We start from the raw sequence: 72,089 nt of genomic DNA on the forward strand, positions 1-72,089 counted from the left end.
TAACAGTAAAATCTTTATTGATAGTCAAATGATAATTTGTGTTGCTTATTCCTGAAGTAATTAGAATAATAGATTATTTTTACAGCAATATTACAAATGAAGCGGGATTTCTTAATTTTCCTTCTAGTTAATTTTTCCTTAAGAGTTTCAATTGATTTCTTGATAGAGAAGAGGTAGATTGTGATAACCACACAGATCACTACCATTTAAAACAGAATTTCTGACTTTAGGCTAAAAGTTCCTTTGAAGTGACACGTTCCCAAAATGATTTCTATTGCTCTCGGCTACCTTTACCTAAGGCTTCCTCAGTGGCTCAGCAGTAAATAATTTGCCTCCAGTGCAGGAGCTACACGAGATGCTTGTTTGACCCCTGGGCCAGGAAGATCCCCTGGAGGATGACATGAAAATCCATTCCAGTATTCTTGCCTGGAAAATCCCATGGACCCAGGAGCCTGGTGGGATACAGTCCATAGGGTCATAAAGAGTAGGACATGTCTGAAGTTACTTAGCAAGCGCATTTACCTGAAAGTTATGATACTATCATTGAAAACTGCTGCATTGAATGGTGGGTTAAGTGACAGCAGGTAAGTTGGAGAAAGTACTAAAAAAAGTGAGGGACACAGTCCCCTCACTAGTCATTCATACACTTTGTAAGGTAAGTGGAAATACAGAAACATAGCACACCTTGAGTGACAGGTGCTGTAACAAAAGTAATATCAATGCCAATAAAGCACAGAGAAGGGAGTGGTTAACTGTTTGCACAGTCAAAAATAAAGAGAGATCCAGGCAATGCAATAAGCAAGGACAGGAATGAAAGAGCATGGATGTTTAGGGAAATGAAAAGCCCACTTTGCCTGGAGCATCAACTGAAGATCCAAATAAAAATGAAGAAACTTATACAATGTGTAAAAATGAATTCAAAGTGAATCACAAATGGATGCATATAATTCTAACTTTACTGATATAATTAATATTATTGATGGAATTAATAGATAATATAAGAATTAAAGGATAACCAGAACTAACAGATAGCATAAATAACTCCTATAGATAACATGCAAACCAAAAGCCACCTAGTTAGTAAAAGGAACAATACATATTAGGCAATTCTCAAAAGAGGAAGCCAAAACAATCAAAAAACGTATTATAAGAAGTTTAATTTCACTACTCACAGAGAAAATAACAATGACATCGACTATAGATTCAGACTGGTAGAAATATGAATGATTAATAACACCTGCAGTACTTGTAAGCAATCTCAAAAATGACAGAATGATCTCTGTTCATTTCCAAGGCAAGTCATTCAATATCACAGTTATCCAAGTCTCTGCCAGACCAGTAACGCTGAAGAAGGTGAAGTTGAACGCTTCTTTGAAGACCTACAAGACATTTTATAACTAACACCCCCAAAAAAGATGTCTTTTTCATTATATAGGAATAGAATGCAAAAGTAGGAAGTCAAGAAACACCTGGAGTAACGGGCAAATTTGGTGTTGGAGTACAGAATAAAGCAGGGCAAAAGCTAATAGAGTTTTGCCAAGAGAACACACTAGTCATAGCAAACACCCTCTTCCAACAACACAAGAGAAGACTCCACATATGGACATCACCAGATGGCCAACACTGAAATCAGATTGATGATATTCTTTGCAGCCAAAGATGGAGAAGCTCTGTACAGAGAGAGAAAAACAAAAGACTGGGAGCTGACTGTGCCTCAGATCATGAAATCGTTATTGCCAAGTCCAGACTTAAATTGAAGGAAGTGGGGGAAATGACTAGACCATTCAGGTATGATCTACAGCAAATTCCTTATGATTATACAGTGGAAGTGAGAAATTGATTTAAGGGACTAGATTTGATAGACAGAGTGCCTGTGAACTATGGTCGGAGGTTCGTGACATTATACAGGTGACAGGGATTAAGACAACCCAAAGGAAAAGAAATGTAAAACAGCAAATTGGCTGACTGAGGAGGCCTTAAAAATAGCTGTGAAAAGAAGAGAAGTGAAAAGCAAAGGAGAAATGGAAAGATATAAGCATCTGAGTGCAGAGTTCCAAAGAATAGCAAGGAGAGATAAGAAAGCCTTCCATAGTGATCAATGCAAAGAAATAGAGGAAAACAATAGAATGGGAAAGATTAGAGATCTCTTCAAAAAAAAAAAAAAAAGAGATACCAAGGAAACATGTCATGCAAAGATGGGCTCAATAAAGGACAGAAATGATATGGACCTAACAGAAGCAGAAGATCTTAAGAAGAGGTGGCAGGAATACACAGAAGAACTGTACAAAAAAGATTTTCATGACCCAGATAATCATCATGGTGTGATCGCTCACCTAGAGCCAGACATCCTGGAATGTGAAGTCAAGTGGGCCAGAGGAAGCATCACTATGATCAAAGCTAGTGGAGGTGATGGAATTCCAGTTGAGCTATTTCAAATCCTAAAAGATGATGTTGTAAAAGTGCTGCCCCCAATATGTCAGCAATAGAAAACTCAGCAATGGGCACAGGACTAGAAAAGGTCAGTTTTCAATCCAATCCCAAAGAAAGGCAATGCCAAAGAATGCTCAAACTACCACACAAGTGCACTCATCTCACACCCTAGTAAAGAAATGCTCAAAATTCTCCAAGCCAAGCTTACAGCAACACAGGAACCGTGAACTTCCAGATATTCAAGCTGGTTTTAGAAAAGGCAGAGGAACCAGAGATTGCCAATATCTGTTGGGTCATTGAAAAAGGAAGAGAATTCAGAAAAAAATTCTATTTCTGGTTTATTGACTATGCCAAAGACTGACTGTGTGGATCACAATAAATTGTTCAAAATTCTGGAAGAGATGGGAATACCAGACCACCTGACCTGCCTCTTGAGAAATCTGTATGCAGGTCAGGAAGCAAGAATTAGAGCTGGACATGGAACAAGAGACTTGTTCCAAATAAGAAAAAGAGTATGTCAAGGATGTATATTGTCACCCTGCTTATTTAACTTATATGCAGAGTACATCATGAGAAACGCTGGGGTGGAAGAAGCACAAGCTGGAATAAAGAATTCTAGGAGACATATCAATAACCTCAGATATGCAGATGACACCACCCTTAGGGAAGAAAGTGAAGAAGAATTAAAGAGCCTCTTGATGAAAGTGAAAGAGGAGAGTGAAAAAGTTGGCTTAAAGCTCAACATTCAGAAAACTAAGATCATGGCATCCGGTCCCATCACTTCATGGCAAATTGATGGGGAAACAGTGGAAACAGTGGCTGACTTTATTTTGGGGGCTCCAAAATCACTGCAGATGGTGATTGAAGCCATGAAATTAAAAGCCACTTACTCTTTGGAAGGAAAGTTTTGACCAACCTAGTTCAGTACAGTTCAGTTCAGTCCAGTTCAGTTCAGTCACTCAGTCATGTCTGACTTTTTGAGACCCCATGAATTGCAGTACACCAGGCCTCCCTGTCCATCACCAACTCCCGGAGTTCACCCAGACTCACGTCCATCGAGTCAGAGATTCCATCCAGCCATCTCATCCTCTGTCATCCCCTTCTCCTCCTGCCCCCAATCCCTCCCAGCATCAGAGTCTTTTCCAACGAGTCAACTCTTCGCATGAGGTGGCCAAAGTACTGGAGTTTCAGTTTTAGCATCATTCCTTCCAAAGAAATCCCAGGGCTGATCTCCTTCAGAATGGACTGGTTGGATCTCCCTGCAGTCCAGGGGACTCTCAAGAGTCTTCTCCAACACCACAGTTCAAAAGCATCAATTCTTCAGTGCTCAGCTTTCATCACAGCCCAACACTCACATCCATATATGACCACTGGGAAAACCATAGCCTTGACTAGACGGACCTTTGTTGGCAAAGTCATGTCTCTGCTTTTTAATATGCTATCTAGGTTAGTCATAACTTTTCTTCCAAGGAGTAAGTGTCTTTTAATTTCATGGCTGCAGTCACTATCTGCAGTGATTTTGGAGCCCCCCAAAATAAAGTCTGACACTGTTTCCACTGTTTCCCCATCTATTTCCCATTAAGTGATGGGATCAGATATCATGATCTTCCTAGACAGCATACTAAAAAGCAGAGACATTACTTTTCCAACAAGGGTCCATCTAGTCAAGGCTATGGTTTTTCCAATGGTCATGTATGGATGTGAGAGTTGAACTATAAAGAAAGCTGACTGCCGAAGAATTGATGCTTTTGAACTATGGTGTTGCAGAAGACTCTTGAGAGTTCCTTGAACTGCAAGGAGATCCAACCTGTCCATTCTAAAGGAGATCAGCCTTGGGTGTTCATTGGAAGGACTGATGTTGAAGCTGAAGCTCCAGTACTTTGGCCATCTGATGCAAAGAGCTGACTCCTTTGAAAAGACCCTGATGCTGGGAAAGATTGAAGGCAGGAGGAGAAGGGGATGACAGAGGATGAGATGGTTGGATGGCATCACCAAGTCAGTGGACATGGGTTTGGGTGGACTCCGGGAGTTGGTGATGGACAGGGAGGCCTGGTGTGCTGCGGTTCATGGGGTCACAAAGGGTCCAACACGACTGAACAACTGAACTGAACCAAATTGATAATGCATATTTAAAAACATGAATGAAAAAGATCCACACTTTTAGAAAATAAATGATGGAAAGAGTGTTTTGTAGAAATGGGGTATAAAGGAGGCTAAAGCAATTGCACCCAATGAATTATAAAATTCCTATAAAATACTCAAATGAAACATTAGTATTTGCTGAATATTGGCAGCAGCAGGATTCATAACTTTTAAATTAATTTTTTGAAATATTTTCATACTGTAAAATATAAAAACAGATATAAAAGAAAAATGAAAGTGAAAGCTCTGGGTTGACTTCTAGCTCTGGTAATAACTTTAATAGAATTTTAGGCATGGGGCTAGAGGAACAGTATATTTGAGCAATGATATATTTAAGCATTTTCAAATTTAAATGATCATAAAAAAGCCTGGTAAGAATATAATATTTGATGTACCAGGAAGTACACTCAGCACCTTACATATATTATCTCATTTATCCCATAGCAATCATCATGTAGAATGAGTCAGTTTCTACTATAATTCTCTTCTATACAACTGAAAAAGCGGAAAAATACTTAACCTAAAAACATTAAGTATTTTGTCCAAGATCATATTATCTGGTGGTGGGCCAAACTGGGGATGCAATAAACCCAGTAAGTAAAACACCATATAGAATGTAGTCTGAACCACCAGAACAACCTCTATACACCTTAATAAGGAAAAAAATTTCTCTGTGTACATCAGAAAATTCCTGCCTGTTACTTAATATGCATCTCAATATCTCAATTTTACTGATAAAGTAAATGAGCCTAACTTTCAATAGAGTTTTTATGATAAACTTAAATGTACAAATACTGGTGAATATAAAATATCTAGTGTCAACTGAAAAAAAAAAACCACATACTGTAAGACCTGTGAGTTTAAATTTTAATCAGGATCTTACTGCGGACTATAGCCTGGAAAACAGCTTCTCAGATAGCTCTGAAGAACTGCTCCAAACAGGTAGGGAGGGAAGGACTCCCTACCTGTTTGGATCAAAATTCTCCAAGCCAGGTTTCAGCAATATGTGAACCGTGAACTTCCTGACGTTCAAGCTGGTTTTAGAAAAGGCAGAGGAACCAGAGATCAAATTGCCAACATCCACTGGATCATGGAAAAGGCAAGAGAGTTCCAGAAAAAAACATCTATTTCTGCTTTATTGACTATACCAAAGCCTTTGACTGTGTGGATCACAATAAACTGTGGAAAATTCTGAAAGAGATGGGAATACCAGACCACCTGATCTACCTCTTGAGAAATTTGTATGCAGGTCAGGAAGCAACAGTTCGAACTGGACATGGAACAACAGAGTGATTCCAAATAGGAAAAGGAGTACGTCAAGGCTGTATATTGTCACCCTGTTTATTTAACTTATATGCAGAGTACATCATGAGAAATACTGGACTGGAAGAAACACAAGCTGAAATCAAGATTGCCGGGAGAAATATCAATAACCTCAGATATGCAGATGACACCACCCTTATGGCAGAAAGTGAAGAGGAACTAAAAAGCCTCCTGATGAAAGTGAAAGAAGAGAGTGAAAAAGTTGGCTTAAAGCTCAACATTCAGAAAACGAAGATCATGGCATCCGGTCCCATCACTTCTTGGGAAATAGAAGAGGAAACAGTGAAAACAGTGTCAGACTTTATTTTTCTGGGCTCCAAAATCACTGCAGATGGTGAGTGCAGCCATGAAATTAAAAGACGCTTACTCGTTGGAAGGAAAGTTATGACCAACCTAGATAGCATATTCAAAAGCAGAGACATTACTTTGCCCACAAAGGTCATCTAGTCAAGGCTATGGTTTTTCCTGTGGTCATGTATGGATGTGAGAATTGGACTGTGAAGAAGGTTGAGCACTGAAGAATTGATGCTTTTGAACTGTGGTGTTGGAGAAGACTCTTGAGAGCCCCTTGGACTGCAAGGAGATGCAACCAGTCCATTCTGAAGGAGACCAGCCCTGGGATTTCTTTGGAAGGAATGATGCTAAAGCTGAAACTCCAGTACTTTGGCCACCTCATGCGAAGAGTTGACTCGTTGGAAAAGACTCTGATGCTGGGAGGGATTGGGGGCAGGAGGAGAAGGGGATGACAGAGGATGAGATGGCTGGATGGCATCACTTACTCAATGGACATGAGTCTGAGTGAAATCCGGGAGTTTGTGATGGACAGGGAGGTCTCGCGTGCTGTGATTCATGGGGTTGCAAAGAGTCAGACACGACTGAGCAACTTATCTGATCTGATATGATATGATTTCTGGCTAGGGAATATGTACAGTCAAGGACACACTTTGGTAAAATATCACTGCTAGTCACAAATAACAGATATCCCAGTTAATGATTTTATGCTTTTCTACATATGTGAAATTATAAGAATCTGCGTTTATTAAAAGTCTTCCTAAAATAGACATCAAACTTGGTAAGAGGCTTGTTTTTCCAAAGCACAGAATGCCTCGTCCAGTTTTCCCCCAAAACCCTTCCAGGGTGCACTGTCAGTCATCGACTGAAGGGGCTAGTGACTTAACCTTATAGGATAGTGAGGAAAATCCTTTGTTTTATGCTGGCAACATCTCTTCCCCCAATGGTCAAGCTTTCTTTCACTCCCTGTCCTCCTGCTCTTCCTTTATCAAGTATTCTCCATAAGAAAGGCTTATAAGAAAAATGCTGTTGTTTTGTGCTTATCAACAGTGATGCTATGGCTAGAAACATGTGGGAGCATTCATCTGAGCCCAAAAATCTCCCCACAGATAACTCTCCTTTCAAAATTTATGCTATGGCTGGACTAGCCCTTGTGATTCTTATTATGACTGCAAGATGCCCTTAGTCATAACCATAAGGAAACTTTGAAAAACAAAGTTTATTACACACACTTCCCAGAGGGTACACCTGGTACCTCAGAGTGAGGTGGGGACGAGTAGTGAGGTGGGGAGGTTAGGAAGTGGGGGAGATGGAGATTTGGGGAGGTGGGGAAGCAGGTCTGGGCTTCTGATTTTATTTGGTCGAGGGTGGGGGCCTAAGGTTTCACAGGTTCCATTGCTTATTGGTAATTGAATGCATAAGAGTGGTTAAGTGCCAGACGGGAAAAGCAAGTGATCAAAAGGTCTATTATGAAGTCAACCAGTTACCAGATATCTCTAAAACAAAGGAAGGGGGTGGGGCCTATGGGGGTAGGGAGTAGGATGTCCCCTCCCACAGACTCTCACCAAGTCCTGTTTCCAGGTGAAGCTGCAGAGGATGGATAGTGTGCTGGACCAGCTCAAACAGTTGATTGCAGTGGAGGCTGACACAGGCAATTTCCACCCTATTGACTAGTACGAGCCCCAGAATGCCAACACCAATGCATCCTTGATCCTGGCCATGGCACAGATACCCATCTATCAGGAGCCGGTGGAGGACGTCATAGCCTATGCAGGAGTTTTGGTGGGTAACAAGAGGAACAAATTATAAATGCTCTTGATAAACTTTGTTTGCTATTTGGAGCAGAAATATTGAAGAAAATTCCAGGATGGGAATTCATGGACGTGGATGCAAGGCTCTCTTTCAATAAGAATGCCATGTTGGCCCTGCCCAGCACCCCATCAAGATATACAAAGAAGCCAGGATCATCAAGGACTGGATTCTTATAAAACTGTCATCCACCTGAAAAAGAATTCAGTCTGGAAAGAAGCTAGAAGAGGAGCATTGCGGGGATCGAGCTCCGCCCCTGGCAAAGGTCATGAGGAAGGAGGCTTGGCATATGCAAAGGCGGGATCAAGCCTCAGGAGTCTCCCTGGAAATTCTCGAGCAATCTACCCCCAAAACCAGAGTCTGCCTACTTTCTGCTTTGTGCTTTCACCTACACCTCTGACTTTACGGGGGGCTGTCCCCCACTACCTCTCTGAAAAAAGTTAGCTTACAGCTCCAGTTAATAATTCCTGGGTGTGACAGTGTTTAACCTACAAACTCCCTTGGAAGTCCTCTAGCCTGCCTGAATAGGTTTTTCCGGCCACATGTGATTGTTCAGAGCCTCCCAACTGTGAGAGGCAGGAGATGTTCTAAACTGTGTAAACACAGATTCTTTTGAATAGTTAAAAGATTGATTAGAAATTGTATCGGTGAAGGGATTTTCACTTGTTGGGCCAATGTTTGCTGCTAAGTTTCCATATCCCTTACCTGCTGTATCCCTGGCAGTGTACTGATTAATATAATTGGTGTAAGTAGTAGCTTTAATGTTTGTAACCTGGGACCCTTGAGTTAATTCTTTTTCTTGTTATAGCCCACCACACCTTTGCTCTGTAGGAATGCAACTTTATCTAACGCTTTTTGGAGGCTGGCGCCTGACTTTAGAATAATCACCTTTAGAGAAAAAGGCCTCCGGGCCAGAAGATGATGCAAATCACCTAAGCTTTTGCATATGATAAGTTTGCAGGAAGAAAGCCTGGTTTGCTGCAAGACTCTACCCCTTCCCCCATTATCCTCTATGCATAACTTAAGGTATAAAAACTACTTTGGAAAATAAAGTACGGGCCTTGTTCACCGAAACTTGGTCTCACCATGTCGTTCTTTCTCTTACCTTCTGGCTGAATTATTCAGCCTCTTTTCTCCACTGAATTTCCTCACTGAGCTATCCTTATTTCAGCCTCTTTTCTTCACTGAATTTTACTGAGCTATCCTCATTCTATTACTCTTTATATCCTTAATTAACATTTAATTAAGCAATTGTTTCCTGATCTTCGCCTATGCCGTCTCTCCTTCGAATACCCTGGATCAGCCGGGGCTGGTCCCCGGCAGAGCATGGCATGCACTACAGTATAACCCTACTCTTATCCTTTGCTCATGTGATGGGCTATGCAGAAACAGGTGAACTCATGTCCCCATTCCTGGGTTGTATTCTCAACCAGCATGTGGCCAACACATACAAGAAGTTGTAGGAACCCCTGGAGGACTCACTAGTAAAGAGTGTCAACAAGATCTGCAACTATTACAAGAAACTCCACTGTAAGATGATCATCATGGGTGCCTCCTTCCACAGCACTGCTATGTCAGGGCCTTGGAAGCCTGGTGCTGTTTTCTCACCACCTCACCCCAGGTCAAAGACCACAGCATGATGGTGCCTGCACTGTTCACCAAGGCGGTCCAGCTCTGGAGAAGTTCCACCTGGATGAAAAATTCATCTGCTGACTGCACAAGGAGGACCACATGGCCATGGAGAAGCTGTCCAATGGGATCCGTAGGCTTGCTGCAGAGACTTTGAAGCTGAATCAGATGCTGATGAAGGAATGTTCAGCATGGAGAATGGAAAATAGCACAACTCCTGAAGCTGGACCACAAGATCTGCACTATCTTTGAATTGGGGCCTAGTTGCACATGTTTTGCAATGAATCTTGGATTCTTTACTACTTGGAATGAGGAGGAACCATAGATACTTGATTATATATACTTGATTATATGTAAAACTTTTTTTAAATATTTTATTTTATTATTTTTTTTGTTAAATAGATAACCAGTTGGAGTTTGATGTGTGATGCAGGGCATCCAAAGCTGGTGCTCTGTGGCAACCTGGAGGGATGGGGCAGGGAGAGATGTGGGAGGGGGTTGAGGGTGGAGGGGACATATGCTTGCCTATAACTGATTCATACTGATGTATGGCAAGAACCATCACAATATTGTTAAGTAATAATCTCCAAAGTAAAATAAATTAGAAAACAACAAAAATAAACAATAAGTGTAGAAAAGATCCTCCCCTAAAAGCCATCAGAGAGTGTAGGTCCTTTGAACATGAGCTGCCCATTCTTCTTGCTTGGTGCCCTGCAATAAATGCTGTATTTTCCTTCATTGCAAACTGGTATCAATAGATTGGCTTTGCTGTACATCAGGTGAGCACATCCAAGTTTCGTTTGGTAACTTTGGTTATTCCAGCCAAAGTAGAACCAGTGAAGATAGTTCTATAAAATATTCATAGTTGGAAGACTTAATAGAAGGAAGCTATTACTTTACACATAGGAGTCTTTTATGTTATATTCTATATGTTGAACACGTTAGACAAACATAACAGAAAGAAACTAGCCTAATTTCAGAAAAAACTGCTCTCCAAATACTAATTTTTGAAAACTTCTGTTGATATAATTTATTTACACTTTGAAACCAAATTTATTCTAACAAAAAATCTTGCTTTTTTATAGTTAATTCCATTAAGGAGGATAAGCAATGATAATTTTCATAATAACTAAAAATAAGATATTTTTCTTAGGAGGAAAAAAATGTCCAAAGTGATCCAGGTGGAACTGTTTCTAAAATGGAGACATGTCTTTAAGTGATACAAACTGACAGTTTCTCACTTTGGAAATTCTGTGCTATGTTTTGAGTTTTCCTGAACCATCACCTTCCCTTTCTTGTCATAAGTAAAACCACACAGCAAATCACATGCTGAAATAAGCAGAAAATTTCTGAAAACAAGAGCCAATACCACTAGGAGAGATCTGGGTTGGCAGGAAAAAAAAAAACAGTCAGCCTGAGCTTTCTTTTTTGTCTTTGGATAATAGAAAATGCTCAGATTTTCTTCATACCTATATCTCAAAAATATTTAACTTTAAATCTTTGTAAGTTATTATTAAATTTAGTGTTTTAAAGATCATGATATTCTCTATACTGTAGAGCTCTTTCAAAGCTCATTCTCTCATAGCAGTTGAATCTCTTGAGAAAAGATAGCATGTAAATGTCCACCATAACAGACCTACCTGGCCAAGTAAAACATCTCCTGTCCACTATCTAATTTAATATCTGAGATGATGTGGTGAACACCCTACTCAACACTGGATAGCTATCAGGGAATCTTTTAATCCACTCTATTTATTGTCTTTGAGGCTGCCCCAGTGGCGCTAGTGGTAAAGAACCTGCCTGCATTGGCAGGAGACATAAGAGACTTCTGTTCAATCCCTGGGTCTGGAAGATCCCCTGGAGGAGGGCATGGCAATCTCCTCAGTATTCTTGCCTGGAAAATCCATAGACAGAGGAGCCTAGTGAGCTACAGTCTGTGGGATTGCAAGGGGTTGGACACAACTGAAGAGACTTAACACACACACACACACACACACACACACACACACATTTATTGTCTTTACTCTCCAGTGTTGAAAGGCACAGTGAAAATACTGACATTGGAATAAAAATATGAGTGAATGTAAGAGTAAGGAGAGGGTAAAAGAGCAATCTTAGATTTCTGTCTAGAAAGGAAAAATATACATAATACTTAAACTTGTATATTTTATAACATGATCATAAATTTTAGAAGAGTAAATTTTCAAGAACTAAATACTTGGTGAGACCACAATCTATCTAACCTCCAGAATACTTAGCTCAGTTTGGATGCTATATTGCAAAGAACATTATTACTCTGCCTTTAGTCTGTGATCATTTAAAATATAAGCATAACTATTGATAACTTCTATAATTTTTACTAGAGACATATTAACTGCAAGGGACATTCTGATTCAGATATAGTATCCAATTTCTTATTGAATCTTGGTAAGTTATTTGCCTTCATAAAATATTATGGCAGGGTTCCAAGGGTTAATTATGAGTTGCATAAAAGGTACTTCCTTCAACTCATTTTAATTTACTGCTTTCTGCTAAGCATTGCCCAGGCACTTGGCTCATTGAAGTTGCAAAGAAGAGTTACTTTTACTTTGCCCCCTTCCCATTCTACTTAGATCTGATATATATATAGTCAACAACATCTAATTTCACAGCTCAGTTGTTCAGTCCTTGAGAAAACAACATTTCTTCAAAATTAGATGGTAAAAATGAGTTGGAGAACCTGTACTAAAAAAATTCATAGTTTTAAAAGTGATATTTATGTAAGATATGTTTATGAACTCCATCAGTTTATTGAAAGTATACTATTAAATTCTCTCTAAACTCTGCAAGAGGGAATAACTTGTAGATGCATATTTCTAATAATATAATACCAATATATTATTTCAATTATGCACTCAAAGCATAGAAATGGATGGTTATGGTATATGGGATAATAGATGATCAAATGACTATACACTGTAATTCAGAAGATGGCTACAGCACTTGAGTAGTTTATGAACTGTGGCAGCCAGAATCCCCAAATGCCTTCATGCTTTCGGGGGGAAGCCATTACTGTTATAAAAATGGAAACATTTATTTAAATTTTAACAAATTTCAATGCCATGCCTTAAAACTCAATACCCACATTTTAGAATCTTCCTTATGAGAGGAAACTGCTCAAATAATAATATAATGTAGGATCTTTAAAGCTACATTCACAAAATTTGATTGAGATAAATGTTTATCAAAATCTATCCAGAGTGATTATTAAGGCTGGAAGTGGGGAAAACAGTGACAAGAGGAGGAATGACTTTAACTTTTTCATTTAAGCTGTATTAATTGTTGGGTGATTCTTTATTTATAAAAATATAAAAGGACAATCTGTATTTTCTCTGTTACATAGTGCTGTACTGAGATGGTGACTGTTGTTATGAAATTAAAATATGCTTGCTCCTTGGAATAAAACTTAAGACAAATCTAGACAGCACATTAAAAAGCAGAGCCTTCACTTTGTCAACACAGGTCCATATAGTCAAAACTATGTTTTTTTTTTTTCTGTAATTGTGTATGTAATGTGAATTGGACCATAAAGAAGGCTCAGCGCCGAAGAACTGATGCTTTTGAAATATGGTGCTGGAGAAGAGTCTTGAGAGTCCCTTGGGCAGCAAGGAGATCAAGCCAGTCAATCCTAAAGGAAATCAACCCTGAATATTCACTGGAAGGACTGATGTTGTAGCTGAAACTCAATACTTAGGCCACCTGATAGGAAGAGCCAACTCATTGGAAAAGTCTTGGATGCTGGGAAAGATTGAAGGCATGAAGAGAAGTGGATAACAGTGGATGATATGGTTGGATGGCATCATTGACTCAGTAAACATGAGTTTGAGTAAGCTAAGGGAGTTGGTGATGGACAGGGAAGCCTGGCGTGCTGCAGTCCATTGGGTCTCAAAGAGTCAGACATGACTGAGCGACTGAACAAGAACAAGTAAAAGATGTACTCCAAAAGACCATAATATTTTAATATTTTTAATAATATTTAAGTATGGAGACATAGAATCTTTTTGTTTTTGGTATTCCATTATGAACCTATTCTCCATGAAATATGCTCAATTTCAAGGAACCACATTTTCAGTTTATTCCACTGAGCTTTTGAAATATCATTATCTTGCATGAGTTTTTAAGTGTACATATTTTAGGCTTTAAGTATCCCCTAATTTTTATAAACTGGGAAAATGTATTTCTAAGATATGTCATGTTGAAAATTTTTTCATTTAGTGACTGTTCATGAGTGCCACATATTTTATATGCATTTTATTATATTTTAACAGCATCTGTGTCAGCTATTTTACAAACCTACTTTACAGATGAGAAAATGAAGCTTGAGGAATGTGAAACCATTTTTCTATGAAAACATATGAAGATGAAAACTCTAAGCTCTCAAAATTTGAACAATATCCTCTGAAACACTACTTTTGACTCTGGATTGGGAACCCTGAGATGCATGATAGATTGATTTCAGAACAACACAAGAAAAGATAAAAGTGAATGCTGTAGCAAGAGATTGTGTTCACATTGTCTTGAGACATATATCCTAGCCTGTGGAACAGGCTGTCTCCTGTGACTATTCCCACCACTGTGCAGAGAGACAATCTGGCAAGGATTGCCAAATTAAATATAAACAAGTCATTTAAATCTGAGTTGCAGACATACCATAATTTTTTTCAATATGTGTGTTCCAGATATTGCATAGACATACTTACACTAAAATCTTATTAAGTCTTTATCTGAATTTCAAACATAACTTTAATCCTGTACTTATATTTGCTTAATTTGGAAAATCATGTCCTTTCTTTTTGAGGCAGCTTTGTTGAAAGCTGGCTCAGTAGGTCTGAGCTAAATCAGTGGAAGACTAGAATTGTTTGCTCTGGAGCTCTCCCTTTTAAAAAGTCCACTTGTAAATGACTTGCTCAAAGACATACAACTAGCTAATAAGAGGGCTTGAACTAAAATCCAAGTCTCTTTACTCCCACATTGGGAATCTTTATCCTATTCCATGCTGCTGCTGCTGCTAAGTCACTTCAGTCCTGTCCCATTCTGTGCTACCCCAGAGATGGCAGCCCACCAGGCTCCCCCGTCCCTGGTATTCTCCAGGCAAGAACACTTGAGTGGGTTGCCATTTCCTTCTCCAATGCATAAAAGTGAAAGTGAAGTCACTCAGTCGTGTTCGACTCTTAGCAACCCCATGGATTGCAGCCTACCAGGCTCCTCCATCCACGGGATTTTCCATGCAAGAGTACTGGAGTGGGGTGCCATTGGCTTCTCCATATTCCATGCTGTTCCCCTTCATTTGACTTTTTTTTTCCCCCCACAGAGAGTGTGAAATTTCATTCACTACACAGGAAAGATGCTTGTATTTCTCTATAAAGTGATTATAAATTGTGTGGAACTATAATCACCATACTTATTCTTAGAAATAATTGAAATACAGAATTTTGAAAATGTCTTATCTTCATAGCCAATGGAAATATAAACAAATGGCAATTACTAAATAGCAAAAGAGTCATATAGCAGCTATTGTCAAATGTTCTACCTGAAGGCAAATATTTTTTGAAAGCAATGAATTCATGAGAATACAATGTTCCAAGTTCTGACTCACCAAATAAGAACTGAAGTTCTCAATAATCAATGGTTAGAGGGTTACACCAGAAACTGAGGAGACACTGAAGAGTTTACCGAATGATGTATTAATATCTTATCCTGAATTGCCAATCCCATGGACAGAGGAGCCTGGTAGGCTGCAGTCCATGGGGTCGCTAAGAGTCGGACACTACTGAGTGACTTCTTTCACTTTTCACTTTCATGCACTGGAGAAGGAAATGGCAAACTACGCCAGTGTTCTTGCCTGGAGAATCCCAGGGATGGCGGAGCCTGGTGGGCTGCCGTCTATGGGGTCACACAGAGTTGGACATGACTGAAGTGACTTAGCAGCAGCAGCAGCAGAAAAATTAGCAGAATGTTCAGTCTCTAATTTCTAAAGAATTAAGGACAGCTGTGGTTGTTTACTCTAAGTTTAGGACAAAATTGAAGTGAATGAAAGCAAGACGTGGAATAGAAAATTTAATCTTAAAAAAACTGAGGACTCTAACTTGAACCAAAAGTATTTGTCTTTTAAGTCATTTAGATTCCCTGAGTTTCTGTTTCCTTATCAATAAAATTATGTGCTCTATTTTCATGGAAAAAATAATGTAATACAAATGTTGTTGATAGGAAGAAAAATGGGAATGCATTAAAGAAGACAATATAAATAGTAAAATTAATTAAATAAAAAGTCCACTTCTCAGACCAGATAGGTGCTCCTGTCTGCTGTACTCACAAAAATGTAGATAAGTAAAGGCCAGAACCCCCTCTACTGGGACTGCAGTCATGGTGCATGTAGTCCATCTGTCCTGCCTGGAGACACCATTGAAAAGCTCAGAAAATTATGTGCATTCTGTCACTTCTCTGATAGTAAATGATAACTCAATAAAGCCTATTTCACACCTACAACACATTGTATTAAATACATGTTTACATGTCTCCACAACCATTTCCATAACATTTTGCAAAAATTTTGTTCTCTTTGTCCTTTTCAACAATCACCCATATATAACTGAGACACGCTACACATATGGGTTTGGGAAAGGAAGAGTTCTCCTGTCCTCTTGTTTTTAGAAAGAAAGAGTGTTCATAGTTTCTCTCATTTACTTTTTAAGTTTCCAGACTAAAATTTTAGTCACTCCTGATATAATATCAGGTGATAATAGCTCATCACTTGAAATGTACTGTTTTTACTTCTCTAAGTTCCCAGTTTTATAAAGTTTTTCCTGAAATACAACTTGTAGACTCACAATTCTCCTTCCATAGATGTCCATTAATTTGGTTCCAAATACAATATTTTCCCTTTAATTCATCATACTTTTTCCAACAGGGTTCCGCATTTTATTGGTATTTGTTTACAGTAAACATGAGAACATTTGAATTCTATTTATTTTCTACAATTTAGTTGTTAGTTTAGAATTTATTAATACTGTATACGTTTTGCTTGTAAAAATCCATATTCTACATTTTGGAAAATTGCAAACATATATAACCTTATAAAATCATTTTTTCTTTTATTTTTGGCCCAAAATAGTATTTTACTTTCAACAGTTTTCATACAAATCTTTTTATTTAAAAACATTTATTATTTATTTAAAAAATCTTTCCAAGATATTGTTTTGGACATTCCTCTCTCTACCATGTTCTAATTCCAAACTAATTTTCCCTTTCTATACACTATTTTTACTACTATGCCATTCTCATTAAGCTGATATTGTTTTGCTTCCTTGTTAAAGGGGAAAAAAAGGCCCCTTCTCCAAGAAAGCTTGGATAATATATCCTGCTAAATGAAAACTTGCCAAATCTTTTCCCTTAAGGTTCATAACTTTATATGAATTATATTTATGTTATTATTCCTTGAAGTATAATCTCTGACACATTATCCTCCAGATAAAGAAGAATTTCACTGAGGCTGGTGGTAATATCATGCATATTTCTTAATCATTCAAAAGACTAGGAAGAATTCTCACATACCAATATTCAACATACCATTGTAGGTTCATTATTAGAATAAAATAAAAGAATTGGGGACTATAGTGTAACACATTAAAAAAAAAAAACAATTTTATTGTTTTCCTTCATGACATTAAGACACTCTATAAAGCTACTTTTTCCTCCTTTATGCTTGTTTGAAATCCTGTGATCTCTTTAATCCTTAAAGTAATCCTGAAAACAATTTAACTTGGTAGCAAAAACATCTATTTTGATGTAATAAAATTTCCAGTTCCATATGGAGGTCAATTTGCTCCCCTCCTCTGGTTGGGGAAAGCTTTAGGCTTGTGGTGCCTGAAGTAGGACAGGGAGGATATGTGTGGTTCCTCTGCTTCTCCCATCACTAACCCCCCTCAGGTTCTTCTCTTGATGGAGGAGTGGGAAAAGCCAGGTAAATCTCACCTGCTGTGTATTCTTAAGGAGATTTAACTTTGTGATTCTTGGCTTGGTGGGAGTTGAAAGCTGATTTTCTTTTTTCTTACAGTGAATCACATTGTTCTATCTCCAACTTTTTTCTGCTAGCAACTACTTGCAATTCTCAGTAAACTGCTTAGATCGAAACTGACACAGTCCACAAGAAACCTCCAGGCATTCTTCCCCTCACTACAATTTATATGTGTCAGTGAGCAAATAGACATTTACTGCTCTTTAAACTGGCCATGTGCTTTTACTGTTCAGATTTCATACTTGTAAATCCAACAGAAATGCCCTGAGTTCCCCAAACTCCAGAGAACATTTATCAGATGAAATAAGGTTCAGGTTTCACAGAGCTGCAAACTGTGGCTTGAATGTCTGTGTCCCGGTCAAGATTCCTGTGTTGAAACCTAAATCCTGAGAAGAGGTGGGACCTTTACAAGGCAATTAGATCATGAGATCAGATACATGAAACAATAAAGATCCTCATGAATGGATTGGTGCCCTCATGAAAGAGACCTCATGGAGCTCCTTTGCCCTTTCTGCATGTGGAGCACAGTGAGAGGGCCACAGTCTGCACCCTGGCACCCTGATCCTGGATTTTCAGTCACAAGGAGTAAATTGTTTACAGTCCACTTGGTCTCTAATACATATATATATATATATATATATATATATATATATATATATATATAAAATAGCTGCCTGAACAGACTAAGACATGGTATCACAAACAATACAAACAAGAGATAACTACTGCTTGTTCTGAGCTGATTCTACCCCTTCTGTACAGAAAGACCTGGAATCATGGCATGTTAGAGACAATTAAAATTGTCCAGTCCAAAATTGCCAAGTTATAGATGAAGAAACTGAGAACTGGCCAATGTTTGATTAACTTTAGTTCAACAAACATCATTGAATACTCTTTTACAAATAATAATGGGGTAACAAAGACAAATTTGACTCAGAGATGACCTTGCAGGAGCTTTAGTTAGTAGATGAACTGATGTTACATTTCACATCTCCTGGTTTCAAAGTAATATCTGTCACCACACACTTGGGAATAGTTCTCAAGTTTAGTTAGAAAAAAAAAAAAACTCTCCTGAGAGCTGTTAAAATGCAGATTCCAGGGCTCTGCTGCTGCTGCAGATTCCAATTCAATGTGCTCCTGAATCTTCATGTTAACAAGTCCCTCAGTTGAGTCAAGGGCCAATTGTTCTGTTCCAGAATTTAAAAGCATGGTTCTTTTTGTTTTGGAGAGGGTCCTGTTCACTGATATTGATTGCCAAAGAGAAGTGATGCTTCTGTGTCATCCATTGCCTGCCTTATCATCCCATGATTTATACAGATCAAAAAAATGTGTGCAGTTTTACTGAATATAGGGTGTGTTCAGGTGCCTCTGCTTTCCTGAAACATGTACTGGGGGATTTATTTTGGAGTTTCCTGCTGAATCCTGTCAATCATTCCCATGCTCTGCAATTCCTAAGGACTGTGTGTTACTTTATCTAGGCTCTATAAAGGACAGAAATGGTATGGACCTAACAGAAGCAGAAGATATTAAAGAGGTGGCAAGAATACACAGAAGAACTGTACAAAAAGATCTTCATGACTCAGATAATCGTCATCGCGTGATCACTGACCTAGAGCCAGACATCCTGGAATGTGAAGTCAAGTGGGCCTTAGAAAGCATCACTATGAACAAAGCTAGTGGAGGTGATGGAATTCCAGTGGAGCTATTTCAAATCCTGAAAGATGATGCTGTGAAAGTGCTACACTCAATATGTCAGCAAATTTGGAAAACTCAGCAGTGGCCACAGGACTGGAAAAGGTCAGTTTTCATTCCAATCCCAAGGAAAGGCAATGCCAAAGAATGCTCAAACGACCACACACTTGCACTCATCTCACATGCTAGTAAAGTAATGCTCAAAATTCTCAAAGCCAGGCTTCAGTAATACATGAATCGTGAACTTCGTGATGTTCAAGCTGGTTTTAGAAAAGGCAGAGGAACCAGAGATCAAATTGCCAACATCCGCTGGATCATCGAAAAAGCAAGAGAATTCCAGAAAAACATCTATTTCTGCTTTATTGACTATGCAAAAAGCCTTTGACTGTGTGGATCACAATAAACTGTGGAAAATTCTGAAAGAGATGGGAATACCAGACCACCTGACCTTCCTCTTGAGAAATCTGTATGCAGGTCAGGAAGCAACAGTTCGAACTGGACATGGAACAACAGACTGGTTCCAAATAGGAAAAGGAGTATGTCAAGGCTGTATATTGTCACCCTGCTTATTTAACTTATATGCAGAGTACATCATGAGAAATGCTGGACTGGAAGAAGCACAAGCTGGAATCAAGATTGCCAGGAAAAATATGAATAACCTCAGATACGCAGATGACACCATCCTTATGGCAGAAAGTGAAGAGGAAGTAAAAAGCCTCTTGATGAAAGTGAAAGAGGAGAGTGAAAAAGTTGGCTTAAATCTCAACATTCAGAAAACGTAGATGATGGCCTCCGATCCCATCACTTCATGGGAAATAGATAGGGAGACAGTGTCAGACTTTATTTTTTTGTGCTCCAAAATCACTGCAGATGGTGACTGCAGCCATGAAATTAAAAGACGCTTACTCCTTGGAAGGAAAGTTATGACCAACCTAGATAGCATATTCAAAAGCAGAGACATTACTTTGCCAACAAAGTTTCATCTAGTCAAGGCTATAGTTTTTCCTGTGGTCATGTATGGATGAGAGAGTTGGACTGTGAAGAAGGCTGAGTGCTGAAGAATTGATGCTTATGAACTGTGGTGTTGGAGAAGACTCTTGAGAGTCCCTCGGACTGCAAGGAGATCCAACCAGTCCATTCAGAAGGAGATTAGCCCTGGGATTTCTTTGGAAGGAATGATGCTAAAGCTGAAACTCCAGTACTTTGGCCACCTCATGCGAAGAGTTGACTCATTGGAAAAGACTCTGATGCTGGGAGGGATTGGTGGCAGGAGGAGAGGGGGATAACAGAGGGTGAGATGGCTGGATAGCATCACTGACTCGATGGATGTGAGTCTGAGTGAACTCTGGGAGTTGGTGATGGACAGGGAGGCCTGGTGTGCTGCGATTCATGGGGTCGCAAAGAGTCGGACACAACTGAGTAACTGAACTGAACTGAACTGATTCTTAATGAATAAAACCTTGCACATGCTGGACCTATACGGAATGTATAGTGTATGGAATTTATTGCATGTTCTTTCTTCTCTTTGCATACATATATTTATAAAATACAAAATTATAAGAGAAATCTTCATAGAAATACTGATTTCTGTTGATGCTCCCTTATATCTCATAATATGTTCGGATATAGCAAAGCCTAATGTCTCAAAAGTTAAGCAGGTCTGATTGAACATTAAGAAATAAATTGCCAAATCAGATACTCAATGGCAAGAAATTTCTCACTTGATAAAATGGTGTAGTTGGGGTGTTGATGGCACTTTTTCATCAGTCATTCACAGAAAGCACTCTGACACTCGTTTCTAGTATGTTCTGACCAATCTCAATCCTCATCCACATGGTGTGACACCACTGAGCTTTGGTTACCCTTCCATGGGATGCAATGAGAAGCCCATCCACTCATTTAGGATTATAGGTATATGTGTTTTATGAATTATCTAAAATGTGCACAAACCACTTTTGTTTCTTTCAAAATGCTGCTCATCTGCAATTAGGTTGCATTTATTCTTGCCATAGACAAAATCTTAGAGTTTATCAACTTTAATGAGATTAATTTTCTAATAATAACAGTTAATTGAGAAGGAAAAGCTTCCGGGAGCCAGCATATTACATACTGAGTGCATATTGCATATTGAGTGCAGCACTTTCCACAGCATCATCTTTCAGGATCTGGAATAGCTCAACTGGAATTCTATCACTGCTGGGAGCTAGCAAGAGGAGCTCCACCCATGACAAAGGTCATGAGGAAGGAGGCTCAGCATACGCAAAGGCGGGATCGAGCCTCAGGAGTCCCCCTGGAAATTCTCGAGCATCTCTGCCTACTTTCTGCTTTGTGCTTTCACCTATACCTCTGACTTTATGGGGGGCTGTCCGCCACTACCTCTCTCTGAAAAAGAGTTAGCTTACAGCTCCAGTTAATAATTTCTGGGTGTGACAGTGTTTCAACCTACAAACTCCTTTGGAAGTCCTCTAGCCTGCCTGAATAGGTTTTTCTGGCCACATGTGATTGCTCAGAGCCTCCCAACTGTGAGAGGCATGAAATGTTCTAAACTGTCTAAATACAGATTCCTTTGAGCAGTTAAAAGATTGATTAGAAATTGTATTGGTGAAGGGATTTTCATTTGTTGGGCCAATGTTTGCTGCTAAGTCTCCATATCCCTTACCTGCTGTGTCCCTGGCAGTGTATTGATTAATATAATTGGTGTAAATAGTAGCTTTAATGTTTGTAACCTTGGACCCTTGAGTTAATTCTTTTTCTTGTTATAGCCCACCACACCTTTGCTCTGTAGGAATGCAGCTTTATCTAATGCCGTTGGAAGGTGGCTCCTGACCAATCACCTTTAGAGAAAAATAAGTTTTCTGAAGAAAGGGTCTTAAAATGTTAACAGGCCTCCGGGCCAGAAGATGATGCAAATCACCTAAGCTTTTGATATGATAAGTTTGCAGGAAGAAAGCCTGGCTTGCTGCATGACTCTACCCCTTCCCCCATTATCCTCTACACATAACTTAAGGTATAAAAACTACTTTGGAAAAATAAAGTGCGGGCCTTGTTCACCGAAACTTGGTCTCACCATGTTGTTCTTTCTCTTACCTTCTGGCTGAATTATTCAGCCTCTTTTCTCCACTGAATTTCCTCACTGAGCTATCCTTATTTCAGCCTCTTTTCTCCACTGAATTTCCTCACTGAGCTATCCTTATTCTATTACTCTTTATATCTTTGATAAATATTTAAATAAATAGGTCGCCTATACTGTCTCTCCTTCGAATACCCTGGATCAGCCGGGGCTGGACCCCGGCAAAAAGCTAACCAAGCATCTGAATGAAAGCTCTTCCTTAAACAAGGAGAATAATTATTTTAGTGATATAATCTCTTTCTTACTTTTATAAAGAAAATAAATCATAAGGCTAATGTCCCAATATCTGTATGGCTAACTGGAATAAGTTAAAAAGCAAAAGCATTGAAGGTGTCATAATCAAATATTTTCTACTGAAAATTACCTTCTCCCAAGAAACATTGTCTATACTATTATTCCATTAATATTTTACCAATATTTGGAGATTACCTTACAGAACCCACACATCATATCTTTTAATGCTCATTCACTGCTGAGTGTGATGAGAAAACAGCTATTTTGAGTTACTGTGTGGGCATTTTATAGTACAGCAACCCTAATCACACCTAGTCTAGAGATTTAGATAAGAAGCCAAGTTAAGGATTCCTGCCATGAGTTCCTGTTTTGCTTTTCCTAGGGCTCCTTTCAAAATAACTGCTTCAAGTTGAGTGTTTGAAAAGTTAATGACCTCCACCTTCACCACCTTACGAATAATAGATATTTTGTTACCTTGTTATATACTGCTCCCTGATGACCATGGAGGGAGGGTCGCCCTTCCTCTGGCTCATTGCCCACCCCACGCCCACCTCACACCACACACCCTGCCCTGCCATTTCTGGGATTTGTAAGTCATAAACCTAGTGATTTTACTTCCTTTGTGTGGATATATTGAAATTTCAACTTTAATCAAAATGACCTAGGGTTTCACTTCCCCAAAGTGGCTGTTCAGATGTGAGGGAGATACACAATGACCCCATGTTAAATTGTGTCTCCTTATTCAGCTGGTCATAATGTGCATATTCTTAATTTAAAACACCAGGTATGAGTCAGTAAACACAATGAGGACCTGCAGTAGCCCAGACACTCTAGTAGATGCTGGATACCCAATAAGGAGTGTGTAATATGGAAACATCCCCAGATGCAGATCCAGGTTGTTCAGTTGTGTCTGACTATTTGAGAACCAATGGACTGCAGGATGCCAGGCTTCCCTGTCCCTCACTATCTCTTGACACAAACTCATGTCCACTGAGTCAATGATGCCATCCAGCCATCTCATCCTCTGTTGCCCCCTTCTCATTAAGCCCTCAATCTTTCCCAGCATCGGGGTCTGTTCCAATGAGTCAGCTCTTCGTCTCAGGTGGCCAAACTATTGGAGCTTCAGCTTCAGCGTCAGTCCTTCCAATGAATACTCAGGAGTGATTTCCTTTATGATTGACTGGTTTAATCTCCTTGCCTTCTCCAGCACCAAAGTTCAAAAGTACCAAGTCTTCAGCACTCAGACTACTTTATGGTCCAATTTTCACATCCTTACATGCCTACTAGAAAAACCATAGCTTTGACTAGATGAACCTTCATCAGCAAAGTGATGTCTTTGCTTTTTAATACGCTGTCTAGGATTGTCATAGGCTTTATTCCAAGGAACAAATGTCTTTTAATTTTGTGGCTGCAGTCACCATCCACAATGATTTTGGAGCCCAAGAAAATAGTCTGTCACTGTTTTCATTGTTTCCCCGTCTATTTGCTGTGAAGTGATGGGACTGAATGCCACGTTTTTGTTTTGTTTTGTTTGAGTGTAGAGTTTTTCACTCTTTCACACTCCTCTTTCACCTACATCAAGAGGCTCTTTACTTCCTCTTCTCTTTTTACCATTAGGGTGGTGTTATCTGCATATCTGAGATTACTGATATTTCTCCTGGCAATCTTGATTCCAGCTTGAGCTTCATCCAGCCCAGCATATCGCATATGTATTCTGCATATAAGTTAAATAAGCAGGGTGATAATATACAGCCTTGTCATAACTCTTTCCCAATTTTGAACCAGTCCGTTGTTCCCTCTCTGGCTCAAATTGTTGCTTCTTGACCTGTATACAGGTTTCTCAGGAGGAAGGTAAAGTGCTCTGGTATTCCCAGCTCTTTAAGAATTTTCCATAGTGTGCTGTGATCAATACTGTCTGTCCTAAGTTGCTTCAGGCATGTCTGATCTTTGTGACCCTGTGGACTATAGCCTGCCAGGCTCCTCCGTCCATGGAATTCTCCAGGCAAGAGTAATGGAGTGGATTGCCATTTCCTACTCCAGGGAATCTTCCCAACCCAAGGATTGAGACTTTGTATCTTAGATCTCCTGCATTTGCAGACAGGTTCTTTACCACCTGAGAAGGGCCATGATCCACACAGTCAAAGGGTTTCATGTAGTCAATGAAGCAGAAGTAGATGTTTTTTCTGGAATCCCCTTGCTTTTTCTATGATCCAACGGATGTTGGCAATTTGATCTTTGGTTCCTCTGCTGTTTCTGAATACAGCTTGTACATCTGGAAGTTCACAGCTGATGTACTGTTGAAGCCTAGCTTGAAGAATATTGAGCATTATCTTGTTAGCATGTGAAATGATCTCAGTTGTACTGTAGTTTGAACATCCTTTGTCATTGGCTTTTTTTGGGGATTACAGTGAAAACCAATCTCTTTCAGACCTGTGGCCACTTCCAAGTTTTCCAAATTTGCTAGCAAATTGAAAGCCAGGAGACTGATGCATAAATAGAAATATTACAATTCTGCATGAAAAATATCATAATTATGAGTAGATCTTTGACACCCTAAGTGAAAGTCTCTCAATCATGTTCAACTCTTTATGACCCCATGGACTTCTCCAGTCCATGGAATTCTCCAGGCCAGAATACCGGAGTGGGTAGCTGTTCCCTTTTCCAGGGGATCTTCCCAACCCAGAGATCAAACCCAGGCCTTCCACATTGTAGGCAGATTCTTTACCAGCTGAACCACCAGGGAAGCTTGACACATTAAAGGGCAGAACAATTCAACATTTCCAGAAGAGCTGAAGGAAGTTTCAGATAAATGAATCTAAAACCAACTTCATATTAGAACCACCTGAGAAGCTCTTAGAACAAATGCTACACATGATCCAGGACAGATTAATTAAAGCAGAATCTCTGCAGGTGGGTTCTCAATGCTGATAAATTTTAAACTATGTCCAAGTTTTTATATTTATCTAGTGTTAAGAACCACCACTATAAAGAAAATGGCAAATGAACTCTTTTTTTGTTTGTTTGTTTTAATTGGAGGCTAATTACTTTACAATACTGTGGTGGTTTTTGCCATACATTGACATAAATCAGCCACAGGTGTTCATGTGTTACCCTGTCCTGAACCCACCTCCCACCTCCCTCCCCACCCCCTGGGTAGTCCTAGGGCACTGGCTTTTTTTTTTTTTTTTAATTGAAGGATAATTGCTTTACAGAATTTTGTTGTTTTCTGTCAAACCTCGACATAAATCAGCCATATACATATATACCCTCCCTTTTGAACCTCCTTCCCATCTCCCTCCCCATCCCACCCCTCTAGGCTGACACAGAGACCCTGTTTGGGTTTCTTGAGACATACAACAAATTCCCATTGGCTATCTCTTTTACATATGGTAATATAAGTTTCCATGTTACTCTCTCCATACATCGCACCTTCTCCTCCCCTCTCCCCATGCCCATAAGTCTAACCTCTATGTCTGTTTCTCCACTGCTGCCCTGTAAATAAATTGTTCAGTACCATTTTTCTAAATTCCATATATATGTGTTAGTATATGATACTTATCTTTCTAATTCTGATTTACTTCACACTGTAAGGTGTGAAGGTGGCTCTAGGTTCATACACATCATTAGAACTAACTCAATGCATTCCTTTTTATGGCTGAGTAATATCCCATTGTGTGTATGTACGACAACTTCTTTATCCATTCATCTGTCGGTGGGAGATCTAGGTTGTTTCAATGTCCTAGTTATTGTAAACAGTGCTTCAGTGAGCAATGAGATACATGTGTTTTAAATTTTGGTTTCCTCAAGGTATAAGCCCAGCCTACTGCTGGACCATATGATGCTCTTATTCCTAGTTTTTAAGGAATTTCCATACTGTCTTCCACAGTGGCTGTATCAATTTACATCCCCACTGACAGTGCAAGAGCATTCCCTTTTCTCCTCACCCTCTCAAACATTTATTGTTTGTAAAATTTTTGATGATGGCCATTCTGACTGGTGTGAGGTGATATCTCATTGTAGCTTTGATTTGCATTTTGCTAATAATGAGCAATGTTGAGCATCTTTTCATGTGTTTGTTAGCCATCTGTATGTCTTCTTTGGAGAAATGTCTGTTTAGGTCTTTATCCCACTTGTTTTTCTGGTATTGAGTTGTATGTGTTGCTTGTATATTTTGGAAATTAATCCTTTGTCAGTTGTTTCATTTGCTATTATTTTCTCCCTTTCTGAGGGTTGTCTTTTCACCTTGCTTACAGTTTCCTTTACTGTGCAAAAGCTCTTAAGTTTAACCAGGTCCCACTTGTTTACTTTTGTTTTTCTTTCCATTACTCTAGGAGGTGGGTCATAGATGATCTTGTTTTGATTTATGTCATTGAGTGTTCTCTCTATGTTTTCCTCTAAGAGTTTTATAGTTTTTGGTCTTACATTTAGGTCTTTAATCCATGTTGTTTATCTTTGTGTGTGGTGTTAGGAAGTGTTCTAATTTTATTCTTTTACATGTAGATGTCCAGTATTCTCAGCACCATTTACTGAAGAGGCTGTCTTTGCCCCATTATACATTCATGCCTCCTTTGTCAAAAATAAGGCACCCATAGGTGCATGGGTTTATTTCTGAGCTTTCTATATTGTTCCATTGGACTATATTTCTGTTTTTATGCCAGAACCATACTGTCTTGATGACTGTAGCTTTGTAGCATAACCTGAAATCAGGAAGGTTGATGCCTCCAGCTCCATTCTTCTTTCTGAAGACTGCCTTGTATATTTGGGGTCTTTTGTATTTCCATATAAATTATGAAATTCTTTGTTCTAGTTCTGTGAAAAATGTAATTTGATAGGGATCCCGTTGAATCTGTAGATTGCATTTGGTAGTATAGTCATTTTCACAATATTGATTCTTCTTACCCAGGAACATAGAATATCTCTCCATCTATTTATGTCATCTTTGATTTCTTTCATCAGTATCTTACAATTTTCCTAATACAGTTCTTTTTTTCTTTAGGTAAGTTTATTCCTAGATATTTTATTCTTTAAGTTGCAAAGGTAAATGGGATTTGTTTCCTAATTTATCTTTCTGATTTTTCATTATTATTATATGGGAATGCAAGTGATTTTTGTGTATTGGTTTTATACCCTGTAACTTTACTAAATGCACTGATTAGCTCTAGTAATTTTCTGATTATATTTTTAGGGTTTTCTCTGTACAGTAGCATATCATCTGCAAACAGTGAGAGCTTTACTTCTTCTTTTACAATCTGGATTCCTCTTTTTTTTTTTTTTTTCTTCTCTGATGCTGTAGCTAGGACTTTCAAAACTATGTTGAATAATAGTGGTGAAAGTGGACACCCTTATCTTATTCTGGATCTTAGGGGAAGTTTTTTAACCATTGAGAATGTTTGCTGTAGACTTGTCATATATGGCCTTTTCTATGTTGAAGTAGGTTCCTTCTATGTACATTTTTTGAAGAGTTTTAACCATGAATGCGGAGAAGGCAATGGCACCCCACTCCAGTACTCTTGCCTGGAGAATCCCATGGATGGAGGAGTCTGGTAGGCTACAGTCCATGGGGTCGCAAAGAGTTGGACACGACTGAGCGACTTCACTTTGACTTTTCACTTTCATGCACTGGAGAAGGAAATGGCAACCCACTCCAGTATTCTTTCCTGGAGAATCCCAGGGACAGAGGAGCCTGTTGGGCTGCCGTCTATGGGGTGGCACAGAATCAGACACGACTGACGCGACTTTGCAGCAGCAGCAACCATAAATGGATCCTGAATTTTGTCAAAGTCTTTCTCTGCATCTATTGGGAGGACCATATGATTTCTATCTTTCAATTTGTTAATATGGTGTATCACATTGATTGATTTGCATATGTTGAAGAATCTTTGCATCCCTGGAATAAACCCAACTTGATCATGGTGTATGAGCCTTTCAATGTGTTTTTGAACTCTATTTGGTAAAATTTTGTTGAGGATTTTTGCATCTGTGTTCATCAGTTATATTGGTCTGCAGTTTTCTTTTGTATGTTTTGTCTTTGTCTGATATCAGGGTGATGGTTCTCGTTGAATGAGCTTGGAAGTGTTCCTTCCTCTACAATTTTTTGAAAAAGTTTTAGAAGGATAGACATTAGCTCTTCTCTAAATGTTTGATAGAATTCTGCTGTAAAGCCATCTGGTCCCTGGCTTTTTTTTTTTTTTTTGCAAGATTTTTGATCACAGCTTCAATTTCAGTGCTTGTAATTGGGGTGTTGATAAAATTTCTATTTCTTCCTGGTTCAGTTTTAGAAAATTGAACTTTTCTAAGAATCCATCCATTTCTTCCAGGTTATCCATTTTATTACCATATAATTGTTCATGATAGTCTCTTATAATCCTTTGTATTTCTGCACTGTCTGTTGTAACCTTTCCTTTTTCATTTCTACTTTTGTTGATTTGGTTCATCTGTTTTTTTGTTCTTGATGAGTGTGGCTAAAGATTTATCAATTTTGTTTATCTTCTCAAAGAACCGGCTTTTAGTTTTATTAATCTTTACTATTTTTTTCTTACATTTCTTTTCACTTATTTCTGCTCTTATCTTTATGATTGCTCTCCTTCTGCTAATTTTTTTTTTTAATTTTCCTTCTTTTTCCAGTTGTTTTGGGTGTAAAGTTAGGTTGTCTATTCGATGTTTTTCTTGTTTTTCAAGATAGGATTGTATTGCTATAAACTTCCCTCTTAGAACTGCTTTCACTGCATTCTATACGTTTTGAGATATTGTGTTTTCATTCTCATTTGTTTCTAGAAATTTTTTGATTTCCCCTTTGATTTCTTCAGTAACCTTTTGATTATTTAGAACATATTATCTAATATCCATGTGTTTGTGTCTTTTTTTTTTCTTTCTTATAATTCATATCTAGTCTCATAGCATTGTGATTAGAAATGATACTTGATACAATTTCAATTTTCTTAAATTTACTGAGGTTTGATTTGTGACCCAAGATATGGTCCTTCCTGGAGAATGTTCCATGGCACTTGAGAAGAAGGTGTATTCTTCTGCATTTGGATGGAATGTCCTGAAGATATCAATGAGATACATCTCATCTCCTTTGAGATTTGTGTTTCCTTAATAATTTTCTGTTTTGAATATCTGTCTGTTGGTGTGAGTAAGGTGTCAAAATTTCTTACTATTACTGTGTTACTGTCAATTTCTCCTTTTATGTCTGTTAGTGTTTTTCTTAGGTATTGAGGTGCTCCTATGTTGGGTGCATAGATATTTACATTTCTTATGTCTTTCTTTTGGGTTGATCCCTTGATCATTATGTAGTGTCCTTCCTTATCATTTGTAAATTTTTTTTATTTATTTATTTTTTATTTTAAGGTCTGTTTTGTCTGTGATGAGGATTCTTTCTCCAGCTTTTCTTTTGCTTTCTATCTGCATGGAATATATTTTTCCATCTTTTCACTTTCAGTCTATAGATGTCTTTAGGTCTGAAGTGGGTTTCTTGTAGATAGCATATATATAGGTCTTTTTTTTTTTTTTTTAATCCATTCAGCTAATCTGTGTCTTTTGGTTGGAGCATTTAATCCATTTTCATTTAAAGTAATTATTGATATATATGTTCTTATTGCCATTTTCTTAATTTTGGGAAGTTTGATTTTGTGAATCTTTTCCTTCTTTTGTATTTCTTGACTATATAAGTCCATTTAATATTTGTTGTAAAGCTGGTTTGGTAGTACTGAATTCTCTTATCTTTTGCTTGTCTGAAAAGCTTTTGATTTTTCCATCAATTTTGAATGACATCCTTGCTGGATACAGTAATCTTGGTTGTAGATTTTTCTCTTTCAGTACTTTAAATTTATCATGCCATTCTTTTCTGGCCTATATAGTTTCTGCTGAAAGATCAGCTATTAACATATGGGGTTTCCCTTGTATGTTACTTGTTGTTTTTCCCTTTCTGCTTTTAATATTCCTTCTTTGTGTTTAATCTTTGTTAGTTTGATTAGTATGTGTCTTGGTGTGTTTCTCCTTGGGTTTATCCTGTATGGGATTCTTTGCACCTTTTGGACTTAAATGGACTATTTCCTTTTCCATGTTGGGGAAATTTCAACTCTAATATCTTCAAAAATTTTCTCATACCCTTTCTTTTTCTCTTCTTTTTCTGGGACCCCTATAATTTGAATGTTGGTGTGTTTGATATTGTCCCAGAAGTCTCTGAGACTGTCCTCTGTTCTTTTCATTCTTTTTACTTTATTCTGCTCTTTAGAAGTTATTTCAACCCTCCCATCTTCTAACTCTCTGATTCGTTCTTCTGCTTCAAATATTCTGTTATTGATTCCTTCTGGAGTATTTTTAAATTCAGTAATTGTGTTGTTTGTCTCTGTATGTTTATTCTTTAATTCTTCTGTCTTTGTTAATTGATTGTTGCATTTTCTCCATTCTGTTTTCAAGGTTTTTGATAATCTTTACTATCGTTATTCTGAATTCTTTTTTCTTTTGCCTATTTCCTCTTCATTTATTTGGATTTCTGTGTTTCTGGTTTTTTCTTTCATTTGTGCAGTACTTTTCTGCCTTTTCATTGTTTTTCTTAAACTTATTGTGTTTGAGGTCTCCTTTTCCCAGGCTTCAAGGTTGAATTCTTTCTTTCTTTTGGTTTCTGACCCCCTAAGGTTGGTGTAGTGGTTTGTGTCAGCTTTGTATAGGATGAGATTTATGCTAAGATTTATTTTTTGTTGTTGATTTTCCTCTGATGGGCAAGGCTGAGTGAGGTGGTAATCCTGTCATCTGATGATTGGGTTTATATTTTTGTTTTGTTTGTTATTTGGATGAGGTGTCCTGCATGGGGTGCTACTGGTGGTTTCATGATGCTGGGTCTTGTATTCAAGTGATTTCCTTTGTGTGAGTTCTCACTATTTTATTCTTCCTATGATTAATTCTCTGTTAGTCTAGGATCTTGGTGTCAGTGCTCCCACTCCAAAGGCTCAGGGCTTGACCTCTGGTCAGGAACGAAGATTCCACAAGTGGTTTGTTATGTCATTAAGTGAGATTAAAACACATACCCCAAAATGAGAAACCAAAGATTAACCCCAGACAAATGCAGTTACACAGTCAGGCAAATAATGATTAAAATAATGGAATATACACATATACATATGCATCCATAAGCAAAATCAAAACTCTCCAACAAAAATAAAGTACAATAGATTGACCCAGTGAACAAAGGAAACCAAAATTATATCTACCAGTTAAGAACAAAGCTAACTAAAGCACAAATTGGAAAACAAGACTGAAGCAAGGTGCAAACTGGGGAATAAAACAATGTAAACAAAACTAACAAGTATGTTCAGAGGAAAGGAAAGAAAGAAAAGAAACAAAGGATGGATGTGCAAATCTAAATAGAGGAAGGTAAAGAATATTTATATACATTAAAGATTAGCTGCAAGGGGAAAAGAATAGTAGGAAAAGCAAATAAAAGAATAAATGGAGAAAAAAATGAGAATATGTTTTAAAAAATTAAAATTAAAAAAAAATGAAGAGGAAAGGAAAAAAAAAAAAAAGGAAAGGTCCAGAAAACTGCAGAAGCCCCACGTAGAGACAGAAGTTTACAACAATAAAAAGTGTGAAGGGGGAAAAAAAAAAAAAACTGAAAAGCTTAATTAGATTTCATAGTGTCAATAATATTGGCAACTACAACAAAGCAGGGTCGGGGAGGAAAGTAAAGGGGAAAAAAAAAGAAAGAAAAGAAAAAGAAAAAAAACCTGTGGTGGATTCATTTCAATATTTGGCAAAACTAATACAATATTGTAAAGTTTAAAAATAAAATAAAATTTAAAAAAAATCCAAAAGAAACTACAGAACAAGTCAAAACAAGAATAATAAGTGTTTTTCTTTAGTCACTGCTGTCTGGATCCTTTCTCTCGCTGGGAGTCACAGTCTGTCTCACCTCCCTAGAATGCCCTCCAACACTGTGTTGGTCCCTGGACCTTCTGAGGGGGCAGCTAAGATTCTATTCTGGTCCTACTCCTCTGTGTTCTTGCATCCAATGTCCACAGCTATCATAATTAGTGCACTTTCTTTTGAGGGAGCTCTCAATATTCTTTTATATATTCCATAGACACAGAGTCTGCCTAGTCAATCATGCAATTTTAATCTAAAGCTTGTACAGCTACTCGGAAGATTTTGGATCTTCTTCCTTAGCCACACTGCCCCTGGATTTCAACTGTGGTTTTATTTCCATTTCTGTATGTAGGTCATCCACTTGGGTTTGCTCCTGACGCTGCTCTGGAAGACTTGGCTCTACCCCAATGATGGCCAGGTGCAGAGGTGATTAGTTCTTTGGCACGTTTTTTGATTGGGTCACTACTTTTTCTGGTATTGTGCTGCATGAGCTGCTTGTATTTCAGAGATTAATTTTTTGTCAGTTGTTTAATGGGAGTGGGAAAATTGTTTAATGGGAGTGGGAAATTTTTGTCAGTTGTTTAGTGGGAAATGGCAACCCACTCCAGTACTCTTTTCTGCAAATTCTGTGGATGAAGGAGCCTGGTAGGCTACAGTCCATGCAGTCGCAAAGAGTTGGACACAACTGAAGCAACTTAGCAGCAGCAGCAGCAGCAGCAGCAGCAGCAGTTGTTTCATTTGCTCTTATATTCTCCCATTCTGAAAGCTGCTTTTTCACCTTGCTTATAGTTTCCTTCACTGTGCAAAAGTTTTAAGATTAATTAGGTCCCATTTGTTTCTCTTTGTTTTTATTTCTGTTACACTGGGAGGTGGGTCATCGAGGATCTTTCTGTGATTTTTGTCAGACTTTTCTGCCTATGCTTTTTTCTAGGAGTTTTCTGGTCTTACATTTAGATCTTTAACCCATTTTCTGCTTATTTCTGTGTGTGGTGTTAGAAAGTGTTCTAGTTTCATTCTTTTACAGGTGGTTGACCAGTTTTCCCAGCACCACTTGTTAAAGGATTGTCTTTTCTCCATCCTATATTTTTGCCTCCTTTGTCAAAGATAAGCTGTCCATAGATGCTTGGATTCATCTCTGGGCCTTTTTTGTTTGTTTGTTTCATTGGTCTATATTTCTGTCTTTGTGCCAGTATCATACTATCTTTATGACTGTAGCTTTTTAGTATAGTCTGAAGTCAGGCAGGTTGATTCTTCCAGTTCCATTCTTCTTTCTCAAGATTGCTTTGGCTATTCGAGGTTTTTTGTGCTTCCATACATATTGTGAAATTATTTCTTCTGGTTCTGTGAAAAATACAGTTGATAGCTTGATAGGGATTGCATTGAATCTATAGATTGTTTTGGGGAGTATACTCATTTTCACTATATTGATTCTTCCATTCCATGAACATGGTATATTTCTCCATCTATTTCTGTCATCACTGAGTTCTTTCATCAGTATTTTATAGTTTTTTATATATAGAGCTTTTGTTTTTTAGTTAAATTTATTCATAAGTAATTTATTATTTTAATTGCAATGGTGAATGGGATTGTTTCTTTAATTTCTCTGTTTTCTCATTGTTGGTATATAGGAATGCAAGGGGTTTCTGTGTATTAATTTTATATCCTGCAACTTTACTATATTCATTGATTAGCTCTAGTAATTTTCTGTGGTGTCTTAAGGCTTTTCTATGTAGAGGATCATCTGCAAAGAGTGAGAATTTTGCTTCTTCTTTTCCAGTCTGGATTCCTTTTATTTATTTTTATTCTTTGATTGCTGTAGCAAAGGCTTCCACAACTCTGTTGAATAGTAGTGGTGAGGGTGGGCACCTTTGTCTTTTTCCTGACTTTAGAAGAAATGCTTTCAATTTTTTACCATTAAGGATATTTGCTGTGGGTTTATTGTAGATGGCTTGCATTATGCTGAGGTATATTCCTTCTATGCCTGCTTTCTGGAGAGTTTTTGTCATAAAGGGTGTTGAATTTTGTCAAAGGCTTTCTCCACACCTATTGAGCTCATCATATGGTTTTTATCTTTCAATTTGTTAATATGGTGTATCACATTGATTGATTTTTGAATACTGAAAAATCCTTGCATCTCTCAGTTAAAGCCCGCTTGGTCATGATGTATGATATTTTTAATATGTTGGTGGACTCTTTTTGCTAGAATTTTTTGAGGATAGTTTTGTCTACATTCATCAGTGATCTTGGCCTGTAGTTTTATTTTTGTGTGGCATCTCTGTCTGGTTTTGGTATTAGGGTGATGGTGGCCTCATAGAATGAGCTTGGGAGTTTACCTTCCTCTGCAGTTTTCTGGAAGAGTTTGAGTAGGATAGGTGTTAGCTGTTCTCTAAATTTTTGGTAGAATTTACCAGTGAAGCCATCTGGTTCTGGGCTTTTCTTAATCCAGATCTTCAACAAATGCTAAAGGATCTTCTTTAGACAGGAAACACAGACAGGGTTTATAAAATTGAACCCAAAGCAGCAGTGTAAATGGCAATGTGATCATATACATCAATAATTACCTTAAAAGTAAGTGGGTTGACTTCTCCAACGAAAAGACAAAGACTGGTTGAATGGATACAAAACAGGACCACTATGTATGCTGTCTTCAAGAGACCCACCTTAAACCAATGGACACATACAGACTGAAACTGAACAGGTGGAAAAAGTTATTTCATGCAGATGGAGACCAAAAGAAAACAGGAGTAGCAATACTCATATCATACAAAATAGACTTTGAAATAAAGACTGTGAAATGAGACAATGAAGGACATTACATAATGATCAAATATCATAAAAATGAAAAAAATATTCATAAAAATCAAAGAAGATAAAACAATTATAAATATATATACCCCCAATATAGTGACTAGTGAAGTCATTCAGTCGTGTCCAACTCTTTGAGATCCCATGGACTGTACCCTACCATGCTCCTCTGTCCATGGGATTTTCCAGGCAAGAGTACCGGAGTGGGTTGCCATTTCCTTCTCCAGGGGATCTTCCCAACACAGGGATTGAACCCAGGTCTCCTGCATTGTAAGCAGATGCTTTTACCATCTGAGTCACCAGGGAAGTCCCAACATAGGAGCATCTCAATGCATAAGGCAAATACTAACATGTATGAAAGGGGAAATTAATAGTAACACAATAATACTGGGAGATTTTAATACCCCACTCATACCTATGGATAGATCAACCAGACAGAAAATCAGCGAGGAAACACAACCTTTAAATGATACAATGGACCAGTTAGACCTAATTGATATTTATAAGGCGTATCACCCCAAAACAATGAATTTCATCTTTTTCTCAAGTGCACACTAACATTCTCCAGGATAGGCAACATTCTGCGCCATAAATCTAGCCTTGGTAAATTTTTAAAAATTGAAATTATTTCAGACATCTTTTCTGATCACAATGTGGTAAGATTAGATGTCAACTACCACAAAAATATTGAACTGCCTTATTTAAAAAATTTAATCTATTAAAATGCAAACATATGGAGGATCAGCAACATGCTACTGATTGGCCAACAGATCATGGAAGAAATCAAAAAGGAAATCAAAATATGCAAAGAAACAAATGAAAATGAAAACACGACAACCCAAAACCTATGGGATTCAGTAACTAGTAACAGCAGTCTTAAGAGGAAGGTTCATAGCAATACAAGCTTACCTCAAGAAACAAGAGAAACATCAAATAAATAAACTAACTTTACACCCAAAGCAACTAGAAAAGAAGAAATAAAGAACCACAAAGTTATTAGAAGAAAGAAATCATAAAAATCAGAGCAGAAATAAGTGAAAAAGAAAGAAAGGAGATTATAGCAAAAATCAACAAGATTAAAACCTGATTATTTGAAAAGATAAATAAAATAGACAAACATTAGCCAGATTCATGAAGAAAAAAAGACAGAAGAATCAAATCAATAAAATTGGAAATGAAAATGGAGAAATCACAACAACACAGAAATACAAAGGATCATAAGAGGCTACTGTCAGCAACTATATGTGAATAAAATGGACAATGTGGAAGAAAGGAACAAATTCTTAGAAAAATATAACCTTCCCAAACTGAACCAGGAAGAAATAAAAAATCTTAACAGACCCATCACAAGCATGGAAATTGAAACTGTAGACAAATGAACTCTTTAAGATGCAGGTTGAGTAATAAATCTGTGTGTTTAAACACAGCCCAATTTAAATGATCTATTGGTAAATAAGAATGTTTTATCTGTTTTACCCTTCCAAGTTCTTTCTATTATTTTAATAACTACTGATCAGTTAATGTGAAATGTAGTAGAATTTTAATGGAACAGCTAGTAGAAGGTGATCAAGCTTAGCTGAAAGTAGGGTTTTTTCTCCTATCAAAAGAAATCTCAGTCCATTATTTTTTTTATCATACTAGTAAGTATAATAAATTATAGAAATTGTACTCATCATTTTGAGTGTAAGAAAATAAAGTGAAACCTGAAGCTGAGTGAAATAGAATATTAGAGGACAGATTTTCCAGATATCACAGCAGTAAGTGACTGAATACAATAGTGAGTAAACATTCTAGCAATAATGTTTATTCAAAGGAATATATCATGAGTTTAAAGTTTCTGAAACACATTATAAATATTTCTAAAATTTAGTTGAAATAGTAATAATTAATTTTAAAATATGCCTGATTATATATTTAATGTTTGCTATAAGTAATGGTGAACAGTAATCATTAACCTCTGCTATATTGAAACTAAGATGATTGGTAATATCTTCTCATTCTGAGAGTTAGTTCCATGAAGTTCTATCTATCTTATGTGTGACCTAATTATGTATCCTCCTCTGCTCTCCATGTTACCAATTATTCAAATAAAAGTTGTTCTCCTTGCAAATCATATTGCTGTCTAGACTTCCTCTCCAAAATCTGAGCCTATTAAAGCATCATTTGTCACAGAGCACTGGGTTTGAGTGCCCTGAGTCATACATTAAATGTCCTCTCTTTCTCTGTGTCCCCATTGCTATCCTCAAATATGTTCATCACCACTATCTTTCTCTGTTCCATATATATGTGTTAATGGGCTTCCCTGGTGGCTCAACTGTAAAGAATCTATCTGCAATGCAGGAAACTCAGGAGACTTGTGTTTGATCCCTGGGTTGGGAAGATCTCCTGGAGAAGGAAATGGTAATCCACTCCAGTATTCCTGCCAAGAAAATCCCATGGATAGAGGAGCCTGGTAGGCTACAGACCATGGGGTTGCAAAGAGTCAGACATGACTGAAGCAACTGAGCACACCACATATGTGCTAATATAGGATATGGTTGTTTTTTTCTCTCTCTCTCTTTCTAACTTACTTCACTTTGTATAATAGGCTCTAAGTTCATTCACCTTGTTAGAACTGACTCAAATGTATTCCTTTTTGTGGATGGATAATGTTCCATTTTATATATATATATATATATATATATATATATATATATATATATATATATGTATCACAACTTTGTTATCCACTCAATATCTGTGACAACCTAGAGGGATGGGACAGGGTGGAGGTGGGAGGGAGATTCAAGAGGGAGGGACCATATGCATACCTATGGTTTTTTCATGTTGATGTATGGCAGAAACTAACACATATTGTCAAGCAATTTTACCCCAATTGAAAATAAATTTATTTTAAAAAATAATTTGTCCTTCAAATTCCAGAGTAATACCAGCAGTCTTCACTATAAGTCATGTACTTATATTTTGAATCTTACACTACTTATTTTTTAATCAAATGATATTGTCATATGATTTCTTATTTTGTGTGTTTTTTGTTGCAAATATTATCTGTCAAGTGCCAATTCTTAGGGGAATGAGGAAAAAGAAGGATGTGCAGAGATTTTAATATGCCTCTTTCATTTAGTTTAATTTGAACCTAATCTGATGTAAATATTAGCATATGACTTTATGGATTAAAAACAACTGATTCACAGAGCTAGAACAAATAATTTGACAATTTGTATGGAAATACAAAAAACCTCGAATACCCAAAGCGATCTTGAGAAAGAAGAATGGAACTGGAGGAATCAACCTACCTGACTTCAGGCTCTACTACAAAGCCACAGTTATCAAGACAGTATGGTACTGGCACAAAGACAGAAATATAGATCAATGGAATAAATAGAAAGCCCAGAGATAAATCCACACACATATGGACACCTTATCTTTGACAAAGGAGGCAAGAATATACAATGGATTAAAGACAATCTCTTTAACAAGTGGTGCTGGGAAATCTGGTAAACCACGTGTAAAAGAATGAAACTAGACCACTTTCTAACACCATACACAAAAATAAACTCAAAATGGATTAAAGATCTCAACGTAAGACCAGAAACTATAAAACTCCTAGAGGAGAACATAGGCAAAACACTCTCTGACATACATCACAGCAGGATCCTCTATGACCCACCTCCCAGAATATTGGAAATAAAAGCAAAAATAAACAAATGGGACCTAATTAACCTTAAAAGCTTCTGCACATCAAAGGAAACTATTAGCAAGGTGAAAAGACAGCCTTCAGAATGGGAGAAAATAATAGCAAATGAAGCAACTGACAAACAACGAATCTCAAAAATATACAAGAAACTCCTACAGGTCAACTCCAGAAAAATAAACGTCCCAATCAAAAAAGGGCCAAAGAACTAAATAGACATTTCTCCAAAGAAGACATACAGATGGTGAACAAACACATGAAAAGATGCTCAACATCACTCATTATCAGAGAAATGCAAATCAAAACCACTATGAGGTACCATTTCATGCCAGTCAGAATGGCTGCGATCCAAAAGTCTACAAATAATAAATGCTGGAGAGGGTGTGGAGAAAAGGGAATTCTCTTACACTGTTGGTGGGAATGAAAACTAGTACAGCCACTATGGAGAACAGTGTGGAGATTCCTTAAAAAACTGGAAATAGAACTGCCTTATGATCCAGCAATCCCACTGCTGGGCATACACACTGAGGAAACCAGAAGGGAAAGAGACACGTGTACCCCAATGTTCATCGCAGCACTGTTTATAATAGCCAGGACATGGAGGCAACCTAGATGTCCATCAGCAGATGAATGGATAAGAAAGCAGTGGTACATATACACAATGGAGTATTACTCAGCCATTAAAAAGAATACATTTGAATCAGTTCTAATGAGGTGGATGAAACTGGAGCCTATTATACAGAGTGAAGTAAGCCAGAAGGAAAAACATAAATACAGTATACTAACGCATATATATGGAATTTAGAAAGATGGTAACAATAACCCGGTGTACGAGACAGCAAAAGAGACACTGATGTATAGAACAGTCTTAGGGACTCTGTGGGAGAGGGAGAGGGTGGGAAGATTTGGGAGAATGACATTGAAACATGTAAAATATCATGTAAGAAACGAGTTGCCAGTCCAGGTTCGATACACGATACTGGATGCTTGGGGCTAGTGCACTGGGACGACCCAGAGGGATGGTATGGGGAGAGAGGAGGGAGGAGGGTTCAGGATGGGGAACACAGGTATACCTGTGGCAGATTCATTTTGATATTTGGCAAAACTAATACAATTATGTAAAGTTTAAACATAAAATAAAATTAAAAAAATAAAAATAAAAACAACTGAAATGTTGAATGACTTGCCCAAGGTTACAAAATCACATGACAGGGAGTCATGATTCAAATGTTCAAATTCTGATGTGCTTGATTATGAAATTCATGAACTTTCTAATACTTAATGTTGAATGGAGTATATTTTATATTAAATTTTATTTTCCATATTTTTTCATCCATTCAAATGATCAGATTTATTGAACACTTCTAAATCTATAGTATAAAAAACAGAAAATGTTTTCTTTAGTTTCTACTTACTGTCTTTAACTATGCTGTTCCTAATTTTATTTCTCTCCTGTAATACTCTCATGAGAAAAATCTCATTGGTTTTAGGTTACATTCAGGTACTTAACCAAACTAAGGTAGCCCAACTGAAAATTAAATTACCTGGAGTTGCTGACTCTTTCCCTTCCCTACTCCACAGACTCAAGGAGATAATCAGTTAGGATCAGCTAACCTACTGCATGAGAGGAAGACATCCAAATGAGGAATGAGATACCAGTTTCCTAGCTGCTGGATACATAAAAGTGAAGTGAGGAATTAGCCTATTACCATAAACTCTGTAGTCTCCTTGACTCCTATTTTAACCAATTCCTTTGTTTTTGTGGAACTATGCATTTATAGAGTTGAGGAGGGCAAGGTGTTGGACTAAGTTAAGTCCCACAGGACTATTGTGGTCATTTTACTTAGATGTTTGGAAAAGTCATCTCTCCACAATGGAAGGATTTTCAGCCTCTTTCATTTTAGCTGCCAGTTCTGAGGCCTGTGATATCTTCTATACCAGGGATACACAATCCCCAGGCCACAGATCAGTACTAGACTATCACCTGTTAAGAACTGGGCTACACAGCAGAAGTTGAGTGGCAGGTGAGTGAGCAAATGTCATATATATTTACAACCACTCCCTATCACTCACTTTACCACCTGAACTCTGCCTCCTGTTGGATCAGTAGTGGCATTAGATTCTCACAGGAGTACAAATCCTTGCAAAAGAGAAAAGACCCAATGATGAGACTATCTGTTCATTGAGACAGTCTTTCTCAAATTGAGACAGTCTCATTTTGAGACTGTCTCTCTCAAAAGACCCAGTGATGCCAGCAAAATAAGGCTGCCTTTAAAAGAAATACCAAGTGTCTTACTCAAATTACAGGTTCATTGCAATATTGATTCCCATTCTCCAAGCTTGCTTTGTATAATATGTATTGACTGACTATCCATTAAAACCATTAAACCTTCTAAACTGCTTCACCACATGGAGGCCAAGTGCTTCCATTAAAAGACAAGCTTTTGGAGTTTTTCAAAAGTGAACATAAACAACAGATGTAATTGTTGAAAGCAATCATTTCATCAAATCTGTATGTACTAAGAGTATCATTCTTGATGGCTAATCACATTAAAGCTAGGAAGCCCTTTACTATTGATGAAGAGTTGATCCTGTCTGCTGCTAAGGACATCTGTAGTGAACTTGTAAGATAGTCTGTGCTTCAAAGTGTGGTACAAGTTCCTCTTTCAACTAGCACCATAACTAGATGAATTGATGAAAGAAAATATTGAGGCAGAATTGTTAGAGAGGATTAATGAGTCACCATGATACACTATCCAAGTTGACAAGTCTACCAATGTTGATAAGAAGGCAATGATGCTTGTTTTTATATGATATATATTTTTAGGAGGGTATGCATGGGTATGTTATGTGCACCTTTGTTGCCAACCAACAGCACAGCTGCACAACTATTCAAGTCTTTGAATGACTCCATGTCAGGAAAACTGAATTTGTCATTTTGTATCAGTATATGCACAAACAGAAGGGCTGCCATGATTGGACAGTTTTCTGATTTCACTACTCAGGTCAGAGAGATTGCTTCTGAATGTGAGTTTACACACTGTATCATCCATAGAGAAATACTGTGGAGCCAAATGTGTCACCTGAACTTAAAAATGTTTTGCAGGATGTGATTTAAAGTGTTAACAATATTAAAGTACATGCCCTTAACTCATATATGCTTGTGCAGCTCTGCAGAACTCACATGTCTTCTCTTGTATACAGATGTAAGATGACTGTCTAAAGAGAGATCACTGGCCAGAGTTTTTGAGTTATGAGAGTCACTCCAGAGATTTCTTTTAGAAAAATGGTCCATACTGGAGCATATTTCAGTGACACAGAATGGGTTGCAAAATTTTCTTACTTATGAGACATATTCAGCTGACTCTATGAACTCAATCTGTCACTTCAGATGAAAACAACTGTGTTCACATTGGCTTTTTAAGTGGTTGCATTCAAGCCCAAATTGGAATTATGGAGGTGATGAGTGAATGTTGGGATTTGGGGGATAATTCAAATACTAGCAGAGATTTTGAAAGAAACTGAGCCAGGGCCTTCTTTCTCCAACTGGTGCATGATAACATTTCTCAGCTTTCAAGAGTTTGAGCACTACTTCCCAACCACAAAAGACCCCTGAGCTGAGAAAGAATGGATCCATGATCCACTTGTGAATAAGTCAGGTGAATCAACTTTGTGCTGTAAGAGAATCAACTGCTTGAGATTACAAATGATGATGGATTTAAAAGTATGTTTCAGACAACTTCAAATCTCCATAAATTCTGGATTAAAGTCGAGGTGAAATATCCTAAGATTAACACAAAAACACTGAAAAAGTCGCTTCTATTTCCAACATCCTATCTTTGTGAATCAGAGTTTTATGCAATGACAGCAACCAAAAGAAGATGATAGAGTAGTCTGAACATAAGCAACTCACTTAAGATGTTGCTGTCTCTCATCACTTCCAGATGGGATCATCTAGTTGCAGAAAAACAAACTCAGGACTCCCACTGATTCTGCATTATGGTGAGTTGTATAATTATTCCATCGTATATGTAATATGTAATAATAATAAAAATAAAGTACATAATAAATGAAATGTATTTGAATCATACCAAAACTGTCCCCCCAACCCTGGTATGTAAAAAAAAACTGTCTTCCATGAAACCAGTCCCTAGCACCAAAAAGGTTGGGGACAGTTGTTCTATGCAATAATATTTATTGAGGGACTACTATTCAGTATTATATAACACCATTATCCTCAAATTGAGGATGCACTAGTGAATAAGATATTGAGTATAGAATCTTGCACATAGTGAGTACTCAATATGTACTGAAGAATAAAAGTAGATAGGGTAAGAGACAGAAATATAATAATCATGAATAAAGTTATTGAACTGGGAGATTCATTGTTTCACCATATATACAAACTGTACTGATGAATAGAAAAAGGAAGTAACTGTTGGCACTGGATAGATGAACTTTATGTCATACCAATTCACCCATAAGAAGACCAACTGAGAAAGACACAGGGAGAAATTTGTGGACAATACAAAGTAACACTGAGATTGAGTACAAAATATATCACTCAGTGGGGAGGGTGCAACTGAAATGTTGAACATTGGGATTAGAAGTGCTACAGCAAGTTCACATTCAATGCAGGAACAAAGCATGTAATATATTCAGTTTATTGTGTTATGTGCTCCATATGTGAAAAAAAAAATGGAAGGCTAAGTTTCTTCCAATATCTCATTTTCAAAATATTTAGGGAATTATGGACAACTTACTTGAATCCATAAACAAACCATTAAGAGCGACATGTAACACAGTAATCAATGTATTGCTGCAAGGAAGGTAGAAAAGGGAGTGATCACCGACAGCTGGGATAATCAGTAGGATTTCCTGGAAGTTCTGAAAGTTTTAGGAGGAATGATGCCCACAGGCCTTCATGATTTAAGGTTTCTCAATGGGGTAAGTGAGCAGACTCTCTAGTGAAAAAGAAAAATGGATGAGATAAGGAAAAATGAGTTGGACATTTTTAGATGTGAAACAGTGCTGTGTGATTTTGAATTGTGTAATATAGCCTTGCATTTGTACAGCTGAAGAAAAGCAAAAGTGAAACCCAGAACTTCTAGAAGGTATGGAATATTGAATTTAAGGTATAAAATAAGGTTTCATATATTTCACAGTTTATATTTAAAGACAAAGTAAATTAATTTTCTTTTTTTCTGTTTTTAATTTTTTTCTCTTTTTGCTTTTATTATCTCTCTTTCCTTTATCCAGTCATTAAACACATGTTTATGAAGCTAATATATAACAGGTGCTAGAAATAAAGCAATCAACAAACAGCTTATATTCTACAAGAAGAAGACATTTTATGTATGTGTATCTAAAATTATGTTTTTTACTATTAAATGGCATGAAGATAAAGAAATGTAGGATATAAAATGATGAAAGGTAGAGGTCTCAGCAAATTTTAAAATATCCAATCAGTATTTTTAACTATAGGTACTATATTGTACAATACATTCCTAAGACTATTTCACCTGATAAAACTGAAACTTTGTACACCTTTTGAAAGAAATGTCTTAGAAAGGGAAAAATAATAATCCCTACTGGGAGCTTATTGTGACTTGATTACAGGAAATTTTATTGCACAAAAAATTTAAATTTTAACTTGGTGTTTTGAGGGGTTTTAAGACCATGGGCAATGCAATATAATAACATTCATGGTAAGTGAAAGATGCCTTCTCTCTAGTGCAGGAACATAGTGAATGTTGTAGTAGAGGTATGAAGGTAAAATAGCCTATTCTCAGGAGTGTTCCATGGTAAAGCTCTTCTAGAAAAGAGGACACAGAAATCCAAAAAATGTATTTCCTTAAAAATATCCATTACAATGTACCCTTTAGCGTACAGTGCCCCCAGGCACCACATTTTAAAAACTTTTGTTTTATTGTGGTAAGGTATATACAGTAAAGTATATACTTGTGGTAAAGTGTATACAGTACACTAAAAATGGTTATAGTAGTAAGTTTTACTGTATATTGTTGTAGTTTATTTGCCACATTGTGTCTGACTCTTGGTGACCCCATGGATGGCAGCACACCAGGCTTCATTGTCCCTCACTATCTCCCAGAGTTGCCCAAGTTCATGTCAATGTGGTGGTGCTGCTATCCAACCATCTCATCCTCTGCTGTCCTCTTTTCTTTTTGCCTTCAGTCTTTCCCAGCATAGGGTCTTTGCCAATGAATCGACTTTTCACGTCAGGTGGTCAAAGTGTTGGAGCTTCAGCTTCACCATGGCAAAACCTTCCAGTATTCTTGCTGGGAGAACCCAATGGATAGTATAAAAAGACAAAAAGATATGACACCAAAAGATGAGCTTCAAGGGTGGAAGGTGTCCAATATGCTACTGGGTAAGAGTAAAGGGCAATTGCTAATAGTTGCAGAAAGAATGAAGCATATAGGCCAAAGTGAAAATGACCCTCAATTGTTGATGTGTCTGGTGGTGAAAGTAAAATTTGATGCTGTAAAGAACAATATTGCATAGGAACTTTGAATGTTAGGTCCACGACTCAAGGTACATTCAAAATGGTCAAGAAGGAAATGGCAAGAGTAAACATCAACATTTTAGGAATCAGTGAACTAAAATGGATGGGAATGGGCAAATTTAATTCAGACAACCATTACATATACTACTGTGGACAAGAATCCTATAGAAGAAATGGAGTAGCCCCTATAATTGACAAAAGATTCTGAAATGCAGTACTTGTGTGCAACCTCAAAAATGACAGAATGAACTAGGTTCATTTCCAAAGGCAAACCATTCAACATAGCACTAAATCAAGTCTATGCCCCTACCACTGATGCCGAAGAAGCTGAAATTGATCAGTTCTATGAAGACCTAGAAGACTTTCTAGAATTAACAACAAAAAGATGTATTTTTTCATCTTAGGGCATTGGAATGCAAAATTAGGAAGTCAAGAGATACCTTGGAGTAATGGGCAAGTTTGGCCTTGGAGAACAAAATGAAGCAGGGTCAGGGCAAAGGCTAACAGAATTCCTCCAAGAGAATACACTGATGATAGCAAACACCTATTTCCAATAACATAAGAAAAAACTCTACACAAGGACATCACCAGAATGTCAATACTGACCTCAGATACATCATATTCTTTGCATTCAAAGGTGGAGAAGCTCTATACAGTAAGCAAAAACAAGACCTGGAGGTGACTGTGACTCAGAGCATCAGCTCCTTATTGCAAAATTCAGGGTTAAACTGAAGAAAATGGGGAAAAGCATTAAGCCATTCAAGTATGACCTAAATCAAATCCCTTATGATTATACTGTGGATGTGATGAATAGATTCAAGGGATTAAATCTGGTAGACAGAGTGCTGAAGAACTATGAACAGAGATTCATAACATTGCACAGGAGGCAGTGACCAAAACCATCCTGGGGCAGGGAGTGGGGGTTTGGGGGAGAAATGCAAGAAGGTAAAATGGTCATTTGAGGAGGCTTCACATATACCTGAGGAAAGAAAAGAAGCAAAAAGCAATAGAGAAAGGGGAAGATATATGCAACTGAATATTGCATATTGAAGAGTTCCAGAGAATATCAAGGAGAGACAACAAGGCCTTCTATAACGAACATTGCAAAGAAATAGAAGAAAACAACAGATGGGAAAGACTAGGGATCTCTTTGAGAAAATTGGAGATATCAAGGGAACATTTCATGCATGGATGATCATACTAAAGGACAGTAATGATAAGGACCTAACAGAGGCGGAAGAAATTGAGAAAAGATGGCAAGAAAACACAGAAAAAACTATACAAAAAAGGTCTTAATGACCAGGATAACCATGTTGGTCTGGTCACTCACCTAGAGCCAGACATCCTGGTGTGTCAATTCAAGTAGGCCTTAGGAAGAATTACTACCAACAAAGCTAGTGGAGGTGATAGATTTCCAGCTGAACTATTTCAAATCCTAAAAGATGATGCTGTTAACTCAATATGTCAGCAAATTTGGAAAACCCAGCAGTGTTTACAGGACTGGAAAATAGTTTTTCATTCCAACCCCAAAGAAGGGAAATGTTAAAGAATATTCAAACTACCAGACAGTTGTGCTGATTTCCCATGCTAGTAAAGTTATCCTCAAAATCCTTCAAGCTAGATTTCAGCAGTACTTGAATTGAGAACTTCCAGATGTACAAGCTGGAGAAGGAAATGGCAACCCACTCCTGTATCCTTGCCTACAGAATCCCAGGGATGGAGGAGCCTGGTGGGCTGCCATCCATGGGGTCGCGCAGAGTCGGACATGACTGAAGCGACTTAGCAGCAGCAGCAGATGTATAAGCTGGGTTTAAAAAAGGCATAGGAACCAGAGGCCAAATTGCCAACACTGGTTAGACCATAGAGAAAGCAAGGGAATTCCAGGAAAAAAACATCTACTTCTGCTTTATTGACTACTCTCAAGCCTTTGTGTGGATCACAACAAACTTTGAAAGATTCTTAAAGAGATGGGAGTCAAAGACCATCTTACCTTCCTCCTGAAATGCTGTATGAGCAGGTCAAGAAGCAACAGTTAGAACCAGACATGAAACAATGGACTGGTTCAAACTTGGGACAGGAGTTCATCAAGGATATATATTATTACCCTAATTATCTAACATATTCAGAGTACTACATGTGAAATCCCGGGCTTGATGACTTGCAAGCTGGAATCAAGATTACCAGGAGAAATATCAACAACGTCAGATATATAGATGATAGCACTCTAATGACAGAAAGCAAAGAGAACTAGAGCCCTAAGATGAAGATGAAAGAGGAGAGTGAAAAAGCTGGTCTAAAACTCAACATTCAAAAAACTAAGATCATGGCATCCAGTCGGCCTCTATCACTTCATGGCAAATAGAAGGGGAAAAATTGGAAGCAGTGACAAATTTTCTCTTCTTGGGGCTCCAAAATCACTGCAGATTTTGTATATGATTTTTATTATAGAGTTGAGTGTTATTAAGTACATTCCCATTGTTGTTCAGTCATCACCATCATACAGCTCCATTTTTTTTTTTTTTGTCTTCCCAACTGAAACTCCATACCTATTAATGAATAGCTTTCCATTCCTCTCAGTTTCTAGTCTTTGGAAACCATCATTCTATTTTCTGTCTCTATGAATTTGACTACTCTAGGTACCTACATGAACTCATACAGCATTTGTACTTTTGTGTCTCACTTTGTTCACTTAACATTATGTCTTCAAGGCTTATCCTTATCGCCTCATATTTGAGAATTCCTTTCCTTTTTAAAGACTGAACACTATTCCATTGTATATATATACAATGTCCATACATTACATTGAATCTGTAGATCTATTTTGATAGTATTAACATCTTAACAATATTAAGTGCTCCAATTCATGAACACAGGATGTCTTTCTATATATTTGTGTCTTTAATTTCTTTCAGCACTGTTTGGTAGTATTCACTATACAAGTCTTTCAGCTTTTTAAAGACCTCAGTTGCACGCTTTAGCAAAAACATCAGCTTTTACCCTGAGGGCTTTGAGAAACTTCAGTATCATTAAAGACAAAATGTAATCAGTGTTATAAAAGACATACGAAATTTATGATCACATATGCAATGCAAATTATGAGTTCTTTTCTGAGGTAAACTTAATGCTCCACACAAAATCAGCTTCAAATAGTATGGATTGTGCTTTAATGTTGTGGCTCTCTTTATATTCTCCAAAACTTCAATTCATGTTATCAAAACATAAGAAACGTGTGAAAGATTATTCCCTTGCTTTTGCGAGTAAACTATTTTTACAAACAATTAAATAAAATATAAGTATTGATTCTGATCTGAATTCTATTCCAGTGGCTTTCCACTCTCATTTTGCACTATTTCAGTAGTCACAAAGTATCACTTAATACATAGCAGATGTTATTTTCACTCAACAATCCTGAATCTTCATTTATTTAAAAGTTTTGAAAGAGGACTTAAATATGTTAATAAACCAATTTTTAAAAATAATAAAACAAGATTTCTTTTCTGATGAAGTTTCCACACTTTGCTTTCCTTTCTTTTTGTGTGAAAGCACTGCTAATTCAGTATGATACAGTAAGACTCAGTCACTCACTATTGAATTTATGACTTTATAATTATTTGTCATCTGTTATTGTCAGATACCATCATTGTACACAAAGCTCACAAAACAGAAAATTGATATGGAAATGGTTTTAAATAGCTCCTAAGGAATAAGTGGCATTTGAAAAATACTTGACTACTTAGTTATATTAGTGATCTGAGAATACATGGGTATGAAATTCAGCAAAATTTCTCTACTCTGTTTCTTCACATTCCAAATAGAGGGAAATAAATTAGACATATTATTTAAAGACTGTATTTACCTAATTCTATGATTCATTAAAGGTATGATAGGTCTTGAAAAATAGCAGTTTTCTAAGCACTATGCTGTGTATGCATACACATAAAAAGTTCATTATTATTTTAATAGAATACTTTTATACAAAAATTATATATATATATATATATATATATATATATATATATATATATATATTGCACTCACTACGAAGTCTGAATCAAATTTTCTCTGTATCCCCAACCTGAAGAAGTGTTGCCATTAACAATAATCACAACATCCCAGGAAGGCATTGTTATTCAAAATGTTTATTAGTCATCTCAAGTTTTTACCAATTTCAGAACTAGTAGTTCAAATGGTAAAGAATCTGCCTGCAAAATTAGAGACTCAGGTTCCATCCAGGAATTGGGACATTCCCCTGGAGAAGGAAATAGCAACTCACTCCATTATTCTTGCTTGGAGAATCCCGTGAACAGAGGAACCTGGCGGGCTACAGTCCACGAGGTCACAAAGAGTCAGAAATGACTAAGAGACAAACACATTTTTGAGCATTTTGAAGAGAACTTCATTTTAATGTTTTACCAGCTACTTACTTTCTTATTGCTTTTCTTTTTTTTTTTTAAACTATAAATTCCAAGAGAAATTCATCAGAGTAAACTATATGAAAATCTGACTTACTCTATTGATTTCTTGCTCTGTTTCTTAAGCTGTTTATTTTTATTATTTTTTTTTTAAATTTTGACTCCCCAACTAAAATGTGATGTCCTGAAGTTGTATCATGTTTATTAATTTTATCCCTAGGCATAAGCACAGAGCCTGTTAAGTGAAAAGATTGTCAGTGAATGCTAAATGTAAGTTCCACAAGATAGAGATTTGTTTACATTTCTGCTTGAACTTGCTGTTGTGTATCCAGTGTGTAGAAAAGAAGAATAACTGCCACATATACTGTGCTCAGGAGAAGGCAATCACACCCAACTCCAATACTCTTGCCTGGAAAATCTCATGGACAAAGGAGCCTGGTAGGCTGCAGTCCATGGGATCGCTAAGAGTCAGACATGACTGAACGACTTCACTTTCATTTTTCACTTTCATGCATTGGAGAATGAAATGGCAACCCACTCCAATGTTCCTGCCTGGAGAATCCCAGGGACGGTGGAGCCTGGTAGGCTGCCGTCTATGGGGTCGCACAGAGTCGGACACAACTGAAGCGACTTAGCAGCAGCAGCAGCATACTGTGCTCAATAAATATTTGTTGGAAGGATGAGTAAATAAATGCTTCAAATTAAAGGACAAATGACAAAGAAGTTCATGACTAAAGAAAAGAGGTAAATTAACCTTTAAATAACAAAACCATATGCTGTATCCTCCAGGATATGTTTTGTGAATGAGTTGTAAAATTGAACTAAGAAAATTGTTCTTAGGGAGCCAAATGGAACTTGTTATCATGGTCTCCATATCCTCTTCTTATCTTATCCAGACTCTTCCTTTCTAATCGTTCTACATTGATAATTTCAATTTTAATTCAGTTTTTACTGAGAAAATCTGACACCTTAAAGAATGGGCTATAATATTCAAGAGAAACACACACACACATCATTACAATAACAAGAAAATATGTTGCATTAAAATCTCAATTTTCATTTTATTTTACTTTAAAAATAATGATGATATTAGGCTTGACTATTTTCCAGTGTATGAGTTGATTGTGAACACACATCTTGCTTAAAGGATAGACAATACATTGAATATGAAGCCAGGGAAATTTTTACAAAGCATGGAAATTCTATATGCTAGAGTGGTTTACGGTACCCTGTCTTATCAGTTACAATTTACATATACCTGTAAATCTCATCACTGGTTAATGAAATTATGGATTAAATATTCTGTGATTTGAATTCAATATTCTCAGCAAATGGACTAGTAGGCTTAAATAAATTCTACAAGGAAACCACAGGTTGAAAATAACACTACTTATGCACATAGAAATGAACGATGAAAATAATAACTATTGCTTTTACTATTCCTATGGCATGTTCTTCATCAGCTGCATTGAGATAAAAATAAATATGATCTAATTAATGGTGCCAAAAATTCAGTGATAATTCAAAGTTTTTAAGAATTCTCTGTGAATTACATATTTATAAATATGCTAACCATGAGGTTAGTTGTAAGATACAGAATATACTGAGATAGTAAAGATAGCATAATGCTATAATTGGAAATAAAACATTTGAATTGGAAATATCCAATATTTGAAGACATTTATAATTTTTCCAACAATACTAAAAATCATCTAATTAGTATAATGAAAGCCTCAATAAACTTCACTATATTTAATAGGAAGGGCTTTCCTGATAGCTCAGTTGGTAAAGAATTCACCTGCAATGCAGGAGAACCCAGTTTGATTCCTGGGGTTGGGAAGATCTGCTGGAGAAGGCATAGGCTACCCACTCAAGTATTCTTGGGTTTCCCTTGTGGCTCAGCTGGTAAAGAATCCACGTGTAATTAAGGAGACCTGGGTTTGAGCCCTGGGTTGGGAAGATCCCCTGGAGAAGGGAAAGGCTACCCATTGTTTAGAAATGTCTTTTAAGTTTTAATAAAAAAGGAAGAGCTATATATTATTTAAAGATACTTCTCTTTCAATAATATAAAAATATTATGAAATTTACATGGAAAACATTATGGTACCATTGAACCATATATATTGCTCAGTAAATATTTGTAGAAAACAAAAGACAGTAGTAACTATTAGAGAAATAGTTATACAAACAAAATTAACAGTTGAAAAACATAAATATTTCTGTTTCAATAATAATATACAAAATAACAAAATATTTTTGTAAAGGGATTATGTACTACAAAGTCTACTTTCTCAAGTGACCATCTGAGATTAATTACTCATGTAATTTCTGCTTTGATTACAATATTTTTAAGAATTTGAGGATAAGATGTCACAGATATTTAGCATGTCATTCATACATAAGTTATTGTAGCAAATACGTTGAGACCAGTTGAAACATATGATGACACAGATTATTTTTTGAAGTAGCTAAACTTATATGAGGAACACTTTGAAATATATCTTAAATATGTTGCAATGAGATAGTAACATCATTGAGTTTTCCCAGTTACCTTACACTAAGAAATGTAAAGGATTTATTCAACTTTAAGATATACATTTTTCTTATATCAAAGAAAGAAGAACATATATAATAGATCATAACTGATGACATTTTAATTGATAATGGGTGGATGGTCCTTTGTCATATCATATCTAATAGATATCTTTGAATAAATAAGCACAGTTAAGGTAAGGGTCCCTTTACAACAAAGATGATCTATTAACAATGTAAGAAACTAAGTCTTTTTTTTAATAATCTAAAATTAAAGTGAGAATATATTGAAATTATATTTAGATATTTTTACTTTAGTAAGTATAAGATTTATTTAAAAATCCCATATACAAATTGTAGTGAAAAGATAAAAATTGTGGGATATAGAGCCATTTTCTCATCTTTACAAAGGACTTTTGTTAGGAATAAACAAGTTAATACCTTAATAGTCAGTAGAACAGTGTCTAAAATTCTATAAGCACTCAATCTCTTTCAAAGTTATTCATTTGTGTCTGACTCTTTGTGACCCGATGGGCTGTAGTCCACCTCGTTCCTCTGTCCATGGAGTTCTGGCAAGAATACTGAAACGGGTAGATCTCCAAGGGATCTTTCTGGTCCAGGGGTTGAACTCATATCTCCTGCATTGTTGGCAGATTGTTTACTGTCTGATACACCAGGGAAGCCCATAGGCACTGCTTAAGAAATGAATATTATTATTTTATCATTACCATAATTGTTTCATGTAATATAGTTTGTACCCTGACATAAAGGCAACAGGAAAAGTTTTAAATCTTTTGAAAAGATGTCTAATACTCTGCATATTATATAATGTTAAAAAATTTACTCTAATTTCATCTAAAAGTTTCAATGGCTGTACACTGCTTATTTTTGTTTATCTGTTTAAAAATAGTTATTGTAGAGTATTACTTTCAAGTGAATAACATACTGACTTGATACTCTATGTTACAAAATGAACTTCACAATAAGACTTCTGATCATCAGATCCGATCAGTTGCTCAGTCGTGTCCGACTCTTTGCAACCCCATGTATAGCAGCACACCAGGCCTCCCTGTCCATCACCAACTCCCGGAGTTCACTCAAACTCATGTCCATCGAGTCAGTGATGCCATCCAGCCATCTCTTCCTCTGTCATCCCCTTCTCCTCTTGCCCCCAATCCCTCCCTGCATCAGAGTCTTTTCCAATGAGTCAACTCTTCGCATGAGGTGACCAAAGTACTGGAATTTCAGCTTTAGCATCATTCCTTCCAATGAAATCCCAGGGCTGATCTCCTTCTGAATGTCCTGGTTGAATCTCCTTGCAGTCCAAGGGACTCTCAAGAGTCTTCTCCAACACTACAGTTCAAAAACATCAATTCTTCGGCGCTCAGCCTTCTTCACAGTCCAACTCTCACATCCATACATGACCACAGGAAAAAACATAGCCTTGACTAGACGAACCTTTGTTGGCAAAGTAATGTCTCTGCTTTGAATATGCTATCTAGGTTGGTCATAACTTTCCTTCCAAGAAGTAAGAGTCTTTTAATTTCATGGCTGCAGTCACCATCTGTAGTGATTTTGGAGCCCAGAAAAATAAAGTCTGACACTGATTCCACTGTTTCCCCATCTATTTCCCATGAAGTGATGGGACCAGATGCCATGATCTTCATTTTCTGAATATTGAGCTTTAAGCCAACTTTTTCACTCTCCTCTTTCACTTTCATCAAGAGACTTTTTAGTTCCTCTTCACTTTCTGCCATAAGGGTGGTGGCAGCTGCATAGCTGAGATTATTGATATTTCTCCCGGCAATCTTGATTCCAGCTTGTGTTTCTTCCAGTCCAGCATTTCTCATGATGTACTCTGCATATAAGTTAAATAGACAGGGTGACAATATACAGCCTTGACGAACTCCTTTTCCTATTTGGAACCAGTCTGTTGTTCCATGTCCAGTTCTAACTGTTGCTTCCTGACCTGCATACAAATTTCTCAAGAGGCAGGTCAGGTGGTCTGGTATTCCCATCTCTTTCAGAATTTTCCACCGTTTATTGTGATCCACACAGTCAAAGGCTTTGGCAGAGTCAATAAAGCAGAAATAGATGCTTTTCTGGAACTCTCTTGCTTTTTCCATAATCCAGCGGATGTTGGCAATTTGATGTCTGGTTCCTCTGCCTTTTCTAAAACCAGCTTGATCATCATGAAGTTCATGGTTCACATATTGCTGAAGCCTGGCTTGGAGAATTTTGAGCATTACTTTACTAGTGTGTGAGATGAGTGCAATTGTGTGGTAGTTTGGGCATTCTTTGGCATTGCCTTTCTTTGGGATTGGAATGAAAACTAACCTTTTCCAGTCCTGTGGCCACTGCTGAGTTTTTCAAATTTGCTGGCTTATTGAGTGCAGCACTTTCACAGCATCATCTTTCAGGATTTGGAATAGCTCAACTGGAATTCCATCACCTCCACTAGCTTTCTTCATAGTGATGCTTTCTAAGGCCCACTTGACTTCACATTCCAGGATGTCTGGCTCTAGGTCAGTGATCACACCATCGTGATTATCTGGGTCATGAAGATCTTTTTTGTACAGTTCTTCTGTGTATTCTTGCCACCTCTTCTTAATATCTTCTGCTTCTGTTAGGTCCATACCATTTCTGTCCTTTATCAAGCCCATCTTTGCATGAAATGTTCCTTTAGTATCTCTGATTTTCTTGATAGATCCCTAGTCTTTCCCATTCTGTTGTTTTCCTCTATTTCTTTGCATTTATCGCTGAAGAAGGCTTTCTTATCTCTTCTTGCTATTGTTTGGAACTCTGCATTCAGATGCTTATATCTTTCCTTTTCTCCTTTGCTTTTTGCTTCTCTTCTTTCCACAGCTATTTGTAAGGCCTCCCCCGACATCCATTTTGCTTTTTTGCATTTCTTTTCCATGGGGATAGTCTTGATCCCTGTCTCCTGTACAATGTCATGAACCTCATTCCATAGTTCATCAGGCACTCTATCTATCAGACCTAGGCCCTCAAATCTATTTCTCACTTCCACTGTATAATCATAAGGGATTTGATTTAGGTCATACCTGAATGGTCTAGTGGTTTTCCCTACTTTCTTCAATTTAAGTCTGAATTTGGCAATAAGGGGTTCATGGCCTGAGCCACAGTCAGCTCCTGGTCTTATTTTTGCTGACTGTATAGAGCTTCTCCATCTTTGGCTGCAAAGAATATAATCAATCTGATTTCAGTGTTGGCCATCTGGTGATGTCCATGTATAGAGTCTTCTCTTGTGTTGTTGGAAGAGGGTGTTTATTATGACCAGTGCATTTTCTTGGCAAAACTCTATTAGTCTTTGCCCTGCTTCATTCTGTATTCCAAGGCCAAATTTGCCTGTTACTCCAGCATTCCAGTCCCCTATAATGAAAAAGACATCTTTTTTGAGTGTTAGTTCTCAAAGGTCTTGTAGGTCTTCATAGAACCGTTCAACTTCAGCTTCTTCAGCATTACTGGTTGGGGCATAGACTTGGATTACTGTGATATTGAATGGTTTGCCTTGAAAATGAACAGAGATCATTCTGTCATTTTTGAGATTGCATCCAAGTACTGCATTTCAGACTCTTTTGTTGACCGTGATGGCCACTCCATTTCTTCTGAGGGATTCCTGCCCGCAGTAGTAGATATAATGGTCATCTGAGTTAAATTCCCCCATTCCAGTCCATTTCAGTTCGCTGATTCCTAGAATGTCGACATTCATTCTTGCCGTCTCTTGTTTGACCACTTCCAATTTGCCTTGATTCATGGACCTGACATTCCAGGTTCCTATGCAATATTGCTCTTTACAGCATCAGACCTTGCTTCTATCACCAGTCACATCCACAGCTGGGTATTGTTTTTGCTTTGGCTCCATCCCTTCATTCTTTCTGGAGTTATTTCTCCACTGATCTCCAGTAGCATATTGGACCACAGCCTTGTCTAACTCAATGAAACTAAGCCATGCCCATGGGGCAACACAAGATGGGCAGGTATTGGTGGAGAGATCTGATAGAATGTGGTCCATTGGAGAAGGGAATGGCAAACCACTTCAGTATTCTTGCCTTGAGAACCCCACTTCTGATCATATATCTTCATAAAAAGTTATTATAATATTATTGACTATATTACTTATACTATATATTCTGTTACCCAAGACAATTATTTTATAACTGGAAGTTTATATATCTTAATCCCCTTCACCTATTTCACCTGATCCCCCACACCCCTGCCCACTGGCAACCACTGGTTTGTTCTCTGTATCTTTGGGTCTATTTTGTTTATTCATTTATTTTCTTTACCACATAGAAGTGAGATCATATAGTATTTGTATTTCTCTCACTGACTTATTTCATAGGATGACATCTTCTAAATTCATCCATGTTGTCATAAATGGCAAGATATCCTTATTTAGAGGCTCAGTAATATCCAATTGTATATATTAACAACTATTTCTTTATTCATTCATCTATTAATGAACCCGTGGGCCATTTCCAGATTTTGGCTATTGTAAATAATACTGCAATGAACATGAGGTTGCATATACCTTTTCTAATTAGTGTGTTTGTTTTCTTCTTGCCAAGTTCCAGGATTGGAATTGCTGGGTTATATAGTAGTTTTATTTTTAATTTTTAGAGGGAACTCCATATTGTTTTTCATAGTGACTGCACTAATTTACAATACTAACAGGGCAAGAGGGTTCTCTTTTCTTTACATCCTTACCAACACTAGTTATTAGTTGTCTTTTTGACAATAGCCATTCTGAAGGGTATGAGGTCATATCTCTATGTACTTTTGATTTGAATTTTCAATTGATTACCAATGTAGAGAATATATCACATAATATATCTGTTGGCCATCGGTATGTCTTCTTTGGGAAAAATATATCTTCAAGTTCTGTGCACATTTTTTAATAATAAAATCATTGTATATTTTGGGTATTAAACCCAACCCCCATCAAATGGAACACTTGCAAATATTGTCTTCCTTTCAGTAGACAGATTTTTAATTGTAGTGATGCTTTCCTTTGCTATAGAAAAACGTGTTTGATGTAGTTTCACTTCTTTACTTTTGTATTTGTTTCCTCTGCCTGAGGAGACAGATCTTTAAAAAAAAAAAAAATTGCTAAGATTAATGTAAAAAAAGTGTACTGTCAATGGTTTCTTCTAGGAGTCTTATGGTTTCAGGTCTTAAAACAATTAAGCCTTTAATCAATGTTGAGAGTTTTTTTTTTTTTTTCTTTTTTGTATATGGTGTGAAGGAGTGTTCTAATCTCACTGATTTTTATATAACTGTCCAGTTTTTTTCAAAAGCATTTATTGAAGCATTGTCTTTTCCCCATTGTATATTCTTGTTTCCTTTGTTTTAGATAAATTGAATATATAAGTCTAGGTTTACTTCTCGGTTCTTATTCAATTCCATTGATCTCTGTGTCTGTTTTTGTGCCAGTACCTTACTGCTTAAATCATTGTGCCTTACAAAGTACAGTTTGAAATTGGGAAACATAAAATCTCAGATTTTGTTCTTCTTTCTCAATTACTTTGACTTTTCAGCATTGTATTATATATACATGGGTGGGCTTCCCTGATGGCTTGTAAAGAGTCTGCCTGCAACACAGGAGCTTCAGGACACATGGGTTCTGTCTCTGGGTAGGAAAGATCCCCTGGAGGAGGGCCTGGCAACCAACTCAAGTATTCTTACCTGGAGAATACCAAAAACAGAGGAGCCTGGAAGGCTACAGTCCATAGGGTCACAGAGAGTTGGACATGACCAAGCAACTAACATTTTTTATCTTATCTATGTATATGTACTCTTTTACAGTTCTATAAGAGTTATAGAAACATTTGTTCTAGTTCTGTGAAAAAGGTCACTGTTACATTGATAGAAATTGTATTGAATTTGTAGAATACTTTGGATAGTATGGGAATTATATAAAAATTAATTCTTTGAATCCTGAGCTAGAATACCTTTCTATTTGTGTTGTCTTAAATATCTTTCCTTTTTTTTTAAATTTCATTTTATTTTTAAACTTTACAATATTGTATTAGTTTTTCCAAATATAAAATGAATCTGCCACAGGTATACCTGTGTTCCCCATCCTGAACCCTCCTCCCTCCTCCCACCCCATACCCTCCTTCTGGGTCGTCCCAGTGCACCAGCCCCAAGCATCCAGTATCGTGCATCGAACCTGGACTGGTGACTCATTTCATACATGATATTATACATGTTTCAATGCTATTCTCCCAAATCTCCCCACCCTCTCCCTCTCCCACAGAGACCATAAGACTGATCTATGCATAAGTGTCTCTTTTGCTGTCTCATACACAGGGTTATTGTTACCATCTTTCTAAATTCCATATATATGTATTAGTATACTGTATTGGTGTTTTTCTTTCTGGCTTACTTCACTCTGTATAATAGGTTTCAGTTTCGTCCATCTCATTAGAACTGATTCAAATGTATTCTTTTTAATGGCTGAGTAATACTCCATTGTGTATATGTACCATAACTTTCTTATCCATTCATCTGCTGATGGGCATCTAGGTTGCTTCCATGTCCTGGCTATTATAAACAGTGCTGCAATGAACATTCGGGTACATGTGTCTCTTTCCCTTCTGGTTTCCTCAGTGTATATGCCCAGCAGTGGGATTGCTGGATCATAAGGCAGTTCTATTTCCAGTTTTTTAAGGAATCTCCACACTGTTCTCCATAGTGGCTGTACTAGTTTGCATTCCCACCAACAGTGTAAGAGGGTTCCCTTTTCTCCACACCCTCTCCAGCATTTATTGCTTGTAGACTTATGGATCACAGCCATTCTGACTGGCATGAAATGGTACCTCATAGTGGTTTTGATTTGCATTTCTCTGATAATGAGTGATGTTGAGCATCTTTTCATGTGTTTGTTAGCCATCTGCATGTCTTCTTTGGAGAAATGTCTATTTAGTTCTTTCGCCCATTTTTTGATTGGGTCATTTATTTTTCTGGAGTTGAGCTGTAGGAATTGCTTGTATATTTTTGAGATTAGTTGTTTGTCCATTGCTTCATTTGCTATTATTTTCTCCCATTCTGAAGGCTGCCTTTTCACCTTGCTAGTAGTTTCCTCTGTTGTACAGAAGCTTTTAAGTTTAATTAGGTCCCATTTGTTTATTTTTGCTTTTATTTCCAATATTCTGGGAGGTGGGTCATAGAGGATCCTGCTGTGATGTATGTCGGAGAGTGTTTTGCCTATATTCTCCTCTAGGAGTTTTATAGTTTCTGGTCTTACGTTGAGATCTTTAATCCATTTTGAGTTTATTTTTGTGTATGGTGTTAGAAAGTGTTTTAGTTTCATTCTTTTACAAGTGGTTGACCAGTTTTCCCAGCACCACTTGTTAAAGAGATTGTCTTTAATCCATTGTATATTCTTGCCTCCTTTGTCAAAGATAAGGTGTCCATAGGTGCGTGGATTTATCTCTGGGCTTTCTATTTTGTTCCATTGATCAATATTTCTGTCTTTGTGCGAGTACCATACTGTCTTAATAACTGTGGCTTTGTAATAGAGCCTGAAATCAGGTAGGTTGATTCCTCCAATTCCATTCTTCTTTCTCAAGATTGCTTTGGCTATTCGAGGTCTTTTGTATTTCCATACAAATTGTGAAATTATTTGTTCTAGCTCTGTGAAGAATACCATTGTTAGCTTGATAGGGATTGCATTGAATCTATAAATTGCTTTGGGTAGTATCCTCATTTTCACTATATTGATTCTTCCAATCCATGAACATGGTATATTTCTCCATCTATTAGTGTCCTCTTTGATTTCTTTCACCAGTGTTTTATAGTTTTCTATATATAGGCCTTTAGTTTCTTTAGGTAGATATATTCCTAAGTATTTTATCCTTTCTGTTGCAATGGTGAATGGAATTGTTTCCTTAATTTCTCTTTCAGTTTTCTCATTATTAGTGTATAGGAATGCAAGGGATTTCTTTGTGTTGATTTTATATCCTGCAACTTTACTATAATCATTGATTAGTTCTAGTAATTTTCTGGTAGAGTCTTTAGGGTTTTCTATGTAGAGGATCATGTCATCTGCAAACAGTGAGAGTTTTACTTCTTCTTTTCAATTTGGATTCCTTTCATTTCTTTTTCTGCTCTGATTGCTGTGGCCAAAACTTCCAAAACTATGTTGAATAGTAATGGTGAAAGTGGCACCCTTGTCTTGTTCCTGACTTTAGAGGAAATGCTTTCAATTTTTCACCGTTGAGGATAATGTTTGCTGTGGGTTTGTCATATAAAGCTTTTTATTATGTTGAGGTATGTTCCTTCTATTCCTGCTTTCTGGAGAGTTCTTATCATAAATGGATGTTGAATTTTGTCAAGGCTTTCTCTGAATCTATTGAGATAATCATATGGTTTTTATTTTTCAATTTGTTATTGTGGTGTATAACATTGATTGATTTGCGGATATTGAAGAATCCTTGCATCCCTGGGATAAAGCCCACTTGGTCATGGTGTATGATCTTTTTAATGTGTTGTTGGATTCTGATTGCTAGAATTTTGTTAAGGATTTTTGCATCTATGTTCATCAGTGATATTGGCTTGTAGTTTTCTTTTTTTGTAGGATCTTTGTCAGGTTTTGGTATTAGGGTGATGGTGGCCTCATACAATGAGTTTGGAAGTTTACCTTCCTCTGCAATTTTCTGGAAGAGTTTGAGCAGGATAGGTGTTAGCTCTTCTCTCAGTTTTTGGTAGAATTCAGCTGTGAAGCCGTCTGGACCTGGGCTTTTGTTTGCTGGAAGATTTTTGATTACAGTTTCAATTTCCGTGCTTGTGATGGGTCTGTTAAGATTTTCTATTTCTTCCTGGTCGAGTATTGGAAAGCTGTACTTTTCTAAGAATTTGTCCATTTCTTCCACGTTGTCCATTTTATTGGCATATAATTGTTGATAGTAGTCCCTTATGATCCTTTGTATTTCTGTGTTGTCTATTGTGATCTCTCCATTTTCGTTTCTAATTTTATTGATTTGATTTTTCTCTCTTTGTTTCTTGATGAGTCTGGCTAATGGTTTGTCAATTTTATTTATCCTTTCAAAGAACCAGCTTTTGGCTTTGTTGATTTTTGCTATGGTCTCTTTTGTTTCTTTTGCATTTATTTCTGCCCTAATTTTTAAGATTTCTTTCCTTCTACTAACCCTGGGGTTCTTCATTTCTTCCTTTTCTAGTTGCTTTAGGTGTACAGTTAGGTTATGTATTTGACTTTTTTCTTGTTTCTTGAGGTATGCCTGTATTGCTATGAACTTTCCCCTTACGATTGCTTTTAAAGTGTCCCACAGGTTTTGAGTTGTTGTGTTTTCATTTTCATTAGTTTCTATGCAAATTTTGGTTTCTTTTTTGATTTCTTCTGTGATTTGTTGGTTATTCAGCAGCGTGTTGTTCAGCCTCCATATGTTGGAATTTTTAATAGTTTTTCTCCTGTAATTGAGATCTAATCTTACTGCACTGTGGTCAGAAAAGATGCTTGGAATGATTTCTATTTTTTTGAATTTACTAAGGCTAGATTTATGGCCCAGGATGTGATCTATCCTGGAGAAGGTTCCATGTGTGCTTGAGAAAAAGGTGAAATTCATTGTTTTGGGATGAAATGTCCTATAGATATCAATTAGGTCCAACTGGTCTATTGTATTGTTTAACGTTTGTGTTTCCTTGTTAAATTTCTGTTTAGTTGATCTATCCATAGGTGTGAGTGGGGTATTAAAGTCTCCCACTATTATTGTGTTATTGTTAATTTCTCCTTTCATACTTGTTAGCATTTGTCTTACATATTGCGGCACTCTCATGTTGGGCGCATATATATTTATAATTGTTATATCTTCTTCTTGGATTGATCCTTTGATCATTATGTAGTGACCATCTTTGTCTCTTTTCTCAGCCTTTGTTTTAAAGTCTATTTTATCTGATATAAATATTGCTACTCCTGCTTTCTTTTGGTCCCTATTTGCATGGAAAATCTTTTTCCAGCCCTTCACTTTCAGTCTGTATGTGTCCCCTGTTTTGAGATGGGTCTCTTGTAGACAACATATGTAGGGGTCTTGTTTTTTTATCTATTCAGCCAGTGTTTGTCTTTTGGTTAGGGCATTCAACCCATTTACGTTTAAGGTAATTACTGATAAGTATGATCCCGTTGCCATTTACTTTATTGTTTTGGGTTTGAGTTTATACACCGTTTTTGTGTTTCCTGTCTACAGAATATCCTTTAGTATTTGTTGGAGAGCTGGTTTGGTGGTGCTGAATTCTCTCAGCTTTTGCTTGTCTGAGAAGCTTTTGATTTCCCCTTCATATTTGAATGAGATCCTAGCTGGGTACAATAATCTGGGCTGTAGGTTATTTTCTTTCATCACTTTAAGTATGTCTTGCCATTCCCTCCCGGTTTGAAGAGTTTCTATTGAAAGATCAGCTGTTATCCTTATGGGAATTCCCTTGTGTGTTATTTGTTGTTTTTCCCTTGCTGCTTTTAATATTTGTTCTTTGTGTTTGATCTTTGTTAATTTGATTAATATGTGTCTTGGGGTGTTTCACCTTGGGTTTATCCTGTTTGGTACTCTCTGGGTTTCTTGGACTTGGGTGATTATTTCCTTCCCCATTTTAGGGAAGTTTTCCACTATTATCTCTTCAAGTATTTTCTCACAGTCTTTCTTTTTGTCTTCTTCTTCTGGGACCCCTATGATTCGAATGTTGTAGCGTTTAATATTGTCCTGGAGGTCTCTGAGATTGTCCTCATTTCTTTTTATTCATTTTTCTTTTATCCTCTCTGATTCATTTATTTCTAACATTCTATCTTCTAATTCACTAATCCTATCTTCTGCCTCTGTTATTCTACTATTTGTTGCCTCCAGAGTGTTTTTAATTTCATTTATTGCATTATTCATTTTATATTGACTCTCTTTTATTTCTTCTAGGTCCTTGTTAAACCTTTCTTGCATCTTCTCAATCTTTGTCTCAAATCTATTTATCTGTGATTCCATTTTGATTTCAAGATTTTGGATCAATTTCACTATCATTATTCGGAATTCTTTATCAGGTAGATTCTCTATCTCTTCCTCTTTGGTTTGGTTTGGTGGGCATTTATCCTGTTCCTTTATCTGCTGGGTATTCCTCTGTCTCTTCATCTTGTTTAAATTGCTGAGTTTGGGGTGTCCTTTCTGTATTCTGGCAGTTTGTGGAGTTCTCTTTATTGTGGCTTTTCCTCACTCTGTGTGGATTTGTCATTTAAAGCCAAAGTTTCCATATTGATTTTCTGTCTATATGATATTTCCATTAATGTACTAGGGTATTATAGCCCCCCACTGTTATTAAAATACTCTAAATTTCTTCCTCCATGATTACTAGTATTTACTTCATGTATTTAGGTGCTTCCATGTTGGGTCCATATATATTTATAAGTATTATATTTTCTTGCTGGAGTGATCCCTTTATAGCTATGCAATGCCCTTGTTATGGTCTTTATTTTAAAGTCTATTTTTCTTATATATGTATTGCTACACTGGCTTTCTTTTTGTTTCTATTTGTATGGAATGTATTTTTCCATCTCCTTAATTTCAGTTTGTGTCTTTAGATATGAAGTGAGTCTCTTATAGATAGCACATAGATTTTTCTTTTTTAACCCATTTAGCCAGTCTATGTTTTTTGATTGGAGAATTTAGCTTATTTACTTTTAAAGTGTTGATAGCTATTGTTTTTTGATTAGAGAATTTAATTTATTTGCTTTAAGTATTGATAGCTATGTACCTATTGCCATTGTTTTCTGGTTGTTTTTCTTGTTGCTGTTCCCTTCTCCTCTTGCTCTCTTATTATATGATTTGAGCTATCTTTACTGTTATGTTTGGATTCCTTTCTCGTTTTTGTGTATATCTATTATATATTTTTTCGTTTGTGGTCAACATGAAGTTCATAAATAACAATCTACATATGTAACTTTCTTTTTAGATTGATGATCTCTTAAGTTTGAATGCATTATAACAGCCCGCATTTTTACTCCTCATTCAGGTTTTATGTTTTTGACATAATAATTTACATCTTTTTATTTTTTGTATCTCTTAAGTACTTATTTTATATAGGCAATTCTACTTTTGTCTTTTAACCATCCTACTAGCTTTAAAGTAGTTGATTCACTACATTTACTTTATGTTTGCCTTTACCAGTGGGATTCTTCTTTTAATGATTTTCTTATTTATAGTCATAGCCTTTTCTTTTCTACTTAGAGAAGTCCCATTTAACATTTCTTCTAAGGCCATTTTGATGGTAATAAACTCTTAGCTTTTGCTTACCTGTAAATTTTTTTGTGTCTCCTTCAGTTCTCAAAGTTAAAGTTGCCAGGTAATGTTATTTTTAGTTGTAGGGTTATTTTTACTTTCAGCACTTTTATTATTGGATGCCAGTCCCTTCTGATCTGCACAGTTCCTGCTGAAAAGTCAATCAACTAATTAGTTTTATGGGAGTTTCCTTGTTTGCAACTAGTTGCTTTTCTCTTGATGCCTTTAAGATGTACTCTTTATTTTTAATTTCTGAAATTTTAATTATAATGTCTTTGTGTGTACTTCTTTGTGTTCATCTTTATGGGACTTTGCAATCTCAGGGTTGTTGCCCAGGTTAGGGAGATTTTCACCCATTATTACTTCAAATAAGTGTTCCACCCATTATCTGTCTCTTCTCTTTCCCTACAAAGTTAATATTGGTACACGTGATGGTGTCTTCAGTTCAATCAGTCGTGTCCAACTCTTTGTGACCCCATGAATTGCAGCACGCCAGGCCTCCCTGTCCATCACCAACTTCCGAAATTCACTCAGACTCACGTCCATCGAGTCGGTGATACCATCCAGCCGTCTCATCCTCTGTCGTCCCCTTCTCCTCCTGCCCCCAATCCCTCCCTGAATCAGAGTCTTTTCCAATGAGTCAATTCTTTGCATGAGGTGGCCAAAGTACTGAAGTTTCAGCTTTAACATCATTCCTTCCAAAGAACACCCAGGACTGATCTCCTTTAGGATGGACTGATTGGATCTCCTTGCAGTCCAAGTGACTCTCAAGAGTCTTCTCCTACACCACAGTTCAAAGGTATCAATTCTTCAGTGCTCAGCTTCTTCGCAGTCCAACTCTTACATCCATACATGACTATTGGAAAAAACCATAGCCCTGACTACACGGAACTTTGTTGGCAAAGTAATGTCTCTGCTTTTGAATATGCTATCTAGATTGGTTATAACTTTCCTTCCAAGGAGTAGCGTCTTTTAATTTCATGGCTGCAATCACCATCTGCAGTGATTTTGGAACCCCCCAAAATAAAGTCTGACACTGTTTCCACTGTTTCCCCATCTATTTCCCATGAAGTGATGGGACAAGATGCCATGATCTTCTTTTTCTGAATGTTGAGCTTTAAGCCAACATTTTCACTCTCCTCTTTCACTTTCATCAAGAGACTTTTTAGTTCCTCTTCACTTTCTGCCATAAGGGTGGTGTCACCTGCATATCTGCGGTTATTGATATTTCTCTCTGCAATCTTGACTCCAGCTTGTGTTTCTTCCAGCCCAGCCTTTCTCATGATGTACTCTGCATAGAAGTTCAATAAGAAGGGTGACAATATACAGCCTTGATGTACTCCTTTTCTTTTGGAACCAGACTTTTGTTCCATGTACAGTTCTAACTGTTGCTTCCTGACCTGCATATAGGTTTCTCAAGAGGCAGGTCAGGTGCCGGGAGCCGGCATATTGCATATTGAGTGCATATTGCATATTGCATATTGAGTGCAGCACTTTCCACAGCATCATCTTTCAGGATCTGGAATAGCTCAACTGGAATTCTATCATTGCCGGGAGCCAGCGTGAGGAACTCCGCCCATGACAGAGGTCATGAGGAAGGAGGCTTGGCATACGCAAAGGCGGGATCGAGCCTCAGGAGTCCCCTGGAAATTCTCGAGCATCTACCCCCAAAACCAGAGTCTGCCTACTTTCTGCTTTGTGGTTTCACCTACACCTCTGACTTTACGTGGGGCTGTCCCCCACTACCTCTGTCTGAAAAAAAGAGTTAGCTTACAGCTCCAGTTAATAATTCCTGGGTGTGACAGTGTTTCAACCTACAAACTCCTTTGGAAATCCTCTAGCCTGCCTGAATAGGTTTTTCCGGCCACATGTGATTGTTCAGAGCCTCCCAACTGTGAGAGGCAGGAGATGTTCTAAACTGTCTAAACACAGATTCCTTTGAGTAGTTAAAAGATTGATTAGAAATTGTATTGGTGAAAGGTTTTTTCACTTATTGGGCCAATGTTTGCTGCTAAGTCTCCATACTCCTTACCTACTATGTCCTTGGCAGTGTATTGATTGATATAATGGGTGTATAGAAATGTAAGTAGTAGCCTCAGTGGTTGTAACCTTGGACCCTTGAGTTAATTCTTTTCTTGATTGAGCCCACCTCACCTTTGCCCTACAGGAATGCAACTCTATCCAATGCTTTTTGGCGGCTGGCGCCTGACTTTAGAATAATCACCTTTACAGAAAAATAAGTTTCTTAAAATGTAACAGGCCTCTGGGCCAGAAGATGATGTAAATCACCTAAACTTTTGCATATGATAAGTTTGCAGGAAGAAAGCCTGGCTTACTGCAGTCAGGTGGTCTGGTATTCCCATCTCTTTCAGAGTTTTCCTTAGAGGTTTCTTAAATTATTACTTGTTGTTCTTTTAATGTTTTTGATGTGAACCATTTTTAACATCTTTATTGAATCTGTTACAATATTGCTTCTGCTGTTTATGTTCTGTTTTTTTTTTTTTTTTTGGCTGTGAGGCATGAAGGATCTTAGCTCCCTGACCAGGGATCAAACCCACGCCCCCTGTCCTACTGGACCACAAGGGAAGTTCCTATTTTTATTATTTTTGTAGATTCTTCTTTCTTTTTTTCTGTTCAGCTTGTGTGATTTCCAGTGTTTTCCAGATCATTATTCTGTTCTTCTATATCATTTAGTATACTATTGTTTCCTTCTGTGCATACTAAGTCACTTCAGTTGTGTCAGACTCTGTGAGACACAATGGACCATAGCCCCTCAGACTCTTCTGTCCATGGAAATTCTCCAGGTAAGAATACTGGAGTGGGTTGCCATGCCTTCCTTCTAGTGTATTTTTAATTTCAGCTCTTGTATTTAATTTCAGATCCAATTGGTGACTTTTTTATATTTTCTAATTCTTCATGAAATTCTGTGTTTATCCACTATTTAGTGAGCTTCTTTATAGTCATTAGTTTTAACTTTTTATAAAATAGACTGTTTATCTCTATTTCTTTTACTTCTTTTTTTATGAATTTTTATCTTGTTTCTTTTTGTAACAAATTTCTCTATCTCTTCATTTAACATAATTCTCTATTTTTATTTTAATGTATTTCTATGTATTTCATGGGTCCGTTATGACTCTCAATCTTTGAAAAGTGTCCTTATGTAGAAAATATTCTGTGAGGCTCTGTATATCACTCCCTCTGGTCACCAGAGCTAGATGCTCCAGTGATGACACTTATTTGGTTGGGTTGCACATACGCTTCTCTTATGTTAGGGCCAGCTACTATAAGTGTGTTAGTAAGCAAGAAAACCTTTATGCCCCTGGCCTTGAGGCCCTTCCTTAAATGGTTGCTGCAGGTTTTCTGGTAGGCAGGGAAATCCTCTAGTGCTAATAGGCTAGAGAGAGGATTTAAAAATGGTGTTTGGCAGTTGATGGTATTAGTACAGTATAATAAGGTCCCCAAAATGACTGTGACCAGTCTCTCTGTCCCTAGAGAGAATCCCAGCTGTCTCTTGCCACTTTTGGTGACTCTCCAAGGTCACCAAAAGGTCATTCAGGTGGCTTTCAGATTATTGCTTCTACACTGGGACTCAGAATGTGTGAGGTTTTGTACACACCTTATAAAAACATAATCTCTGTTTAGCTGCCAGCTCTCTTGAACATAAGCCTCACTGGTTCTCAAAGACAGACATTTCAGAATGCTTATCTTCTTGGTTTAGGACATGGGCTGGAGAGCCTGATGTGAGGTTTGGAACCTTTACTCTGTAAAGAAGATCTCTGCAGTTATGACATCTTTCTCATTTGTGGATCACTGACCCAGGGATGTGGATTCTCACTAGACCACACCTCTGTCCCTACTACCCATCTCATATAAAGACTCCTTTTTATATCTTTAGTTGTTGAATAGCTTTTCTGTTGGATTATTCTCATAGACAGTCACTTTATAAGTAGTCGTAATTTTGGTATGCCATGGGACGGGGTGAGTTCAGGGTCTTCCTGTTGTGTAATCTTGGTCCTTCTCTAATATGCTGCTTATTCTTTAAAAATAACTTACTTTTGCCTAGCATTTAAAACTGGGATTTCTTTGGAAGGAATGATGTTAAAGCTGAAACTCCAGCTTTAACATGGCCACCTCATGTGAAGAGTTGACTCATTGGAAAAGACTCTGATGCTGGGAGGGATTGGGGTCAGGCGGAGAAGGGGACGACAGAGGATGAGATGGCTGGATGGCATTGCTGAATCCATGGACGTGAGTCTGAGTGAACTCCAGGAGTTGGTGATGGACAGGGAGGCCTGGCGTGCTGCGATTCATGGGGTCGCAAAGAATCGGACACGACTGAGTGACTGATCTGATCTGATCTGATAAAACTGTCTAATTACTTGACCATCCTTTTTATTTATTTTTTTTCTGTCTGCTATTGTCTTTCATTATTCCTCAGTATGCATATTTCAGCTATGTCAAGGTATATGTTTATTTTTCAGCAAGCAGACATACTATGTCTGTATTTTCATATTATCTTCCTAATATAAATGATTGTCTTGCCTTATAACATTTATCAAGATTTGCTAATTTTTAAGGCCCAGATTAAATTAGTTTCCAGCATGAAATACAGATCTCTGAATTCTATTTGTTTCTTATGCCACAAATTTTAATAGCCTTCTTCATTCTTATTGACCTAACTATATTCTTTCTAATCATATGCTAGATGTTTAGAAAGAAAGTTTATGTTAGATAATCCCAAATCTTATTATTTATTTATTTATTTTTGGCTATTCCACACAGTATTGGGATCTTAATTCCCAGATTAGGGATTGAAACTGATGCCTGCAGTGGAAGCATAGAGTCTTAACCACTGAACCACCACAAATTCCCAATATCTTCTAATACTATAGTATTTAATTTACTTCTAAAAATTTTTAATTTTAATTGATTATTGAAAGAAACATGAAGGAGGAACTTTATAGTTTATACAATGAACATTAAAAATATATTATTAGCATATTTCAACTTTATGTAATCCAGAAGTAGATGAATTGGACTTCACTGGTGGCTTAGACGGTAAAGCATCTGTCTACAGTGCGGGAGGCCCGGGTTCAATCCCTGGGTTGGGAAGATCCCCTGGAGAAGGAAATGGCAATCCACTCCAGTACTATTGCCTGGAAAATCCCGTGGACAGAGGAGCCTGGTAGGCTACAGTCCATGATGCCTACAGTGGAAGCATAGTCTTAACCACTGAACCACCACAAATTCCCAATATCTTCTAATACTATAGCATTTCATTTACTTCTAAAAAATTTAATTTTAATTGATTATTGAAAGAAACATGAAGAAGGAACTTTATAGTTTATATAATGAACATTAAAAATGTATTATTAGCATATTTCAATTTTATGTAATCCAGAAGTAGATGAATTATTTTTAAAAATATAATCTTCCACTGAAAATTTAAAAATTGTGAGACTTTTTAATTACTTAGAGAAATCACTATATAATTTTTTAAATCATATGTTTCAAGTATATTTTATTTAAAATAAATTTTCAAATAACCTTAAAAAGAACAAGTTTTGCTTTTAGTGAAATATATAATTTTCTTCTTAAATCTCTCTTTAAGAAGACATGGAATTGAATATTTTATTATTGGTGTATAGCATAAGCTCACTAAGGGAAGATAACAAATGATTTCTTAACTGATCTTATTTGTACATTTGGCGTGAATAGATTTTAATCCATCTGAAAATTTTTTATCATGAATGCTAAAGCTCATCCAATATTTTTCAAAATAGTGTTTGAGCACAAATAAGTTTTACATGAACACATGAGCCGTATGAATTTTGCCCAGATGTAAAGTTCAAGCTCATTTTATCATGTTATATTAAAATAACCAATCACATATTTTAAAAGGCATCTAATCACACATTTGAAAAGGCATAATTTAGGAAAGGTACTACTTGTGCCTTACAAATGGCTCACTCTTGATAGTAAGAATTGTAGACTGAGAAGATGTATATTCTAAACAGTATTGAGAGAGGTGATCTTTCTAAGACAAGTAGTTATATAAGACTGGGTTGTTCTATAATTGTAAATAACTTTTTAAAATATAAAATATGTTCTCATTATTATCTCATTTGACATTCCATACAATCCTAAATGAGAATAAACTAATAAAATTAATTTTTTTCAAGATCTACCCATATGAGGAGATATTGTGCTATACTTTTTCACCTATATTAACACATTTCCTATTAATAAAAAATTATGTTGTGTATATCTTATTACCATTTTTCCAAATGAGAATGATGAGGCTTAGAAAATGCTGATATATGATGACAAAATCAAGATTTAGACCAATATTTTTTAACTTCAGAATGTTCTCTGTTTCTCCTACTTTGGAGTATACATGGGAGATATCTTTATTTTATTAATGAGGGGTTGAGGTCTGAGCAGACTAAATCATTTGCCCCAAGTTAAAAGTATAATGTAACTATTTGAAAACTGGAAATACAGTCTAAATGCAAAGGTTTTCCTCTGTGCAGTATTGGCTCCATGTAAAGATTTCCTTATAGCACTCATAGACATGTAAGCTACTGGCTTGATTATGAGACAGCTACTGATATGCTATACACAGAAAACAGAAACTAAGAAGAAAGCCTGAAAGTGCTGGAAGGAAGCAAAGCATAATTTGCCACCTCTTCTGATTTGGTGAATTACATTTTCATTGTTATTGTTGTTGTTCAGTTCCTCAGTCATATCAGACTGTTGGCAACCCCATGGACTGAAGCACACCAGGCTTCAATGCCCTTCACCATCTCCCGTTACTTGCTCAAACTCATGTCCATTGAGTTTGTGATGCCATCCAACCACCTTGCCCTCTGTCGTCCCCTTCTCCCCCTCAATCTTTCCCAGGATCAGGGTCTTTTCTAATGATGTGGCCAAAGTATTGGAGCTTCAGCTTCAGCATCAGTTCTTCTAATGAAAAATCAGGATTGATTTCCTTTAGGATTGACTTAAACAAAATTAACCATACGTCTTTGGGAATAAACAATTCACATGTGTGCATGCACACACAAGGGCATTCCTAAACACAACACACACTCAACACCAAATTGTTATAGGTTGAGAGCAAATGCTTCAGAAGTTCTGATGAGGCCTCCACCTTCATTCCTGTGTCCCTGAAGACTAAAGGAGTGGTACTCTTTTCCAGTTGTAAGGTTAAATCTTATCTCTCTA

General features: G+C 37.0%; 1 pseudogene; it reads left to right on the forward strand.

Moving 5' to 3' along the window:
• Positions 1 to 1,771: 1,771 nt before the first annotated feature.
• LOC133258115 (transaldolase-like) lies at positions 1,772 to 9,916 on the forward strand (annotated as a pseudogene).
• Positions 9,917 to 72,089: the final 62,173 nt, after the last annotated feature.

This window comes from Bos javanicus, chromosome 12 (assembly GCF_032452875.1).
Source record: "Bos javanicus breed banteng chromosome 12, ARS-OSU_banteng_1.0, whole genome shotgun sequence".
In the NCBI taxonomy this organism is placed as follows: Eukaryota; Metazoa; Chordata; class Mammalia; order Artiodactyla; family Bovidae; genus Bos; species Bos javanicus.